Source organism: Coffea arabica, chromosome 4c (assembly GCF_036785885.1).
Source record: "Coffea arabica cultivar ET-39 chromosome 4c, Coffea Arabica ET-39 HiFi, whole genome shotgun sequence".
Classification (NCBI taxonomy): domain Eukaryota; kingdom Viridiplantae; phylum Streptophyta; class Magnoliopsida; order Gentianales; family Rubiaceae; genus Coffea; species Coffea arabica.
Window position 1 is genome coordinate 18,238,609 of NC_092316.1, and position 72,089 is coordinate 18,310,697.

The 72,089-nt window shown below is 38.7% G+C and overlaps 1 protein-coding gene and 1 pseudogene across 3 annotated transcripts; one reads left to right on the forward strand and one right to left on the reverse strand.

Moving 5' to 3' along the window:
- Positions 1 to 12,505: 12,505 nt before the first annotated feature.
- Positions 12,506 to 18,361, forward strand: LOC113738643 (rhomboid-like protein 14, mitochondrial). 3 transcript variants are annotated; one of them, XR_003460193.2, is made up of 3 exons: positions 12,506 to 13,018; positions 16,838 to 17,971; positions 18,047 to 18,361. XR_003460193.2 is itself a non-coding variant. In XM_027265884.2 (2 exons), the coding sequence occupies exons 1-2, from the start codon at positions 12,797 to 12,799 to the stop codon at positions 17,612 to 17,614; spliced, it is 999 nt and encodes a 332-aa protein (XP_027121685.1). In that variant the 5' UTR covers positions 12,506 to 12,796; the 3' UTR covers positions 17,615 to 17,991. The 3 variants fall into 3 exon arrangements, 1 of the variants encoding a protein (XP_027121685.1); XR_003460194.2 differs by having other exon boundaries at positions 18,053 to 18,361; XM_027265884.2 differs by lacking the exon at positions 18,047 to 18,361 and having other exon boundaries at positions 16,838 to 17,991.
- A 2,381-nt stretch (positions 18,362 to 20,742) lies between these two features.
- On the reverse strand, positions 20,743 to 28,633 carry LOC113739079 (putative disease resistance protein RGA3; annotated as a pseudogene).
- Positions 28,634 to 72,089: the final 43,456 nt, after the last annotated feature.

A 72,089-nucleotide genomic window follows, 5' to 3' on the forward strand; every position in this document is an offset into this window, starting at 1 on the left:
GTTTCACTGTATTACTGAACTTGATATATGAGTTATTGAATTCCATTTCATGGAAACCTGATTTGGTGTCGTTTGGACGAATATCCAACGGCCTTACTGTATTATTGGGCTCAACCCCGTTGGTAGTCAATTGAATCGAGCCGGCGAGGGTTTGGTCGTGAAAATTGACATGCCACGGGGACTATACTGGGAAATCTTGTAGTAATGAGACTCTGGGTTCCGGTATACTCGAGTATTACCAAAAGCTACTGATTGGAGTGCGCGCCCGGTTGGGGAATGTTGGGTGGAAGGAATGGAAGTGAAGTGAGGTGTACGGTTTGGTACCCTTAACATTGACGGAGGGTCAATGAGATTGGATCAAGACTGTAAGCGTGGAAATGGGCTCTTGAGAGCCGTCCGTATCCTTTCACCGTTTTGTTTCATTCCTTAATTGTGTACTTTAATTGAAAGGTCATGTTATATGCTCTTTGTTGCTTATGTGGTAGTAACTCGCTAGGCTTAAGCTCATTCCGTTCCATTTGTTTTCCTTACAGGAAAATGACCACTTTTGGAAAAGATTGTGTTAGTTGGTTGTCAAGTTGAGCTCATGTAAATGTATCTTTTGAATAGCTCTTTGAATGAAACCCTAATGTGTATTGGGTGTTTGCGCGCGTGGGTATGTTCCGGAACGTATTAGATCGACGTAAACTGACCCGTTAGTCCTGGCGAGAGCTGGGCAGGCAGTCCGCTAACCTCTTTGGTTCGCTTTAGGGGAAGGTGGGGCTGTCACTGGTGGTATCAGAGCCTAGGTTTGAATTATCCTGGGTGTTATAGGAATGCTTGATCTGAGGGTTTATTGTTTATGGTCTTTAAGCTTATTGATGCTTATTTACACTTTTGGTGTAGGATGGACAGATCCAGTGGACCTAGTGATGGCCCTGCGGGCAAGCGACCCCGTGTAGCGCTTCCGATGATTAAGTACCAGATCCGGCCAAAGGGGGCCGTTCTACGTTGGAGTCCGACTAATCGCCGTAGACACTGCGAGTGCCGCCACACTTATGCTTACCCGAATGCCCTCGTTTTGGCGGTTGTGAAGGAAAGAAAGGAGCTGGCAAAAGCTAATGCCAAGTTTGAGACTGAGGTGAATCAATTAAGGGCGGCCAACGAGGGGCAAGCTAAGAGGATCGAGGATCTGAAGTACGATGTACTAGAGGTTGAGAATAGAGTTGACGATCTCTGTAACCAACTGAGGGAGGCACGAGAGCGCGAGCTCAAGCGAGCTCGCAAAGTCAGGGGTCGCGCTGAGGCGATCCTTAATCTGTGTGATGACGGGCTCGAGGAGGATAGTGATGAGGCCTCGTGTGCGGGGGCCGAGGCTGGGGAGGAGTCTACCCCGTCGCCTGGGTCCCAGGGCCCAGCGACTGACTAAGCCTTGACTTCTAGGCTTCTTTTGGGATAATTGGTGGTTTTTGTATGTACATAGGGATAGGGATAGAGTCTTAGCTAACCGTTTTGGATGTTGGGTTAGCTACGTGTAAATCTCTTTTGATAGGCCAATCCTCGGGGGGATCGTTTATGTTCGTACGTGCCTTGGCCGTACTTGACTTGACTGATTGTATATATGTGTGTGGCTTGATCTTGTTTGGCTTGTATATATATGTTTGTGATCATGTTTGGAATGTATAAATATGTGTTATTGTGAAAGTTTAAGTGTTACTTACATGCCTTGTTACTACTTTGGTTTAGTACTCTTGCCTAGACCAAGTAAAACTTATGGAAGGTACACGAAGTGGTCGGGGACGTGGGCGCGGAACTAGACAACCCACACCGGTTACGGGTACAGGAGAAACCTCTACTGGACCCAATCCTGAACCACAAGTAGACCCGAATGTGCAAATAGCTGCTGCTATGCAGCAAATGACAAACCTACTAGCACAAGTAGTGCAACAACAGGGCCAGAACCCAAACCCTAACCCCGGGAACCCTGGTAACCACATCGAGAGCGAAGATAGAGCTCTCGAACGCTTTCAAAAGTTTGTCCCGCCAAAATTTGTTGGGGGACCCGACCCTGACGTTGCTGAGAAATGGCTTGAAAAGATGGTTGACATATTTGCAGCCCTACACTACCCTGATGAACGGCAGGTGACTTTTGCCGTGTTTCAACTTGAGGGAGCGGCCCGTTCCTGGTGGAACGTAATTAGACAGATATGGGAAAGGGAGCAGACACCCAAAACTTGGGTGAACTTCATTAGAGAGTTTAATGCAAAGTTTTTCCCTCCTCTAGTCCGGAGAGGAAGGAGGACGAGTTTATTAGGCTTCGCCAAGGGACTCAAACTGTGGCAGAATATGAGAGTCAGTTCACCCGCCTGTCCAAGTTTGCACCTGAGTTAATCATGACTGAGCAAAGACGGATTAGACGCTTTATTCAGGGTTTGAATGTTGAGATTCAGAAAGACCTTGCTGTGGCTCAAATCAATGCGTTTAGCGAGGTTGTGGAAAAGGCCCAACGAGTTGAAAGTACACGGTTGCAAGTCCGGAACTTCCAGGCGAAGAAGCGTGGCTTTCCTGGGAGTACTTCCGGACAGGGTGAAAAGAGTACTCCCTCTAAATTTGGACGAGAAACGGGTGGTGGTCGACAATCTGGTTCAGGCAGAGGGACTCCATTCAGGGGTGGTTAAGCTGGACGAGGAAAAAGGGGAAATGCTCAGAGTGGCTCGGTTTCAGCATCTCGCGGTCCCTGCGAGCATTGCGGGAAGTCAAAGCACAACGAAGATAACTGCTGGAGGAAACAGGGTAAATGTCTGCGATGTGGAAGCGCAGACCACCAATTGGCCACTTGCCCAGTTCTGAAACAAGATGGAAAGGGAAGCCAACCACTGCCGAGGACCAATGCTGGACCAGCAAAGGGAGATGGGTCCAAACCTAAAGTGCCGGCTAAGGTGTATTCCTTAGAGCCTCATCAGGTCCCGGAGTCTTCAGAGGTCGTAGAAGGTACGATCCCTATTTTCTATCGCTTTGCCAAAGTTTTAATTAATCCTAGTGCCACTCATTCGTTTGTTAACCCTGATTTCATGTGTGGCATCGATATAAAACCTGCTAGTTTACCATATGACCTAGAAGTTAGTACACCTTCGGGAAATCAACGTTTGGTGACTAGTATGGTTTATAGGGATTGTGATGTATGGGTAAGTGAAAGGAGATTTTTAGGAGACCTGATTAGCTTGTCCATTAAGGGGTATGACGTGATTCTGGGTATGGACTGGCTAGCCAAATATAACGCCCAACTGGATTGTAAAACAAAAGTAGTAGAATTTCGCATTCCTAGCGAGGCAACCTTAAGGTTGGATATAAGGGGTAGGTTAGCCTCATCTGCTTTAATTTCAGGCATCCGAGCTAGGAAACTGATAAGTAGAGGGGTGCAAGGATTTTTGGCCTTTTTGATTAACACCCCTACGGATAAATTAAAGGTGGAAGACGTGGCCGTAGTGAGGGAATTTCCGGATGTATTCCCTGATGAGTTAGTAGCCTTACTTCCGGAAAGGGAGATAGAATTTCGAATAGACCTGTTACCTGGAACCTCACCTATCTCAAAAACCCCTTACCGAATGGCGCCTGCAAAACTTAAGGAGCTTAAGTTGCAATTACAATATTTTTTGGAGCGGGGATTCATTCACGAGAGTGGGTCTCCTTGGGGGGCTCCTGTCCTATTTGTGAAGAAAAAGGACGGAACCTTGAGGATGTGCATTGACTACCGGGGTCTGAACAATGCTACAATCAAGAATAAATATCCACTGCCCCACATTGACGAGTTGTTTGACCAGTTGCAAGGAGCAGTGGTCTTCTCCAAGTTGGACCTCCGACAGAGATACTATCAGTTGTTAATAAGGAAGGAGGATATTCCGAAAACTGCTTTCAACTCAAGATACGGGCATTACGAGTTCGCCGTTATGCCCTTTGGACTGACCAATGCTCCCGCCGCCTTCATGGACCTAATGCATAGGGTTTTTAAACCCTATCTAGACCGATTTGTTGTTGTGTTCATCGATGACATTTTGGTCTACTCTAAGACACGCGAGGAGCATGAGGAGCATTTAAGGGTGGTGTTGCAGACTTTACGGGAACATCAACTGTATGTCAAGTTTAGTAAATGTGAGTTCTGGTTGGAGAAAGTAGCATTCCTAGGGCACGTAATCTCCCACGAAGGCATTTCGGTGGACCCGGCGAAGGTAGAGGCTGTAACAAATTGGAAGAGACCAAAAAATCCCACGGAAATTCGCAACTTTCTAGGGCTAACTGGGTACTACCGAAGGTTCATTAAAGATTTCTCCAAATTAGAAGGACCTTTAACTGACCTGACGAAGAAGCATGGTCGATTTATCTGGAACGCTCGATGCGAAACAAGTTTTCAGGAACTGAAGAGAAGATTGACCATGGCTCCAGTGCTAGTTTTGCCAAATGGAGTGGACGGATTTGCGGTGTATGCCGACGCGTCGCGAGAAGGATTGGGGTGCGTATTGATGCAGAACCGGAATGTGATTTCTTTCGCCTCTAGGAAATTGAAGCTTCACGAGCAGAATTACCCGACCCACGATTTGGAACTAGCCGCGGTTGTCTTTGCACTGAAAAAGTGGAGGCATTACCTATATGGGGTGACCTTCGAAGTGTATTCGGATCACAAAAGTCTTAGGTACCTTTTCTCCCAGAAGGAATTGAACATGAGGCAACGAAGGTGGATGGAATTCCTGGAAGATTACGACTGCACAATCAATTACCATCCGGAAAAGGCAAATGTGGTAGCAGATGCTTTGAGTCGTAAGGTGCAAGTAGCAGGGTTGATGATAAAGGAGTGGGATTTATTAGAATCCGTGTGCGAGTGGAGACCCTGTCTTAGAAGCCATAAGGTGATATTTGGCAATGTTAGGGTGACCTCCGCTCTACTGGAACGCATAAAAGGGGCGCAAGACGAATATTTGATGGTACGGAAGTGGAGAGAGAAAGTGGAAAAGGGAGAAACAACGGACTTCAATTTTAGTCCTGAGGGCATTTTGAAATATCGAAACCGAATAGTGGTACCGAAGGATGAGTTGTTGAAAGTGGAGATTCTGGAGAAAACCCATCGGTCCAAGTATACAATCCATCCGGGCAGCAGCAAGATGTATCAGGACCTGAAAGGAATCTATTGGTGGGACAATATGAAGAAGGAAATCGCTCGGTACGTGCAAAAATGTCTTATTTGCCAACAAGTGAAAGCAGAGCATCAAAAACTATCGGGTCTGTTACAACCCTTGGAGATACCCGAGTGGAAGTGGGAAAGCATCACAATGGACTTCGTTTCAGGTTTACCGAGGACGCAAAGAGAACATGATGCCGTTTGGGTGATCGTGGATCGATTAACCAAATCGGCCCATTTCTTGCCGGTGAACATGAAGTATTCAATGGATAAGTTGGCCCGACTGTACATGGACGAGATAGTAAGGCTACACGGTGTTCCTGTGAGCATCGTCTCCGATCGGGATCCACGGTTTGTATCTCGGTTTTGGTAGAAGTTTCAAGAAACCCTGAGGACGAAACTCAATCTGAGCACGACCTATCATCCTCAGACGGATGGCCAGTCAGAACGGACAATTCAAACTCTCGAGAACATGCTACGAACTTGCATTCTGGACTTTGGAGGCAACTGGGGTCAGCACATGACCTTAGTAGAGTTTGCGTAGAACAACAGTTTCCATTCGTCGATTCAAATGGCTCCGTACGAAGCCCTCTACGGACGCAAGTGCCGGTCGCCGATTTACTGGGACGAAATTGGCGAAAAGAAAGCACTAGACCCGGCAACTATTCCATGGATGGAAGAGGCTCAAGAGAAGGTCAAGTTGATACGGCAACGACTCCAAACAGCTCAAAGCCGACAAAAGAGCTACGCGGATAACCGAATAAAGGACTTGGAGTTTGAAATTGGAGACCATGTGTTCCTCAAGATCACACCCTTACGAAGCGTTACAGCGGGCAAAGGAAAGAATCTCCAACCGCGGTACGTCGGACCCTACAAGATCCTTCAAAGGGTAGGAGCGGTCGCGTATCGATTGGAACTGCCATCCAGTCTCTCTCGAATCCACGATGTGTTTCACGTCTCGATGCTAAAGAAGTATCATCCTGACCCATCCCATGTCTTACAACTGGAGGAGATCGAAATAGATGAATCGCTTGCCTATGAAGAGAAACCGGTCCAAGTGCTTGATCGGAAAGTCAAAGAGCTCCACAACAAGAAAATTCCATTAGTAAAGGTGCTATGGAGAAACCATGGAGTAGAGGAAGCTACTTGGGAAGTGGAAGAAGAAATGCAGAAAAAGTACCCAAATCTTTTCAAGAATTAAGGTGAGAAATTTCGAGAACGAAATTCTTTTAAGGGGGAGAGAGTGTGAGAACCCGTAAATTCCCTAATAATTTTCCTAGGATTTTTCCCCTTTAAAGACATGTTTTCTGCATTTTCTGGTTTAGGAAAATTTTCCTGGTGAATTTTATGAGTAATTATAGTTTTTAAATGATTTTTCTAGTATTGGATAGTTTTTGATAAATTAAGAATATATAATGGACGTGGGACCCACTAGTGCGAAAAGTTCAGAAAAATTCGGCCAATTAGGTTAAATTCCGGATGCTGGTTGAAATTTATCAGGTGTTAAGAGATAAGTAGAGGGTGAGATTCGATTGATGTGAGAGGAAAAAGAAGGATAGGATTGCATTAATGGAGGTGACAAGTGTCACCATTATATTGGATATGACTTATGACTTACTATTTATTTTTTGACCTTTTGACCAATTGGTTAAATATCTTAAAATTACCACAAAAATCACCATTTCTTACCTCCTTGGTGGCCGGCCCTCTCTAGCAAAGAAGGAAGAAAAACTCTTCAAAATCTTGGCAACTACCTAGCTCAAATCCTCCAAAACACTTGCTTGATCTTGTTTCTACTCCATAAAATCTCTCCATTTGGTGTTAGTGGTTAGTTTGGTGAAGTTTTTGGAGAAGCTAAGGTGACCAACAACTCTACCTCTCTTGTTTTCTAGGTGAGTGGTTATTGAACTTCCTCCTACACTTAATGAAGCTTAAGTTGTGCTTAGTGGTAGCTAAAGTGCTGAAATTTGTGGTTTATTTCTTGGTTTGAGATGAATTGGTGAAAATTTTAATTTAGTGATGATTTTTCTGGTTTAATTTGATCATGATGTTGTGGCCTTGTATGATGATTGGCAATGGCCTATAATGACTCTAGTAGGTGTGAATGATAGGTAATTGCAACCAATTTTGGATTTGGAAGGAAATGTGAAAAGTTAGGGTTTCATAACCCCCTTTTCTGTCTGGTTTTGTATCATATGGTTAGAGGCCGAATTGGCCTTTGTTTAAAACATAAAAGTTGTAGGTATTGATGTGTTTGAGGTGCCTGTAGTTCAGGGCAATTGGAGTAGTGTAGAGTGAGAAATGTCGAAATTACTATTGCTGTTCTGGGTTCATCAGGATGGCCGAACTGCGCCTGTAATTGGCTCTTTTGACTGGAATTGCTTTGGATTTGGTTGTTGAGGTCTTCTGATGAAATGTAGCTGGATGTCTTAGCTACCATATGCCTTTGGAATTTCCGAATTTGGACCTGTACAGACTGAGTTGTACTAATTACAGCATAATGTAATTTGTAAACCTGTTTTGGTGGTTCTGGTTTAGTATCTTGCATATTTGACCTGTTTGTACTAGGAATTGGACTGAGTGACCTTCTACATTGTTGTAGCCCTGGTTCTTAGCTTCGAAACGGTGGGTCTTACACCCTCATCCGATAATCGTAGTGAAATTGATGCTATTACCGCAAAATAAGGACAAAACTGTTTTTTTATTCAGGGCCAAAGCCAATGCCATTTCTTGAATTTCTGGTTACTCATGATGCTTGTATATGCATATGAAACCCTATTGGGGTTTGTGATTGGCATTGCTTTATGACTCGTTATCGAGTCTCATTGTATTTGTTTGCATGTTCTAGGGCGTGACGGTAGTTCACGACGTACTGGTGACGGCGGTGCATGAAACACCACCTACTGGATTGGTGAGTGCACTACTCACTTGAATGCTTACAATGTGGCTTTGCTATATGTGATTGTGATGCCTTGAAGGCTTATTTGGATATTGGAATTGATTAAGGTGAGGGTGTACTTGACCGCCCTCACCTCTTTTGATAGTATTACTAATTGTTTACCGTTTCACTGTATTATTGAACTTGATATATGAGTTATTGAATTCCATTTCATGGAAACCTGATTTGGTGTCGTTTGGACGAATATCCAACAGCCTTACTGTATTACTGAGCTCAACCCCGTTGGTAGTCAATTGAATCGAGCCGGCGAGGGCTTGATCGTGAAAATTGACATGCCACGGGGACTGTACTGGGAAATCTTGTAGTAATGAGACTCTGGATTCCGGTATACTCGAGTATTACCAAAAGCTATTGATTGGAGTGCGGGGCCAGTTGGGGAATGTTGGGTGGAAGGAATGGAAGTGAAGTGAGGTCTACGGTTTGGTACTCTTAACATTGACGGAGGGTCAATGAGGTTGGATCAAGACTGTAAGCGTGGAAATGGGCTCTTGAGAGCCGTCCGTATCCTTTCACCGTTTTGTTTCATTCTTTAATTGTGTACTTTAATTGAAAGGTCATGTTATATGCTCTTTGTTGCTTATGTGGTAGTAACTCACTGGGTTTAAGCTCATTCCGTTCCATTTGTTTTCCTTATAGGAAAATGACCACTTTTGGAAAAGATTGTGTTAGTTGGTTGTCAAGTTGAGCTCATGTAAATGTATCTTTTGAATAGCTCTTTGAATGAAACCCTAATGTGTATTGGGTTCATTTTCTTTTGATTGGCAAACCAAACATGTATATTCATGATGAATGGTTTTTGTGGCATGCCATTTGGTTGTAAATGTTGAATTTCAATGTATGTATATGTTGGATTGATGTATGGTTGAACTCCGGATTCTGACGTGTCCGGCATTGTTCATCATCGGCGCGTTTTCATTTTTTTTTATTTTTGTGATTTTGACTTGTTTGCGCGCGTGGGTATGTTCCGGAACGTATTAGATCGACGTAAATTGACCCGTTAGTCCTGGCGAGAGTTGGGCAGGCAGTCCGCTAACCTCTTTGGTTCGCCTTAGGGGAAGGTGGGGCTGTCACACAATCCAAAACCAAAATAATCATTGACTAATGATCAATAAGCTCCTCTTAAATCCAAAGGCTTTTTTTTTTTTTTTAAAAAGACCCAATTCTTGAATTAATTGCAACCCAAAAATCACCTTTCTGTTCCTGTTGATGTTGTCTAGGATTCCTGAAAGATTTGCAAAGCCTTCAACTCTGCCAGCCTTTGACGGAAGAAGCAAAAATTTCAATATTCTACAACTTGTTTTCTCGGTAGATGTGAAGAAAGTCACCCTTTCCACTCCATTTTAAAACATGAGATTGTGTACCTTCTTAGTTGTTGGGTCTAGGGCTGCAAACGAGTTGAATCGAGTCGAGTTTTGGTCTAATCGAGTCGAGTCTTGACTTAATTTCATTGAACTCGAACTCGAGCTCAAACTCGACGAGTTGACAATTTCAAGCTCGACCTCGAGCTCAACTTGATTCGAGCCGAGCTCGAACTCGAAAAAAATAAAAAATAATTATTTTATTTTAAAAAAATAAATAAAATAATATTTTTCTTAATAAATAATAAAATATTAAGGATATATATGTAATTTTACTATTAAAATTAAAAAAATAAAAAATATATATATACTTAAAATAAAAAAAATATATATACTTAAAATAAAAAATAAAAAAAAATATATATATATATATATATATATATATATACTCGAGCTCGCGAGCTAACGAGTTTAATATTTTGAACTTGAATTCGAGCTCGATTTTGACTCGAGCCAGCTCAAATTCGATTCGAGTTTGACTCGAGCCGCTCGATTCGTTTGCAGCCCTAGTTGGGTTCAATTTCAGTCAGTTGGCTTCTAATATCATTACCTGTATTGGCACTCATTTGGGCAGAGTAATACAGTCACAATATTAGTAGTTGGATTGTCTTTTGTTGAGTCCATCAATGGCGAAGAGTGAAGTTATTATTAGGTGAAGTAGGGTGGGAAATGTTAGTTTTCACATATCTCACTTCTTCATATATTATCTCCACTCCCCTAATTGTCAACCAACGTTCCAACTCCACAACGTCTCCCTAGGTAACTCCCTCAAATCACTCCCATTATCCCTTAGTGGACCCCTAATTTCCCTTAGTGATTTAAATAAAGTAAGACATTTAATATAAAATTTTAATGTAATAAATGAAGTATTTAAACTACTAATAGAATAATTAGTAATATTAGTCAATTAAATAGTTGAAAGCAAGGTAAAATCGAAAGTTTTGGGGTTTCACAGATGGTAAGAGCTCGAGTTAAGGCCTTAAGTTGACCACTATATAATACGTACATTTGTTTAATTGGTATTAAAATTTTCTGGTTTTGCAATGTGTGAAACAATCAACATTTTAGATTGGATGCAATGTGCTTGCCCAAGTGCTCCTCCTAATGTACTTACGTAGGCTAAGTTGTTACATTGTAACAAACGTTGGTATTGTTTTTGCAAGTTTTACAATGTGGAAGACTTTCAATGTCAGCATTGTGCGAGATCAGATGCAGAGAATGAGACCTTTTTTTTTTGCGCCTTGCTACCTAATCATGGTTACTCGGGCTGCGTATGCTTTTAAGTTTGGAAAATTATTTGTATTCCCATTTTTGTTAATCACATTCTCATTATCATTCTAATCATATAATTTTTATTTATTAGACTATATGATAAAATAAATAGTGCGAGTGAAAATGACAACAAATAGTGTGTAAATAATATTTTCCTTAAGTTTTCTAGCTATATAAAGGAATCTAAGCACGTTTTGCTACTACCCATTTTCTATTATAAAATAAAATTGTTATTTAATGTGGACGGTTAAGTAAGAGTTGACTGTTTTCATTCAAGAATTTGCAAGATGGGGATCATAACACCTCAATTTAGGGAAAAAAATTTTTTATACAACTCGTGCTCTAGACATAGGTTATTATTATTTTGTTTTTTGGAAATAAGGCATAGGTTACTTTTACTTAGTTCGTTCTTGAGAGAGCAAATAATTAAAACAACTAACAACATGATTACTTATAGAAGTACAATCTAAAGATCTATGCATTTGAGGTACTAATCTTTTCATTGCATAATTGCTACCAAAATTAAACAAGTTTAAACAAGTCGAACACCTTTTTTTTTTTTATAATAAGCAAATTTCATTGTTGGAAATTGTCCAACATGAATTGATCTATATCATTGTCCTAATGGTAGGTTAAACATGTACTAGAAATTACAAATATGCAGTTTAACAAATGCAATAGATCCAAAAAAAATTATGAACATATTTATAAAATACAAAAATTTCAAAATTATCTTCTAACAAATAAATCACTGCAACTCCCGTCTATGCAATCAATGGTCTTGAACTCCAATAATAATGATGATATCTGTCGAAATAAATCTAAGATCCAAAAAAATTTCAGACCTGACAACCAGATCTGAAATAAATTTAAGTATAACAAAAAAAAAGGAAAAAAACACAAAATCTCCATAGGAATCCCCAGGAAAATAAAAAAAAATTCTTGTTAGGAATCCCCATAAGAAATAGAAAACTCTTACTAAGAAAATTTAAAAGAGAATTTATTAGAAAAACAAAATTAAATAAAATGAAATTCATGAGAGGGTAACCATACCATGGTCTCCTTTTGGAAAGGCTTTTGAAAAGAGGAGAAGAAATAGAAAGAAATCGGAGAAGAGGAAAAGTAGAAAAAAGTTACAAGTTGAATATCCTTGTGTTCAAATTTGACTTCTTTACTTCTTGAATAATTTGAATTTTTTATATGTAAACTTCACTTTTATGCTAGTTGAGCCGAGTTCGAGAACAACTTGAGGCCTTGTTTGACAAATAAGTTTTTGTCTAATTTTATCTGCTACAAATTTTTTTAATAATTTTAACTACAGTAATTTCAAAAAACTTTTTAAAATTTTTAAACTTTATATTTCAAAATATTCAAAAATTTATATAATTCAAACATTTTTTCTACAACTTTTATAATAAATTATAATAAAATTTTAGATAAATATCTAAAAAACTACTTGCCAAATGGACCTGAATTTTATCAAATATAAAATATTATTCAAATTTAATTTGATTAATTAATGAATCAAATTCAAGCGCTCTCTTAGCAAGTCGAACCGACTTGAGAAACTTCCGTCTTTCAAGTTTCAACCCTATACTCTAGGGACGCGGGGCTGGAGCGATTTGTACATGGTGTAACATCATCTGTATAAGGTGTAACAATAAAACAATATTTTTGTGGATCCCATACGGCGTGAAAATCGAGTTACAAGACGTGATTTGAATCGCACAAATTTTTAAGACCTCATCCAGCCGCCGTGAACTGCCTGGGACGGTTGTTAGAGACAGCGGTCCAGGCCCCTCGTCCATACTCTAGGGCTCTGGGGTGGACAAATAACAATTCATCCAAAAAGGAAAAGGCACCCAAAAAAAAAAAAGATCTTCTGCTTGGAAACCCCGAGAAACGAAGAAACAACCGGTTTCTAGAATATTCCAGTTTCCCCAACTAACAACAGCCCTTATAATTGCTTCAAAACTAAGATAAGAAGCCACCAGAGGCCGCTCTTCTCAAGGCTTAGGGCAAGGAAGGATCTGCTGCTAGGGTTTTCAGTATACTAAAATGGACAGAGGAGGAAGAATCCGTAGAGGTAGAGGTGGTGGGATGCTGGCGTTTCTGGCGCTCCACGCCGTGAGCGAGTATTGCAGGCTGGAGAGAAAACCCCCCGTCACTGCTGGACTTTTGGCCGCCAATACGCTTATTTACTTGAGGAGACCGGGTTTCGTCGATGCTATGCTGCCAACCCTCGACCAGGTCTGGTTCAATCCTGACCTTATTCTCAAGGTAAAACCCGTGTATTCCTTAAGCTTATTCTCTTTTTTCTATCGGAATCTGTTGGTTAGTTATATGATTTGTTTTGATGATTAATTGCTTTTCGGAATATGGTAACTCTAGCATATTATTTTTCGAATGATTAGATTATTTGTGGAAATGGGATGCTTTGTGGTGGGTTGAAAGTGAAGATGAGAAACATGATGCCTCTTTGGAGGATAATTTGTTAAGTTGGGATTAAATTAGCGTGCGATTAATGGAAATTGTTGTTTGGGGGACATGTTTGGATATTTGGATTGATCTTGCCATGAATTATCGTATTAAGCTCAGAAAATGTATAGAATTTTGATGATGTTGAGATTTGAAACTCATAATGTTTAGATCATTAATGGAGTGTTTTTTTATGAGTTTAGATCATTAATGGAGTGTTTTTCGGTGTATCCATAGCTCTGAGGGAGTTAGATTTTTTCTTCAACAGGTAATTAGTTTATCAAGATACAAGATTTATTTATTCTCTTATTTTAATGATTAAACCTACTATAAGACCTCAGCAAGCAAGGGGTTTCAGGAGGCATTGATCATTAAGGGTTTGTTTGGATCATGGACTGGATGAGATGGGATGACTTATTCTCGGATTACTAATCCTGAGATGAGTCGGATTATTAATCCTGGTTGAGTCATCCCTGGATAAATAATCCAAATTATCCAAGGTTTTGGGGATTTATCCAAATTATCTAGTTTTTGGTTGGTTGTCGGTTGGATAGGATATGTTGGAAAATACTCCTATACTGTCTTTGGTTGGAGATTGGATGAGGAAGGATTACTATTTTAATGACCAAAGTATCCCTTAATTTGTAGATTCTTTGTAATAAAATAATTTAGTATTTTATAAAATATTAATAAAATAATTTAATATTATTTAATAAAATAATCTAATAAATAATTTAATATTTATAAATTTTATTAAAATAGAGTAGTTTAAAACTTTATAATTACAAAGTAAATCAAGGGTTTTGATATATAAAAATTTGCATTCATTCAAACCTAGCCCATTCGGGTCCTTAAAAATAGATTTTGACCAAGTTTTTGAACCCAAATTGGATATTCAATTAAATAATGGACCAAAAAAAAAATTAAATAATGGACCAAATTTTGGCTAAATTAAAGTTAAATCAATTAAAACCTAACTCATCTAAGAGCTTTCAATGAGCCGAACTCAGGCTAATATAGAAGATTTTTCTTTGGATCGAGTTTGAGTTTATTGAAGTCCTCATTCACAAAGTCCAATTGATTAGATTATATATTTATATAAATTTCGTTTAGAAAATAAGGTTAGTAAGGGTAATTTAGTCCAAGGGCAATATAGTCCTTCTATTATGATGTTAGTATGGCAAATTAGTCAAAAATTTTAAATCAATTAATAGGGGTAAGTCAAAATTTTTAAAATAATGAATAGGGCAAATTAGTCAAAATTTTTAATATAATTAGTAAGGGCTAATTGGTCTGTTTATTATGATATTATTATGTGAGAGTATGGTTATATAATAGCTAATTTGAATTTGAATCATTCATAAGGATAAATTAGTCCAAAGATTGTTATATTGGGAGTAGGGGCAAATTAGTCAAAAAACTTTAAAATTAAATAGTAGGGGCAAATTAGTCCATTCATATTATATTATCATGTGAGAGTAGGATTATATAATTATATGAGTATATATTTGTATTTTTTTGTAAGGATAAATTAGTCTAAAATTTTATTATCCTAGATGACTAATCCCATCTCCCCCATGGGATTATTTTATCCCATGAATAGGGGATTAATTCGGTTAGCTAGGATGTATCATCTCATGTATAAAATGCAACCAAACATGGGATGACACAAGATGATTAATCCAATCCTGTGTCATTCCATGAACCAAATGGGCCCTAAAAGGATGAGTATTGCAGAACTAGTCTTAAGTTACTTTTGTAGTGCCAATGTTTCCATGGTTATTGATCTTCAAGGGACACAATGGTGAAAAAGGATACTGCATTGCTGATTGTACTTTCACCATTTCTAGTGTTTTTATCTCCTCTTTGTTATTCGGAATATGTACCAGACATTCATGTTCGAAGCATACGTATTTCACATCAATCAATATCTTCTAATGTCCTGGTTGAAGTAGTCTAAAAAAAAGAGATTGAATAATATTGAAGATACGAAAACAAAAGTCGGATTTCCAGTCTTTACTGAGCAATCCACTTTCTTATCATTTAGAATTGCAAAACATCCTGAAAAACCTTATTAACACTTCATGTTCAATGATCTCATTTACCTTTTCGAGGGCTTGCGAATAAAGCAAGATGCTTGGTACTCGTCTGAGGATAAAGCTTTGTTTACTGAATTTTTTTCAAGCTAAAGTATCTCTAGAAGCTTTCAAACTATGCTGTATTATATATTGCTGGGATTAAGTGCAATTCTAATTGAGATCATGTAGCCATGAAGGACCTGATAACTATCCTGAACCAACACTCTGTCTCATAGCGCCTTACTATTTGACAGTATTAACAAACCAAGCTTCAAGTGACCATCTTCTCTTCTCTACTCTCTCTTATTCCAGTATATGCAACCTTTAGCTGTGGAGAAGCTAGATCCAACTACCAAGCTGTAATATTCTGTATGTCTGGTATAGAATGTTATCACCTGATGCCATAGCTTTGTGACCTTTTCATTTGTTTTAAGTTCCATGATTGTATTTCATGGAGTTAGTTTCCCTTTAAGGAGGTGTAAACAAGCAGTTGATTTCTTTCCTTGCATAGGAAGTGGATCCGGAATAGTTGTTTGTGTGTTGAAAATTGTGGGAAATCATTTGTGGGTTTAGTCTCTTTTCTTGCATGGGAAGTGGATATAAATAAATGTTTGTGCATTGAAAATTTGTGGGAAATTATTTGTGGGTTTAGTCTCTCTTCTCGCATAGAAAGTGGATCTGAAATAGTTTTTGGTGCATTGAAACATGTGGGAGATCATTTGTTGGAAATTGTTGTCCCAAATTTATTGCTGAGAGCTTTTGGTGAAATCATCTGCAGGGAGCTAGAGAAACTCCAGGCTTAAGCTCAAACAAAGTTGAGTTTTGGCCTTAGCATGAGCATCTAGCCCAGCACGCAAATTGAATGACTATAGTTGTTACAAGTGCAGTGCAGCTAGAAGATGCATTAGCATCAATTGGATCTTAGCCTTAGTTTTAGGCCGTTGTCTTCCATATTATTTGGTACAATATCATCTTTAGCTTCAGCAAATGTACTTGATATTCTCTTTTATAACTGTTAATACATTCATTTCAACAAATTATCTTGTGATAAAATGATTTGAAAAAGGAAGTCATGTTTTCATAATGTGCAATGTACACTTGGGCATGGTTGTTATAAAGCATGGCTACAGTTAAGACATTTATTTGCATCTGAACTGGCATGTCAGTTTGTAAGATTTTTCTGTGTGTTCACCATATTTGTGTATCAACAGAAGTAGTTTACTTGAACTAGCTAAGATCAACTAAATTGAGGAAACGGATTTCATAATTTCACCTTGTATTTTTGTATCCAGATCGATATAAACTGGAGATCCATAAAGTAGTAATTATTGGGGCAGTGACTTATGATTATTATGAATTGGTGATCCATGACTGATGATATCAATAAAATAATGTCCCCAAAGATATTATGTAGTGTTTACACTCCTCTCGATTGAATGAGAACTTTTCTGTACTTTGTTTGCTTGGCTTTGAAATGTCTGACCTCTCTTTGATATGATTTTGCATCTGCAACTTGAATCTTTAATTTGTTTGTTGTTAACAGCACAAGGATCTCAAGCGCTTGGTGTTGTCGGCATTCTACCATATTGGTGAACCTCACCTCGTTTACAATATGCTTTCGCTTTTATGGAAAGGGATCCAGTTAGAAAATTCAATGGGAAGTGTTGAGTTTGCGTCCATGGTTACTGCATTAGTTGTAATGTCTCAGGGCATCACTCTATTACTAGCCAAATCTCTTTTGGTGTTCTTTGACTATGAGAGACCTTATTACAATGAGTATGCAGTGGGATTCTCTGGGGTGCTCTTCGGGATGAAAGTTATTTTAAATTCCCAGTCTGATAACTATGCATATGTGCATGGGCTTCTGGTGCCAGCGCGTTTTGCAGCATGGGCAGAATTGATTCTCATACAAATGTTTGTTCCTGGTGTCTCTTTTCTGGGCCACCTTGGTGGAATACTTGCTGGTCTTCTGTATTTGCGTTTCAAAGCTTCTTATTCAGGTCCAAATCCTTTGACAATGCTTTTAAAAGGTCTTACCAGCGTAGTTAGTTGGCCTTTGAGGTTTGTGCAGCAGTTATTTAGGTTTCAGAGGAGACGAATTTCAGGGAGGGGGGCTGTTGGTGGGGCACCGGGAAGAACGGCTTATGTGTGGAGATGCAGAGCATGTACTTATGACAACTCAGATTGGTTAAATACTTGTGAAATGTGCGGTTCCAGTCGAGATGGTGATGGGTTGTCATCTCTTGAGTTATTAGGTCAGACTGATGAACTTTCTTTAGAGGAATTACGGCGTCGAAGAGTTCAAAGATTCGACAGATAATTCAAGTCTGGGTTACGAATTTTCGCCGTTGTTGATATGGGAAGTCATTCTTGTCACAGAGATAAATTAGGCCTATAGAGAAACATTAACTAAAGATTTGGTGTAGGTGGTTACCTAGATCAACAGATGTGCGTATCCTCCGCCTATACAGTAGGTTAGCCAAACTGCATATACAACAGGTTAACCAAAAATATCGATTTAGCTTGGGAAGAATGTAACATTGTATAGGTTGATTTTTTGTAAGTCGTACACATGCTTTTTCATTCCCTTTGTTGTTCTGGCTCTCTCTGATTAATCATTCAGGGAGAGTTTCTACTGGCTTTGCAATCTTTGGCAAATCTTGGAGATGATAGAAAGGTGAAGCTCTTCCTCTCGCATTTCAGTTCGCATTTTCTGGTTCAAATTGAGATGATAAACTGATTCTGCGTGCAGTTCCAGGTATCTTTTGAAGAGAAATATTGAGGGGGTTGAGGAGGGGGAACGTGACATGCCAGTGGAATTACGCTCAAGGAGGGTGAGAACTGAGGGGGACTGGAGGAATAGGGTGTCGGCAACTGGGAGGTAGTTGATAGCGGATCATTATCTATGTAAGCTAAGTGCAATCAAGGGGCAGGGTGCATCGGATTGAAGTTTTTTTTGTACATAATGCAATGGCATACGACCTGTGTCAACAAAAGAGACTTCTGTCGTGTTAGAGATGCGGTACCAAAAACAAAAGGGAAAGATGCACAATCATTTCCAGTCTAATGCGGCCCGTTTCTCTATTTGCTGCACCATTGAATTCTAAAACAAAATAGTAATTGAAATTTAGACAAATTAGAAAATTTGCTTTGGTAGTCACTGAGAAGAAGTTGAAGGTTAACTACCGTTGCATACTTGCTATTGCACACAAGAAAACAAATCTAAAATGCGTATACCATTGTGCTCAAAGTGCAAGTAGATAAGAAAGATTAGAATGGGTATAATTCAAATAAAAACTACTAACACAAATTAAAAACGAAATAAGCCCCTGATTAGGTGTGTCACATAAGAGGGATATATTGCTTGTGTTCATGTCTAATTCAAGATTATAGGATTCCATAAATAAGTGTTAGATAGTTTTACTTGTTGAAAGATTATCTAGATCGTTTTTCTTAAACAACTTTTTTCTCCTTTTTCCGTTTTATAGCACCTTTAGTTTTTTCAATGCAGTGTCCTTTGTGATGGAATTTAGATGATTAGATTTCATGGGCTGTCTTATCATCATAACTCAAATAGGCTGTGATTTTTTCATGTGGAAAAAGCAATATTATTTTGCTTTTCCATGTTTTTTATTTACAAAAAAAAACTTCCCTTATTCTTTTTGGGAATACAATCTATGGTCTATAGTAGAGCTTTCAACAAGACAAATCAAGTTGAATACTTTGGTGTTTTAGACAGTTTATATATTTTACGAACAAGGTTCAAGATCAATCGTATATTAGATGAGCTATAAATATTGCCTGAATTTGATTTGCTAATTTATATAAATATTCAAGTTCAATTCGATTTTGGCTCATTAAACCAAACGAGTCTGAATTTGAGATCGAGTTCGAGTTTGAGTTCAAATTTGAGTTTAGAAATGATTTAATTACATTTTTTTTTTAAAAAATACATGAGTTAGATTAAGTTTAATTGTATTTCTTTGTTTTGAAAAAATGTAATAATAATTTTATATATAGTTACTTTTTTGAGAAAAATACAATGTATATTTGATAATACTAAATGTATTTATACTAGTATTTATTTATTTTTTTAAAATTATATATGTATTCATGAACTATTGGAATAGATTGTGAACATATTCGTATTCAACTTGATTATCATATGAGTCTAATATTTATCTTTGAACTTGAACTGATTATTTATAGGTTCAAGCTTTTTTTCGTGCAATTTGTAAATTTCAAGGTGAGAAAGAGTTGTATATACGAGTAAACGAAATGAGAAGCACACAAATTAATGGTGGTTTTATGCTTTTCTCTTCGTAATTAGACCGTAGTTCAATTTTTTAATGTTCTTTTCCTTATGCTGCCAGAAAGGATAAAAAAAGCAGCATGAAAAGGAAGCAAAGTTACCGAATAAGCATAATGCAATAGGCAGCAAAGGCAATTACTCTTTGCTTTTCTTACTTTGTTGTCTACATTTAGCTTTTTCCTTACATGTTCGAAATTGAATGGTATCTATTCTAGTAGTGGCTTGAGATTAATCACTCTTGTAGATGGGAATAGTGCTGCAAATCCAAATTGATGACAGCAATGCTGCATTCCAAGTAGCCTTTCGTTGCTAGTTTTGCAGTGAGTTTATGCCAATGAGTTTAGAAAAATGTTCAGGTATTACCGACAATAATCTCTTGCATTAACCACTGCCGTTGTTGGAGTCATAAATCTATCAAGAACAGAAAAAATTACTAACTATAATTATTTGCCAAATGAGGCATTCAAGTTAACAAGTATTTGGGCATTAGTGGATAAAAAATGGATGGGCCTACATGCATAACAATGCTTTGGAAATTGATCTCATAATCTCCATCAGTCTTAACCTTTTTCCCTTGAACTCCAAGTTTTATAAGATTTGCAATGTAGCTATGCGAAATAGCATAGAAAAGAGAAACTATCATGAAGTTGTATATGAATTTTATATTTTGTGTATGCAAAATTAAAGTTAAAACTATTGATTGAGGTCTATTATAGCCAAAAAGTCTAGACCTCCAATTCAGTCTAAACTATTTTCTTTTTGGTACTCATTCCGAAGTAATTAGAAGTAATCGATATCTTGGTTAACGTACTGCAACTTCTTTATTGCTTAACATCTGCAAGGTGTCCATTGGATCGAATGTCCTAGCCAATCAATGGAGGTGCCTTCATGGATAAGTATCAGTACAAAATGGTTTCTCAATGTAAAAAATATGTGTATGTTTTAAAAAGATTATTATTGTGAATTAATGGTCATATTCCATTGATAGTAACTTCAACTTATACACTGACGAGATTGGATGAATATCACGACATTTGAATATCAAATTTTATGTATGTGTCATGCATCTAAATCCGGTAGCATATACACTGTTAGTGTATAAAAGATTTCTTAAAAAAAAAAAGAATATTGATATCTTCCTCATACAAAGCACAAAGAGTTTTCAGTGAAGCCCCAAAATTGCCTATGCAAATCCCATCCTTCCCTGGAAAGCACAAATTCAGAGGACCAAGAAAAGATGGTTTGCAACAGTTATTCAGCAGAAGTTAGGCTGCATGATTAAATATTTGATTATCAATACATTACTACTATCATTACTAAGAAAAGATTAGGGGAAACTGATATCACTAGCCTCTGATTTACTGCCAATCAATCCAAATATTAGGAATGTCGGAGATCTTGGACCACTCAGAATTGGGGTCCTTGCTGCTGCTACTCTCTGGGTTTCATCTTTCCGTTAGAAGGATACAATCTTGAATCCACAGGCGACTCAGTTTGGCGAGACTTCTCATAGATTGGTGAGAGGGTAAATTTTCTCGCTTTTCACATTTGCACAGGTCGAGAGTTTCAAGAGATGAAAGCTTTCCAAACCAATCGGGCAATGATTTTACTCCAAAGCCATCTAGTCTAAGATATGTTAGGGTAGAGAGGTGCTGAAGTTGCTCTGGCAGAGATTCCCAATGAGGCCATCCAAACAGACGTAATCTTAAAAGAGGAGATAAGATTGCGGCATTGCCATACTTGCAATACCTCAAGAGGAGGAGGAGGACAAGTAGCAGAGGAGGGTGAAGAAGTGGAATTCGACTCTGACTCAGATATTTGAGGGATGAACATATGGGTTAATCCACTACACCAGCAAATTCTTAATTCTCGCAAGGCATTGAGGTATTGGTGTCCCCTGGGGATTGAAATTGACTTGAGTGAGGTGCAACTGCCAACAACTAACTTCTCTAGGGACCTAAGGCCAACCAAATGTTGACTTTGAGTAGCATTGTTGCTATCATAAATGTGTAGTTGGCTGAACTTAGGTACTGTTTGATGATTTGAGCCTTTCAAAGTTTGAACATCAGGTGAAAAATTCAAGAGTTGCATCAAATCACCACAACCACGCAACACAAGATCTGCAAGATTTGAATTGTTTTCGAATAACACATCTGGTAGCTCAGTGAGTTCATTCACATTCTCAATCAAAAGACTAATGAGAGTGCTGACTCTGTTGCACATATATGCCAGTACTGTTGATCCATGGCCAATGCGCATGAAGTCTAATTTCTTAAGACGTGGAAAATGATTTGGAACAATGTCTAATTGGGGACAATTATCAATCTCCATTGTCTCAAGGACAGGAAATACCACCATTTTTCTGTCATGAACTACTGCTTTTGTCCATTCACTCAAACTTGACATATTCTTAAGAATGAGATGTTCCAGTGCTGGAAATAATTTTAGAGGTCTTTGATTGCTACTGTCACCATGCATGGCTGATCCGCTATAAAAAGATGGCCCTATGCTTGTTATGCCATCAAGTCCTTCCAAGTGAAGAGATCTAAGGAAGGGCATGTGTCCAAGAGTTGGTAATTCTTTGCAGTTTTTGCAATTTAGCAATTCATACTTTACCAATTTCTCAAGTTTTCCAATCCATGTCCAAAGTTGATCACCAAAAAATCTTTCAATTATCAAACCTTTCAAATTTCGGTGTGGTTGCAAGCATTCCAACACTTGATTGTATTCGCTGTCATTCTCTCTCGGATTATCTAATTCATTCCATAATAATCTCAACTCATCAATGTTTGGCTTCCTGATCAGATTTGCAAACTTGGCTTCTTCCTTATTTCTCACCAATTCAAGATTCCATATCTCAAAGCTTCCACTGAGACTCTTTAAACTTTTCAATTGTCCAATTTGTCACCCTACCTCTTCACCAATATTAAAAAATGGCAGTATTCGGAGAGAATGCAATTATCCGATCTCAAGAGGCATTAGACCACTTGATTTATCCTTAGAGAAAAAGTCAAAGTGCCTCAAATTCACCAAATTCTTGAAATTATTTGGAAACTTTGTCAGTGATTTACAATTTCTAACTCTTAATGTCTGCAGACTGTAAAGTTTACAAAGGGAGCCTGGCAAAGTTTCCATTGGAGTATTTGATGAATTGAGGTATCTTAAATGAGACAACTTGCCAATTGATTTAGGAAGCTCCTTGGCATCTGATGAAACTAAGTTTAGCACTCGCAAACAAGCCAAAAATGAGATCAAACCATCATTAGTTGATATGTTTTCCAATAAAAATAATGTTGTTATGTACTTGAAATTCTCGTTCAATGGAAATGGTCTTGCTTCTCCACCACTTCTCTCCATTGCAAGATACCGAATGGGAAAAGTCTGGTCATGGTTTGATTCTTTCAAACTTGTGGTTTTAAATTTGGAAATGGATTGCACCATATCATGCACAAGATCATGCATTTTGCAATTCAAAACATTCCCATAACCATCCTTCTCTGCATCTTGAAACAAGTTACTATCCAACAAAATGGTAAAATACATATTACCAACATCCTCCATGCACGTATTGTTTCCTAGATTTGAATGAAGAAATCCTTCTGCCGCCCAAAGTTGGATTAGTTGATTCCTTTCTATTTGAAAATCCTTCGGAAAAATTGAACAATATGCAAAACACTTTTTAAGAGATGGATTTGGAAGATGATCAAAGCTTAATTTCATAATTTTAGCAATATCAACATTTTCATCTCTGCCTAAACTTCGAAGCCTTAGCTCTAAAGTTTGCCATTCATCTGCTCCCTTGTTGCGCAACATGCCACCGAGAACACTTGTAGCCAATGGTAAGCCTCGACATCTTTGCGCCATCTTGAACCCTATAATATCTTGCAGCCCATTTGGCACTTCCCCAGCACCAAAAGCAATATCTTTGAGAATGAGCCAACATTTATCATCTGATAATTCTTTCAAGGAACAAAGAAGAGAAGAAATTCTTGTGAGGTTTGCTACTTGTTGGTTACGAGTAGTCACAAGAATCCTGTGAGACCCCGAAATTTTACTTGTCTTTATAGCTCTTATTTGAACTTACTTGCCTTAGATTCTTGGTTTTTGTAATGGTTGAATTTGAGCCAAGGGAGTGAATTTTGTTAAGAAAAGTTTCATAATCTCAAGTTGTTAGAAAATCTAGCAATCTTCGCAGGAGGCTGTGCACAGTTTTGGGAAATTGGCTATAACTTTGTATAGGAAAGTCAGAATTGAGTTCCGTTTGTTGCCTTTGAAACTAGACTCAGAGGATTCCTACGGTGTAAAATTTAGAGTTTCATTCAATGTCTATAAATTCTAGGAAATTGGCAAGTTTGACTGAAAATTCAGCCCTGCACAAGTAAACATAGGAATGTTGTAGTAGCTTATGGCTCAATTTGGACCAACTTATGAACTAAATCTCTTTGAGATGTCTTCTAAAGATGATTAGTATTTGAATTCTAGTTTTTAACAAGCCAAGTTGTGTGAATTTTTGATATTTATAACTCAAGTTATGATTTTTCTAAAGGAAGGGCATAAGTTAGGGTTTTTGTGCATATTAGAGTTTTGGTGTGTGTTTTTGTGTGCATTTTGGTAGTGTGATTGTGAGGACTTGTAAAATCCCTCTTATTTTCTTAAAAATTCCCTTTTATTTGGAATCCATTATTTTACAATAGCTTTACTACTCATTCACTTCCTCAATAGTTACAATTAATCATAGAACCAAGGATTTTCCCTTTACTTTCATCGTTAAGGTAAACTAGGTTTTTTTACGTCTTTTGGTAGTGTGATTACTCGGTACGGAGTATGTACTAAATTTGGCAGTTAAGAGTAAGTTTTAGATAAGAGAAAATGTATGATTAGAAGTGAGAATAATAAGTTAGTGAATCATAAGATAAAACCCTAGTACACGCGATTTAAGGAAAATCGGTTTGAACCGACGGGTACCGTTCGCTACCAATGGAATACACCACTTGACCACCACTTTATTACCTTAATCTCCTTGTTTTAGTTGAGCTAATTAGCTCTTAATTAACCCTTAAGTCAGCCACCATTATTGACTAAGAAAATGAGAGATATTTTGGACTAAGGAAATGAGAGATATTTTGGTGGAAATTTTTTTGATTAAGCCATTTGTCAAAAATCCAACCAAGGTCTTGACCAAGACATTTTCTTTTCTTCTTATCTTTCTTCTTGGCTCATTTTTCTTCATTTTCCTTCATCTTGGTCGTGACTTATGAGAGGAAAAAGAAAAGAGTGAAAACCATTTCATTCCATCTTGATTTCTAGCTTAGGTGAGTGAAAACCGAAAATCTAAACCGATTAACCTCTAAATTGGGAGCTTAGGAAGCTTGGTGTGCTAAAGTTTTTGAAAGGAAAGGTGAAGGATTTCTCTTGCAAGCATCTTAGAGAGGTATTATGGCTGTCTTCCTTCATCTCTTCCTTATTCTTGCTTACGTTTGTATAACAACTCATACTTGTGGCAAATGATAGTTCTTTTGGTAGTTTTGATGGATATGGTGGATTTTGAGTTAGGGTTTGAGTTGTTCATTTGTATTCCTTGTTTTTTAGAGAGCATATGATGTCTATAATCTTGGATATGGAGTTGGGATAGTGGTGTAAGACATGAATGAGCATTTTCTACTTTGGTTTCATCAAATTCCAGTTTTAAGGATTGAAGCTGCCCTGTTCTGACCAGCATCATTCGTCCAGGTTGGAGGCCGAATTAGGCTTAGGTTAAAACATAAAAGTTGTAGGAAATGATGTTATATAGCTTCCTGTTAAATTTCAGCTCGATCATAGCACAATAGCATGTGAAATGACTGAAATACCCTTGACTGCCAAAAGCCTCATTTCGTAGACAGTTTTGACATTTCACAAGTTTGGCTTCGTTTTTCGCCTTGATCCGTATCAAATTAGCCTTTGTCCAAAACACAAAACTTTTAGCCCTATGTTTTAGCTTTCCAACGCATCTGAAAATGCCTCAAACGGCATTGTCTAGCTTGAGTTATTGCCATTTGAATTCAGTACTGACAACCAGACTGACCATGAACTTCTGGTTCTGTAATTTGCAAATTCGACCTAGATAAATTGTGAACTGGATTAAGTTGTCTTCATGAAAGTTGTAACCCTTTGTTTTAGCTTCTAAACTGTATAAGGTACACCCCAATATGATAGACGTAGCTACATTTGTGACCAAAATGCTATAAGATGTCAAATCTGCTGTTTAGCTTTTTGTCTTCAAAACTGATTTCCGATTGTATTATTACACTTGTGTTATAATTGGATGATTTTGGAGCCTAATTGCAGGGCTATGTTAGTAACATTACTTGTGTGTGATTGTGGGGCTGAATTGAGAAAAACAAAGAAGCCATAAATGGCTGGAAAAATAGATAAATACAAAGGGCATGTCGCCCAAATATTTACTCGAGGACTAGGTGTGTGTACTTGTGATTCAAGCAAAGAATTGAGATTGAATTGAATTTGAATTATTTAGGTTATTCGAGTCCTCTTTCGTAGAGGTATATAAGCTAGAATTTGGCCAAAACTTGTACCCTTGGAAAAATCAATAGAAATACGTTTTCCTCGTCTTTGCGACTCAAATGCGAATTCCAAAGTTTTAGTTGCTTCTTTAGCAACACCAAAAGAGCGAGTCTGAATTTTCTAGAATTTGATACGTAACATGAACCCTATCTAAATGAGTTTCATTTACTTGATTTTCTTAAAGCGGAACTCCTATGTTCCAAACCCTAGTTGATTTCAAGTTTTTAAATGATATTGTATCGTAGATTTGGACTCCAACCAAGGAGTTACACCTAAATGTGATTTTTGACAAGCACTAAATCTTTGGTGAGTGCTTCCAAATATATGATTAAACTTGATACTTGATTAAATTCTTTACCAACGTGATCGGATAAGATTTGCTTGGTTTGGTCGGGTAAGTGTGTACTTTATCGCACTTGATCTAACTCAACTAAACACTTGATATCTCATTCATGCTTATACAAGTGACTTGATTTACATTGACCTGTACTTGTATTTGTACTTGTGCTTGACTTGTAAGTACTGAGCGGCAGTATGTACCACACTCGATACGAGTGGGAGATACCTCTCATTCCCATCTCCGTATTTTTCTCGTGACTAAGTCAATTGGTCATCGGCTATAGTGACTACTTGGGAACCCAAACCCCATTGGCTAGTTAATCGAGTCGAGCCGGCAAGGGCTTGGTCGATTAGATAACGAACCATGGGTATCTAGTGTTGTCGAGTGGAATGCTATCTTCTCGACTAATCGGTATACTCAAGTATTACCACCAGTGTTTAGTTGGTGTTCGGGCCCGGTAAGGGGGTTGAATGGTGGACAGATTGGTGTAAAGCGAAGTACTACTGGATTGGTTACTTTACTTGAAAATTGATGGAGTGTCAACTAATACTTGATCAAGCTCTAGTGAAGCAACGGGAATTTGGCTCTTGAGAGTCATCTGTATCCTTATATTTTGATTATTATTCGTAGTGTTATTGTTTCTTTTAGAAAAAGAATTTTACACTCGCTCATTTTGAGATTTGCTACTTGAAGTGTTATTGATTACTTTTATGAACTTGTTATGCTCGCTGTTTTGCTACGTTGATACTTGTACTTTTGATTAATGATCAACTTGCTATTTGGAACCTCACTGGGCTTTTAGCTCATTCCACACCATTTGTTTTCCTTACAGGGGATACGAGCGAGGCGTGAGACTTGTACAGGCTAGCGTAGTCTAGTGTTTGGATTTTGCAATTGTACTCGCACTAACACCTGACTAGGGTAGATTGTATTTGGGTTGTAAACACTTTAACGTATTTGGGCGTGTATAAGCCTTGTAGCTGGATTTGAGCATCAATATATATGTTAAGTTTGAAATTGTTGTTTCATTTCTTTTCTATGATCGTGATATCTTTTCTCGAGTTAAGCGTGAGTGAGTTCCGGCGAGAGTTGAGCGGGCGATCCGCTAAACCCTGTGGTACGCCCTAGTGGGAGGTGGGGTCGTCACAAATCCAGTTGCCCATGGCTTGGCTAATTCCATGGTGTGGACTCCTTATTCCACACATCATCCAAGACCAGGAGATACTTTTTACCATTCAATAATTGCTTAAGCTGCTTCACTTTGGCTTCCCTACTCTCAACATCAAGCCCTTTGAGTTGTAATGATTCTAGAATCAAACCAAAAAGCCTATTTACATTGAAGTCCTCCGACACACACACCCATATTCTACTTTCAAAATGCTTTTCAATCCTTGGATCGTTGAAAACTTTTCGAGCCAATGTGGTCTTCCCAATCCCGCCCATGCCTACTATGGGAAGAACAAAGATAGTTTCATTATTACTCGTGGCAATCAATTGTGTTATTATTGCTGAAACATCATCATCTTTTCCAACAAAACTCGTATCAACAGTAACAAAGTTAGTTTCTTTGTTCTTCATAAGTCCCCCTCCACTAGGAGGAGAAAGAGCAGGTGCATCTCTAGCTCCAGTTTGTGACAGGAGGCTAAAGTTCCTTGCTCCTTCATTGATTCTTTTCAAATCGATATTGATTTGCTGAATTTTTTTGGCCATTTTGCAATGAAATACAATGGGATTGGAGAGTGAGAAGAAGAAGCATACCTTCCTCTTCAACTGGTGAATTTCAACTTAGCGTCGAATCATTTCATAGTTGAAGTCATCCAGCAAATTTTTAGCATCAAAAGCCACACGTTCAAGCTTCTCCAACCAAAGCTTTATGGACTCTTCAGTCACCTGTTTTTTCTCTACATCATGAAGGATAGCCTGGATCAGAGTCAAAGTTTGCTTCAGATTCCCCAAATCTTTTGTAAAGCCAACAAACTGGCCAACTTGTTGAGAAGCCGGGTTTATTGCATTCTCCACTAGAACTTGTACCGTGGAAGCAAATAGTGCATCCGCCATCAAGTTTATAATTGAGAGTAATAGAGGCTTTGATATTTTTGAGATTGTGGGATTAAGCAATTTGTTACTTTCAAGGTGAGAAAGAGTTGTATAAACGAGTAGATGAAATGAGAAGTATGCAACCCTTCTCTTCATAATTAGAATGAAGTTCAATTTTTTTAATATTCTTTTCCTCTGGGGAGAGAATGGTGCAAGTAAGGGATAACAAAAGCAGTATCCAAAGGAAGAAAAGATTCCAAATAAGCAACATGTAATAGACAGCAAAGGCAATTATTCTTTACTCTTCTTACTTTGTTGTTTACTTTAGCTATTGCTCGAAATAGGATGGTATCTATCCTAGTAGTGGCTTGAGATTAATCACTCACATAGATGATAGACAGTAATGCTGCAAATCCAAATTGATGACAGTAATACTGCATTCCAAATAGCCTTTCACTGCTAGTTTTGCGGCACAATGCAAACAAAAGTTAAAAAAAGGGTAAATTATCTTTTACCCCTATGTGGTTTGGGGCTTTACCACATGAACTCCTTATAGTTTGAAAACCTATATATAACCCCTTCATGGTCTGGGTTAAAATGTCACAGTTAGTTTTTCCGTTAAAACTAACAACCAATAGTAAAAAGTTAAAATCCAACTAATAAATTGACAAATTCGTCCTTTCATTTCTTTTTTTTCTTTTTTTCTTTTCTTTCTCTCTCTCTCTCTTTTGGGAAGATAAAAGATGATTTTGAAAACCCACACTTTAGCCTACAAATTCTTAATTTTCTTCAAATACAAAAGAGATGGAAAGGAAATAAAAATAAATAAATAAGAAACAAATAAGATAGAAGGGAAATATAAAAAAAATAAATAAGAAACAAAAAAATACCAAATCTTTTTTTTCACTACAAATATCATTATAGGTTTTTAAACCAAATCTTTAACGGTATTTTCCATTTCTTATTTATATATTTTTATTTCAATTTCTTCTTTTTTATGCTTAGAGGAAAAAAAAGGAAGTAATGAAAGGATAAATTTATCAATTTATCTGTTTGATTTTGACCTTTTGCTTTGACCATTAGTTTTAACGGAAAAACTAATAGTGACTCTTTAACCCAAACCATGAGAAGGTTATATATAAGTTTTTAAATTATAGGGGGGGTGATGTAATAAAGTACCAAATCACAGGAGGTAAAAGGTAATTTATCCAAAAAAACTTCTCTCTATCCCTAAGCATATTCATTTTTAAATTATTATTTAGCTTTTCTATGAATTTTGGATATATGACAATATATTTTGTCACGTAAGTAGTCAAAAAATTCATTATAAATCAAGATATAATATGAAATAGATGGTAATTCTTAGGAGTCCAATTGAATCGAGTCGAACTCGAGTAGTACACTAATCAACCTCGATTCAAGTTAAAAAACTTGGACTTGCTTTTTTTTAGCATTACTCTAGCTCGAGTTCATGCTCGTAGAGGTTAATCAAATCTAATAGAGTTTAAAAATATAAATTTATATTTATATAATTTTAAACAAGGGACAAAATAGACATTTCATACTAATCAATAAAAAAATTATATATATATATGTACATGTAGATGAATTTTCAAGTTCACATATTAAGCTTGAACTTGATTCGTCAAGTAACTCGAGTTGTTTGAACTCGAGCTAGAGTTTTGATTGAACAAACTCACGAACTATTCGACTAAGATCGACTCATTTGTATCCTTGGTACTAGGAGAGGGAAGTGCCCGCAAATCGCGCCGGTGTTTGGTGCCTGTGGTTAAAGAGGATTTTTTATTGGACAAATAATAGTACATTCTGAAAAGAAATAGCCATCAAATATGACAAAGCAAGTTTGGAATTCATTGTCTAGCTCTAAAGAACCTGGAGTTTGATACTTTATGTAAAATGTGTTTAACACTAGCATAGAGTATGAGTATTTGTCCGCGCATCACACTTATGAAGTCCTAAAGGTCAGAAGAATAAAGTATGAAGAAATACCAAGGAATCTGGGACACCCACAAGAGTCTCCTTCTTTAATGAAAGCACGACAAATCCAACGAAACCCTTTGCTTTGATATATGTTTCAATAGCTTAATAGTTCACTAAACAATTGAATTCTGCCATTCCTAACATATGTAGTTTATAGTATTTTTTTTTCCTTTTCCATGGCTCAACTAACAATAGCCTCCCAATCTATGAAATTAAGAAGAAATATAAAAAGCAAAACAAGTAGTTGTGGGGTGAGATTCTTGCCAGTTAGGTAGTAGTAAACTTTGTAGAACCATTAGATCCCAAGCCCATCATGGTTGCCCTCACCGTTCTTCCTGACTTTATCCAAGTTCATTTGCAAATCACTCCATCCTCTGATCCTTCTCTTCACTATGGCAACTACTAAACATAGCAAGTCAAGTTCCATTAGAAACAAAAGAAAGTAGATGTGATCCAACAGAAACAAATAGTAATATAGAAGATTAAATGCTTAGGTTCAATGGATTTTGAGCTTAGGTTAGGTGCATTGAAATGTTTCTACTATAGGCAATTTGAGACTCTGTAGCGGTGGTGTGGTGCCTTTATAAACCAAAAAGAACAAAATTAAGATACCCACAAAGAGGAGAAGATTTATGAACAACCAGAGTCTCAAATTTAAAGATGTGAGCTGACACCGCCACTACACACCAGAAGAACCACCCACATAAACAACAAAATTAAGGAACAAAACTCACCTCAAGCTGAACCACCACGAATAGCTGCGTTGAAGACCATTCTTGAATGCTGAGTATAAAGGCAGCAACAAAGAAACCCAATCCCGGAAGCTGAAATAGGGAAAACTAAAGAATGTGAAAGAGGAGGCATTGGAACAACCATAACCAATGCTCAGATATTAATTCATCAACATACCCACGTTTATGGCAGTTAAATTGAGATATAAATGGCAGAGAAATGGGTTGTTTCCAACCTGAGCTTTAACGTCTTTGGGAGTTGCGCAAGTGACCAGACATAAGTTATTTCAGATAAAGGAATATTCTCAAACAGATATCTTTGTCTCAAAAGCCATACTTCAATTAAATGTGTCTGTAACACCATTTTAGTAATTATACCAACACATAAGCTTATATGAGTTGTACTCTACGCAAAAATAGTTGCAAAATAATTATACATTCCACAAATACCCAGTTGTCTTCACAAATCAAAGCTTTAAATGTATCAAAATGAGGACATTTTGGTAAATATGCCCAAACATATGTTGTCCTCAGTTGTACCAAAAGGTTTAGAAAAACTGCACAATATTTCACATTTCCAAAAAGCCCCTATCCATGTGATTGAAATCCAAAGCCCCTTTTGACCACAACTCATTCTTATATAGTATAAGGAATTCTTATTAAAATAAGTTTTGATCTTATGTTTATCGGCCAAGTAGGGACCATCATTGGTTTAATTACAAATTGAGGATTTCAACCAATCTACATAATAAAGCGATTGTGCCAATGAGTTTAGAAAAATGTTACGGTATTACTACCAATAATCTCTTGCATTAACCATCCCTACTGGCGGAGTCTTAATTCTATCCAAAACAGAAAAAACTACTACCCATCAATTATTTGCCAGACAAGGCACTTAAGTTAATGAGTATTTGGGCAATAATGGATGAAAAATGGATGGACTATGAGGACCAGAAATTTTATTTTACTGACTTATTTAATTATTTATTCACCCGTTTACTCCAAATAATTTATTTCATTCATTTTAAATCCATTTACATGGAACAATGTCTCATTTATATTTTTAAAACGACTCGTTACTGAATTTAATTTTTCTGCGGCTCGTTTAGCGAGAAATAGTGAATACATGTTTTTCGAGGTACATCGATCCGAGAGTACATTAATCTTGGAGAATTAAGAATGATTAATAGTAGACTAAGAAAAGTTAATTGAGGGATTAGATGTGAGTGAGTAAGTTAAACTCAAGTAGGAGCACTAATTGTTCACTAATCGGTTGTTGACTTTTGTGCACCAAGACACCTTTATGTCAAATCCTTCTTACATAACATCACATCACCACCTACCAACCAAAACTCTTCCTTCTTCCTCTTGCTCTTGGCCGAACCTCCCCTCCCTCATTTCCCCTAAAAAATTTCAGCTTTTGTCTTCCATTTTTGCTCCACAAAAGCTCACCAAACTTTCTCCATCTCTTGGTTCTTCATACAAGCTTGGAAGAGGACTTGATCAAGGAAGAAACTTGGTGATTTAAGAGCTCAAATCCTAGTGTTCAGTCTTCATCTTGGCAGCAAGGTAATCATCCAAAGAAACCCTCAACTTTTCCTCTCTAATCTTAGTAGTAAGATGGTTTAGTTACTTTAGTTGTTGGGTTGTTGATAAGTTCATAAGAACCTTGACATTAGGTAGTGGACTTGAAGTGGCTTGATAGGTAGAGGCCTTGAGGATTTTGTGTGTTTAATTGCTTGTTTGTTACTTACTTCGATGAGATATGGTGTAGTTCTAGTTGGAAAGTTGAAAAAGAAAACTAGAGGATGAGAAATACTTGCTGGCCGAAATTTGCTGGTTGTTCCTCTCTTGTTAATTTTGAAATTTTAATGTTATTTTGGTGTAATAATGCTTGATATATGTTGGTGGTTATGTGTATGAAATATCACCAAAAAAGCTTTCCATTTGATTGTGTTAAAGTAGGGTTGAATTCTGAAAATTTTCTAATCAAGAAACCCCAACTAGTGTCCACATTTTAGGTCATAACTTTTTGTCTGGGAGTTGAAATTGAGTGTTGTTTCTGGCATCCAAAACTAGACTCCGAGATCTTTCCGTTAGTATAAAATACACCTCCTAACTTGTTTCCTATGAGCCATAGTGAACCGGCAAAAATGACTGAATTTTCTCACTGCTTGCATCAGAGAAACAGTCCTAACTGTAGTTTGTAGCTCAATTTTGCCTGTCGTGCAAACTGAATTTTAAGACAGTTCCTTCTAGTGAATTGTAGCATTTTGAATCTAGTTTTCAATGCTGCAAACCACACTAAATTTTGAGTTCTGTAACTCTAGTTATGATCAGATTTTAAAACTCTGTAAAGTACGTCAGCACTGGAAATTTAGTAAACAGGTTCCAAAAATCAGTTTTCTTAGAACTGTTGTATCTTGTTGTAGAAAGATCCGAATTGAGTTTTGTTTGTTGCATTTGAAACTAGATTTGGAATTCTATTAGTGGTATAAATATTCAGGGCTGATTCCATTTTTATGAATTTTTCCGAATTGCCAAACTCCACTGAATTTGCAAGCCTATTTTGCTCTATCCTGTCTAGAACAGTGATTTTGAGCTAAAATTTGAATGACTTCAAATTGGAGTCTGAGAAAAATGTCTTCCAGATAGTTATAGTATTTTGAGTCTATTTTCCAACGGTAAAAAGTTTTCAATTCTTGGACGTACGAAACTCAAGATACGATTTTTTCCAAGTAGTGTCGCACTAAACTGGAAATTTTCTGTTTTCAAACAAATACTCCTTTTAAGCACTCTTAACCTTCCTTTGCGATTATTGGACTGTTTGAAGTTTAATTTTATGGTTGGATGCAAAGTTTCTTTGAACTTTAAACCCTCATTTTGAATCTTAGTTTCCAAGGGATTAATCCCCTTTTATGATTCTTCTTGGTTGCATAGAACCCTTGGTTTATGGCACCTCATTTCCTACTTGAATTATGGACTATATCCCCTATTCTTATTGCCTCGATTTCCATGAGTTTGAACTCTAAAAAGGGAGCGTTTTGACTAGAGTAATTCTTGGTGAATTTCACTAATTTTCTACTCAAAACTTGGAACCTTTATCTTTAACATTTGCTATGAAAATGAGTGGTGTTTTGGATGAGTTTGACTCCATTAGTTTGGAAATATGAACGCTCTTTATGTTTTAAAATTTGGACATGAGATTTGAAGTTTTGGGAGATGAAATCCCTTTTTCTCGATTTTAGTGCTGAAAGTGAAAATGGTACTTTCTTTTGGAATTGAGATTTACTTACCATGAGTTGAATAAAAAATGACCTTCGAGCTCTCTTTGAGCATTATTCTAATGTTTTAGCTAGAAAAGCTTCTTTAACTTGGCTCGAACCTGTGACTTGGAGAGTGAGTAGCGAAAAATGTCTTTCTTTTTAATCTTGATTGAGCACCTAGGTAATTATGATTGTACATATCTCAGGTGGTCACGAGGATGCTAAAGAGCTCGTCTAACTTTTCGCTTTACTCTTGTTTTTGCCCTTGACTTGTGGTGAGTGTCAAGTGCATGTTAAATACTTATATGTTTGAAATGATATGCGTACAAGTACTATACATGATACGTGAATTTGTCGAGGTGAGGGTGTACTTTATCATCCTCGTCCTCTCTCTCTCCTGATTCCATGATACTTGTTAAATAAATATATGTGACTTGGACTTGTACATGAACATGTTTAACTCGTGAGTACCGAGCGGAAGCATGTACCACACCCTATTCGGGTGGGAGGTGCCTCTCATATTGACTCAGTGCTATATTCTCTGAGCGGAAGCATGTACCACACCCTGTTCGGGTGGAAGGTGCCTCTCATACCGACTCAGAGTCATAAACAATTCTAAGTCGATTGGAGCGATGTCTTATTGACCATTTATACTTCTGGGGGCACCCCAACCCATCGGCTAATCTTGTAATTCGAGCCGGCAAAGGTTTGGTCGAGGAGTTCGGTGAATCTTGGGAAATATTATAGCTTGATCTATTGGAGAGATCTCGCTAGACATACTCGAATAGTATCGCCACCCCTTACACGTTTGATTTCCGATCCGAGTGGGTGTTATGTTGGATGAAGGAAGTAAGTGGAGCACTACGGTCGTGTAACTACTTGGGTTGACGGAAGCTCAACCCTCGAAGGATCAATTGATCGAGATGTAGAAATAACTCCTGAGAGTTCCTGTATCCTTTCTTATGTGTTAAATTTCTACTTGTGCATTTAAATGAAATGTCATGTTTAAAGTTGCTTTTAAGCATGTTATTTGATTGATTGGTGTTACTGGCTTACCTGTTTATTTTCTTGGCCTCACTGAGCGTTCACTCATCCCTTTAAATTTGTTTTCCTTAACAGGCTTTGGAGGTGGATTGGAGGACCTAGACTAGCGATTTAGTGGAAGTTAGTATTTTTGTATGAACTTTTGGTAACTCTTAAAGTGTAATTTTATTACTTCTGGTTGATGAATTATAATGATAACTTTTACCTTAGAAGTTGTGACTTGTAGATTCGAAGTACTCCTTATTTGGTTATTGGATGTCTCGTGGCTCTATATTAAGTTTTAACGAATACGAAAGTCCTGATGAGAGTTGGGCAAGCATCCCGCTGATACCTTAGGGTTCGCCCTAGGGAGAGGTGGGGGCGTCACAGTTGGTTTCAGAGTGCTAGATTTGAAATACCTGAAATAGGGTTAGGAGTTCTTAGTCGTGAAATTTTTGTCATAGAAACCTGAGGTAGACCTTAGGTTAAATTTTTAAATGATATCGGTGAATGTAAGGACCTAACCTTTGGTTGTGGGTTATTAGTAGGACATGGACAATAGCAATGATGACGATAGGGTTGAGGGACCTCTTCCCGTGATCTCATATCAGATAGTTGGAGGTGGGCTCCTCCTTTGGTACTCGCCTGCTAGGCGGGGTAGGACGTGCCCATGCCGAGCGAGATACTCTTACCCTAACCACGTGATGTTAGGAGTAGTTGAGGAGTGGAGGCAGATGACTCGTGACCTCCAGATAGCACTAGCAGAGAGAGAGGAGAGGGAGGCCACTATGAAGGCTCAAGCTGCTCGAATCCAGGAGTTAGAGGTAAGAGTGCTTGAGGAGTGTCAGAGGGCTGGCGCCTCCCATGCACAGTTTCAGGAGACTAAGGGGCGCTTTATCAGGGTTGTCCAAGAGGCAGGGAATCTTGTGGATGGTATCATGGCCGAGTGTGTGACTATGGCCGACTGTCTAGAGGAGGCTTTACTTGGGGATGTACCTGGGGAGGCTACACCTGCTGTGGACGTGGAGGTAGAGCCGATAGAGGAGGACCCTTCTGAGGCTGTAGGATCTTCTAGTTCGGTTCACTTGTATTAGTGACTCCCCGATCTTTTGACTTTTGATCAGGACTTAGTAGGGGTGAACCTCGTTGTGAGGCCTTTTGTATTTTGTGCATGTTCCACTGTATTTTGAGGCACTTTGATGCCTATGTCCTATATTTGATATTAGTAACTCGTTGCATGCACTCTTAACATGTGAGATGACTTTTAACTTATGTAAATATCTATGCTTTGATTTTAAAGTGTTCTTGCAACGTGTACATGCTTTTCAATTTATACGCTTATACTTTTTTCTTTTATTATGCGTTTAGAATCTTGATAAATGAATCGTCGAGAATGTGGACGAGGGCGTGGGCATGGGTTTCGGCAACCTCGCACTCCCGAGAGAGGTGAGGGATCTGCGACTGGTCCAAACCAAAACCTAGGAACGAAGAGGGTGACCAAGTGGTTACGGCCATTAACCGCATAACCGATATCCTCGAGCGTTTAGTTGAGCACCAAGACCCTGAACTAGCCAACCAACCTAGGAACCAAGAGAGAGGTGAGGATAAAGCCCTAGAGTGATTCTTGAAGTTCACTCCATCTAGATTTCATGGAGGGTCTAATCCCAAGGTAGCGGAGAATTGGTTTGAAAGAATAGTGGAGATTTTTGCTGTCTTAAACTATGCCGAGGATAGGCAAGTGAATTTTGCCATTTTTCAGTTTGAGGGAGTAGCCCGCTCGTGGTGGAATGTTGTTCGGGCAAAGTGAGAAAGAGAACAAACCCCTTGGATTTGGGCAAAGTTTGAGAGGGAGTTGAATACTAAGTTCCTTCCACCTATGATACAAGAAAAGAGGAAGGATGACTTTATTAAGTCGAAACAAGGGTTACTAAGTGTGGCAGAGTACGAGGAGCGATTCACTAAACTTTTCAAATTTGTTCCTGAGCTAGTGATCACGGAGCGTAAAAGGATAAGGAGCTTTGTTCAAGGGTTAAATGTAAAAATTGATGAATCTCTAGTAGCTGCCCAGATCACAACTTTTACGAACGCCTTGGATAAGACACAGAGGGTAGAAAATGATAAATCTCAATCTAAACTTTTCATGCTAGAAAGAGGGGTAAACCAAGCGATACCCCTGGAACGTCTGAGAAGTCTACCCAACCTCTTAAAATGGGAAGAGGGGCTAGAGGAGTGAGAATGCTCAAAAGATCCGGAGGAACTCCGTCAAGGGGAGCCCCGCCAAAAGGAAACCAGAGTGGGCGAGATCAGCAAAAAGAAAATTCTCAAATTGGTCAGGCCGTGACTCCTCACGTAACTTGTGGATACTGTGGCAAGTTTAACCATACTGAGGCCGAGTACTGGAGAAAATAAGAAAAATGTCTGAGGTACGGTAGTGCCGAACATAAGTTTTCGAATTGCCCTAGCGCTTCTAAGAGAGGAGGAAATTCTCAACAGCCTGCTGGGTCCACTGCAAAACAGTCGAGTGCCAGAAAAAGTGATTAATGCTAATGGTTGTAAGAGGGATTCAAATAGTGGAAGCTTTATGAGTGAAGATGGATCTGACTCCACTCAAGGGATTGGGGTTGTAGTTTTACCCTGGTTTAGGCTGGCACTTTTAGAGGTTGTTGTGACGCCCCGAAAGAATGAGTGTGAGAACCCGAAAGTTTTCTAAGTTTCTAGGGTTTATTTTATTATCGCCCGCCTTTTCTACATTTTCTTTATTAGAAAATTTCCCCAGATAATTTTTATGAGTAAATATAGTTTTTAGATGATTTTTCTAATATCGGATAGTTTTTGAGAAATTAAGAGCATATACCGGACGTGGGACCCGCTAGTGCGGAAAGTTCGGAAAAATTCGGCCAATTAGGTTAAGTTTGGGATACTGTGATTATTTTACAAGGTGCTAAGAGATAATTAGATGTTACTTAGATGGATTATTATTGGAGAGATAAGAAGATAAGATTAAAGCTTAGAGGTGCCAAGTGTCACAAACCCATTGGATGTTGAATTTGACCAAGACTTTTATAACTTTACTAAAACCAATTTGGATCCAATTTCTCTCCATTTTAGCTTGTCTTGGACGAAATTTTGAGAGAAAAGAGAGAGAAAATCCATCATCTTGCACTTCAATTTCTTGTCCAAATCTTGAGTTCCAACCGATTAAATTGCAAATCACTCCATAAAACTTGCTAGCTAAGGAAGATTGAAGCTATTGGTGGAGTTGTTTTGGAAGAAAAATCCCTAAGCCATCACCTTTCTTGATATTTCAAGGTATCATGTCTAGCCATCCTTTATTTGTTCTTGATTTTGTTAAATTAATGACTTGTGATAGCTAAAGAGATGTTTTAGTGGAAAATTTCTGGCTTGAATGCAAAAATTTCCAGTTAGGGTTTCATTTCCCTAATTCTGCTTGGCACTGTAGCACCTAGTTAGAGGCCGAATTAGCCTTAGCACAAAACATGAAAGTTGTATAGAATGATATTTTCTAGTTGCCTATAAATTTTCATCCCAATCCGAGCTGAGTAGCCTGAGATAAGACGGAAATACCCAGACTGGTCTAGGTAGGAGTTCAGTGAATAGGGTTGTCTTTTCACCCAAACTGATCGTGACTTTTCACCATGATCCTTACAGAATTAGATTTTGGACAAAACATGAAAGTTGTAGCCAAGGGTATAAAATAGTTGCCTGCACAATTTCAGCTTGATTTGACCACTGTAGCATGTGAAATGACCGAAATACCATTGACTGTCCATGAAACCTGTTTCGCACCCAGATTTCTGTTTTCGTGTAGTTTTCCATTTTTGACCATGAACATGCATGATTTGGCCTTGGGTTAAAACATGAAAGTTGTAGGGAATGATATTTTAGAGATGCCTACAAAATTTTAGGTCAATCGGAGCAACGTAACTTGTGAAAAGATTGAAATAGCCCTGCTGCCCTGTTTATGTCCGAACCTGCTAATCAGCTTTGGTAATTGGTTAGTTTGACCAGGAATACTTCTGATTTGGTTGTTGATGTCTTCTTAAGAAATGTATCCTTGTATCTTAGCTTTCAAATGGCTTTGTAATCACTTGAATTGGAGTTGTATATGCTGAGATATGACTGAATGAATCAGGACTGCTGCAGTGAATTTCGAACTGGAAAATCTGGAGTTGTTTTAGTTAATTTGACCTAGTTAGGGTAAGAACTGGACTGAGTTGTCTTCATAAAAGTTTTAGCCCTGTGTCTTAGCTGCAAAACGGTATAATTTGCACCTTAATCCGATAAGTATAACTTCAGTTGTGGTTGTTACGCCGAAAGGTGTTTTATCACCATGTGTTGTATGTGAGATTGTATTTGACTTGAGATGATTTGGTAATATATTGTAGGTTGGAAATGAGGCATTTATGGGGAAATGCTGTCCGAACTTTGAAAATGTACGATTGCTTTGGGTTTGTGATTTAGGGCTCAGACTCGGGCAAGATAATGATATATGATGGATGGTTTTTGAGCCGTGGAGGTGCGTGACCCTAAATTGTTTCCAAAGTTACTTTTGAACTGTTTTCTTGTATTATTTACTCGATTGCATTAGTTCCTTGTTGGTTGTATTTTCTTGACTTCATGACTTGTATTATTGTTTGATAACGTGTTAAGTGTTTTTAATGATTTCCAAAACGAATTTTCTAGGCGAGCGTGTACTTTATCGCGCTCGACCTAAATGAAACGTAAAATTTTCAATGATTTAATGATTGAAACATTAGTTGCGCATGAATGTAAGCCTTTTGGCTGAACTGGCCACTGCCCTTGTTACCGATCGACTCGAGCCAGAAGCGGACTCGGTCGGGCGATATGGTGACCTGGGTGAACGTTTGGTATACTCGAGTATTACCTTGTAGGTTGGTGGAGGTTGGTGGAGCCTGGTCAATGTCCAGGAAAGGTTGAATGAACGAACGAACGAACGAGGATTTTATTGATAAATGAAAAATGCATTTTCAAATGAATGAAGGAAAGGGGAATGACAGGAGAACGAATGAAGGAACGAATGAACGAACGAACGTATCCTTTTCATGTATGGTTTCTTGTAAATGTTGTAATTGTTTCTTGACTTATCGTTTGATTTATGACATCATTGAAATGAACTATTGTGAAACCGATTTGATTACTGATTTTACTGGTTACTCGCTGAGCTTTTAGTTCACCCCAAAAAAATATTTTATTCCCTCCACAGGGCTAGAGACGAAGGAAGTGCTTGTAGCACGTATTCATGTGACCGGACGGATTATCTCATGCACGGTTTGAGTTTGGGATTTCCTCTTGTGTAATAGTTGTTCTTAGGGTTTGTATGAACGTTTGGACTTGAGTGGATTTGTGATATGTAATTCTTGGAGAATTTGATGTATATTTGAGATTTATATTATAATTTGTTTGAGGACTGTAGTGAGCGACTGAGTCCCGGCGAGAGTTGGGCAGGCGACCCGCCGAACCCTGGGGTACGCCCTAGGTGGAGGTGGGGCCGTCACAGTTGTAATCTTTTGTATTGGGGATAAAGTCCTTTTGTTGTTTTGTAGTTTTGGGACTTAGCACGTTTTCCTATGATTTTATTTGTTTCCCTTTCTTTTGAAATGATTTGACAAAGTTATCCTCACTTGATGTAATTATTATGATCTTTTATGACACATAAAAATTTATTTTGCTTTAATTGATTTTACGACTTATATGTATATTTAATTTATTGCTCCACACCTTTAGACTTGTAATAAGATCATGAATAGCACTTGAGAATAGTTTTACAAACCCTGAGAGAGTGCCAACTTTTGCTAAGGTCAATAAATGTGAATTTTGGTTAGAAGAAGTAGCCTTTTTAGATCACATAATCTCTAAGGAAGGGATTACTGTAGATCCAACTAAGGTTGAAGCTGTTTTTAAGTGGGAAATACCAGAAAATCCTACCGAAATTCAGAATTTCTTAGGGTTAGCCGGATATTACCGTCGGTTTATCAAGAACTTTTCTAAGACTGCCAAACCTTTAATTGAGTGGACTAAGAAGTATGACAAGTTTATTTGAGATTCTAAATGTGAGGAAGGATTTCAAGAGTTGAAAAAGTTCTTAACCAAGGCACCTGTGTTAGCATTATCGAGCAAAGGAGATGATTTTGTGGTTTATATAGATGTTTCAAAGAATGGTTTAGGATGTGTATTAATACAAAGTGAAAAAAAAGATTGCGTATGCCTTCCATAAGTTGAAACCTCATGAGCAGAATTATTCGACCCATGACTTGGAGTTAGCGATTGTAGTGTTTGCCTTAAAGAAGTGGAGACATAATTTATATGGAGTGACTTTTGAGATTTTCACGGATTACAAGAGTCTTAAGTATTTGTTCTCCCAGAAGGAGTTAATTTGAGGCAACGTAGATGGGTGAAATTTTTTGGAGGATTACGACTGTTTGCTTAGCTATCACTCCGGAAAAGCTAATGTGGTGGCAGATGCCCTAAAGTGCAAGTGGCCAGTTTAATGGTGAGAGATTGGCACGTGCTGGAAGAAGTTAGTGTTTGGAATCCGTGTCTTGAACCACAGAGGATAATTTTGAGAAATATAACTATGAGATCCACCTTGTTAGAGAGAATTAAAAAAGTTCGAAAAGGAGACCCTATAAGGTTATCCAGCGCGTAGGAAATGTGGCTTACAAGTTGGAATTGCCTTTAAATTTATCCAGGATTCATGATGTCTTCCATGTCTCCATGCTTAAGAAATATCATTTTGACCTATCCCATGTATTACAACTAGAAGAAGTAGAGATTGATGAGAATTGGTCACAAGAGGAAAGACCGGTAAAGCTTTTAGATCAAAAAGTGAAGGAATTAGGACGCAAGCAAATTTTTTTAGTGAAGGTTTTGTGGAGAAATCATGGAATTTAGGAAATGACTTGGGAAATAGAAGAGAAAATTCGAAACAAATACCTAGAATTGTTCCTAAATCAAGGTATAAATTTCGAAAACAAAATTATTTTAAAGGGGGAAGGATGTGAGGATTTGAAATTTTATTTTACTTACTTTTATTTTATTTTATTGACTTATTTAATTATTTAATCACCCGTTTACTCCAAATAATTTATTTCTTTATTTTAAATCTATTTACATGGAATAATGTTTCATTTATATTTTTAAAACGACTCGTTACTGAATTTAATTTTTCTGCGGCTCGTTTAGCGAGAAATAGTGAATACATGTTTTTCGAGGTACATCGATCCGAGAGTACATTAATCTTGGAGAATTAAGAATGATTAATAGTAGACTAAGAAAAGTTAATTGAGGGATTAGATGTGAGTGAGTAAGTTAAGCTCAATTAGAAGCACTAATTGCTCACTAATCGATTGTTGACTTTTGTGCACCAAGACACCTTTATGTCAAATCCTTCTTACGCAACATCACATCACCCCCTACCAACCAAAACTCTTCCTTCTTCCTCTTGCTCTTGGCCGAACCTCCCCTCCCTTATTTCCCCTCAATAATTTCAGCTTTTGTCTTCCATTTTTGCTCCACAAAAGCTCTCCAAAATTTCTCCATCTCTTGGTTCTTCATACAAGCTTGGAAGAGGATTGATCGAGGAAGAAACTTGGTGATTTAAGAGTTCAAATCCTAATGTTTAGTCTTCATCTTAGCAGCAAGGTAATCATCCAAGAAACCCTCAACTTTTCCTCTCTAATCTTAGTAGTAAGATAGTTTAGTTACTTTAGTTGTTGGGTTATTGATGGGTTCACAAGAACCTTGACATTAGGTAGTGGACTTGAAATGGCTTGATAGGTAGAGGCCTTGAGGATTTTGTGTGTTTAATTGCTTGTTTGTTACTTGCTTTGATGAGATATGATGTAATTCTAGTGGGAAAGTTGAAAAAGAAAACTAGAGGATGAGAAATGCTTGCTGGCCGAAATTTGCTGGTTGTTCCTCTCTTGTTAATTTTGAAATTTTATGTTATTTTGGTGTAATAATTCTTGATATATGTTGATGGTTATGTGTATGAAATATCTCCGAAAAAGCTTTCTATTTGATTGTGTTAAAGTAGGGTTGAATTCTGGATATTTTCTAATCACGAAACCCCAACTAGTGTTCACGTTTTAGGTCATAACTTTCTGTCTGGGAGTTGAAATTGAGTGTTGTTTCTGGCATCCAAAACTAAACTCCGAGACCTTTCCATCGGTATAAAATAGACCTCCTAACTTGTTTCCTATGAGCCGTAGTGAACCGGCAAATATGACTGAATTTCCTCACTGCTTGCATCCGAGAAACAGTCCTAACTGCAGTTTGTGACTCAATTTTGCCTATCATGCAACTTGAATTTTAAGACAGTTCCTTCTAATAAATTGTAGCATTTTGAATCTAATTTTCAACACCACAAACCACACTAAATTTTGATTCTGTAACTCTAGTTATGATCAGATTTTGTAACTCTGTCAAGTATGTCAGAACTAGAAATTTCATAAACAGGTTCCAAAAATCAGTTTTCTTAGAACCATTGTATCTTGGTGTAGAAAAGTCCGAATTGAGTTTTGATTGTTGCATTTGAAAATAGATTTGGAATTCTATTAGTGGTATAAATTTCAAGATTTGATTCCATTTCTACGAATTTTTCTGAATTTCCAAACTTCACTGAATTTACAAGCCTGTTTTGCTCTGTCCTATCTAGAATAGTGGCTTTGAGCTAAAATTTGAATCACTTTGAACTGGAGTCTGAAAAAAGTGTCTTCTAAAAAGTTTTAGTGCTTTGAGTCTAGTTTTCAATGGTACAAATTTTTCAATTTTTGGACGTACGGAACTCAAGATACGATTTTTCCAAGTAGTGTTGTACTAAGCTAGAAATTTTCCATTTTCAAACAAATACTCCTTTGAAGCACTCTTAACCTTCCTTTGCGATTGTTGGACTATTTTAAATTTAATTTCATGGTTGGATGCAATATCTCTTTGAACTTTAAACCCTCATCTTGAATCTTTGTTTCCAAGGGATTAATCCCCTTTTTATGATTCTTCTTGGTTGCATAGAACCCTTGGTTCATGGCACCTCATTTCCTACTTGAATTATGGACTATAACCCCTATTCTTATGGCCTCGATTTCCATGAGTTTGAACTCTAAAAAGGGAGCGTTTTGACTAGAGTAATTCTTGGTGAATTTCACTAATTTTCTACTCAAAACTTGGAACCTTTATCTTTAACATTTGCTATGAAAATGAGTGGAGTTTTGGATGAGTTTGACTCCATTAGTTTGGAAATATGAACGCTCTTTATGTTTTAAAATTTGGACATGAGATTTGAAGTTTTGGGAGATGAAATCCATTTACCCTTTTTCTCGATTTTCGTGCTGAAAGTGAAAATGGTACTTTCTTTTGGAATTGAGATTTACTTACCATGACTTGAATAAAAAATGACCTTCGAGTTCTCTTTGAGCATTATTCTAATGTTTTAGCTAGAAAAGCTTCTTTAACTTGGCTCGAACCTGTGACTTGAAGAGTGAGTAGCGAAAAATGTCTTTCTTTTTAATCTTGATCGAGCACCTAGGTAATTATGATTGTACATATCTCAGATGGTCACGAGGATGCTGAAGAGCTCGTCTGACTTTTCGCTTTACTCTTGTTTTTGCCCTTGACTTGTGGTGAGTGTCAAGTGCATGTTAAATGCTTATATGTTTGAAATGATATGCGTACAAGTACCATACATGATACGTGAATTTGTCGAGGCGAGGGTGTACTTTATCGCCCTCCTCCTCTCTCTCTCCTGATTATATGATACTTGTTAAATGAATATATGTGACTTGTACTTGTACATGAACATGTTTAACTCGTGAGCATCGAGCCATAAACAATTCTAAGTCAATTGGAGCGATGTCTCATCGACCACTTATACTTCTGGGGGCACCCCAACACATCGGCTAATCTTGTAACTCGCGCCGGCAAGGGTTTGGTCGAGAAGTTTGGTGAACCTTGGAAAATATTATAGCTTGATCTATTGGAGAGATCTCGCTAGGCATACTCGAATAGTATCGCCACCCCTTACACGTTTGATTTCCGATCCGAGTGTGTGTTATGTTGGATGGAGGAAGTAAGTGGAGCACTACGATCGTATTACTACTTGGGTTGACGGAGGGTCAACACCCGAAGGCTCAATTGATCGAGACGTGGAAATAGCTCCTGAGAGCTCTTGTATCCTTCCTGTGTGTTAAATTCCTACTTGTGCACTTAAATGAAATGTCATGTTTAAAGTTGCTTTTAAACATGGTATTTGATTGATTGGTGTTACTTGCTTGCCTGTTTATTTTCTTGGCCTCACTGAGCGTTTGCTCATCCCTTTAAGTTTGTTTTTCTTAACAGGCTTTGGAGATGGATTGGAGGACCTAGACTAGCGATTTAGTGGAAGCTAGTATCTTTGTATGAACTTTTGGTGACTCTTAAAGTGTAATTTTGTTGCTTCTGCTTGATGAATTGTAATGATAACTTTTACCTTAGAAGTTGTGACTTGTAGATTCGAAGTACTCCTTATTTGGTTGTTAGATGTCTCGTGGCTCTATATTAAGTTTGAACGAATGCGTGAGTCCTGACGAGAGTTGGGCAGGCGTCCCACTGATACCTTAGGGTTCGCCCTGGGAAGAGGTGGGGGCGTCCCATGGACAGTGTTTTAGAATTGGCGTCCAAATCTTTTCATCAGTTTTAACCTTTTCCCTTGAACTTTGAGTTTAATAAGATTTGCAATGTAGCTATGCGAAATATATATAAAAGAGAAAGTATCATGAACTTGTATATGTCATGGCTGTGGTGAAGACATAGAGACAGTGGAACATGTACTATTTCACTACAGAAATGCAAAAGGAGTATGGAACCTATCACCAATGAAATGGGATGGGATTGATGACCAAAGAGGGAATTTTAAAAGATGGTGGAATGCTCTAACTGAAGCCAAGACTATTAGACCTGAAGAAATGGAACATATTGCACTAATTGTAAGCATCCTTTGGCAGATATGAAAGGCAAGGAATGAGAAAGTGTTTAAAGAGAGCAAAAGACCATTATTCAATATTGTCCAGAAAGCTCAAATGGAATCAATGGAATTTAAAGAGGTGAATGCAATAGAAAGCAGGATGAGCATTGCCAAAAATATCAACATTTGAAGCAATACAGGAAGCTAGCAGAGGCAGAGAGGCCCCAATTCGGATCAGTTTAGCTGTTAAAACTCAAGGTCAAGATAGTTAAATGGGAATTGGCATCCATGCAATGAATGGAAATAGCAAAATATTAGCTCAGTGGGCACTCAGGAATATAGTGCGGGGAATAGTCTGTTGGACATTGTAGTGGCTCTCAAATTGCAATGATCAAGGCAAAGGAACAACAGTGGAGGAGAATTAAAGTGGGAGTTCCACAATCGCAGCTGGTGAAGATGATTGAAACCTGCAAGATCAAAGACGTCAGACTTTTCTCGCATTTAAAGGATATTAAGGACTTAAGATCAATGTTTATGGAATGCTCATTTGTTTTGCCTAGGGAAGGAAGTTATGTTAGAACTAACAATATATGTAATCACGCTTTAAGCATTTCTTTTGATAAGGAATGTCTTCATTCTCAGTGTTTTAAGACACTTGTATAGCTCTAATTGAGCCTTTGCTAACTAAGTGTATAGCTCATACACAATTTTAATGAAATCATCTATCATTTCCGAGAAAAAAAATCATGAACTTGCATATGAATATCTTTTCTATATATGCAAAATTAAATTCAATATCCCTAAGGCGGAATACTTAGTACAATCTGAGAAATTGTCAATTTTTATTGAACAAATTTTTTACCACCCTTGTTTTCCATAGAACAAAGAATATCATTGAAAACACCAGTGACAAGCCCAGGTAATTGTGAAATATCACTAATTAGCTTTAGATCTTCCAATGTCCTTCACGAACATCCTGGTTGGGACTTGCATATAGTGCAGTGAAAAGCCAGTGCTGGGGGTTTGGAATTGACGGTATCACCTGCAAATCCATCCCCAACGCCTTCTAAAATAGCTAAATGCCACCACCAACACCAGCCACCTCTGTTATTTCTATGTTGGAAAGTTGCAACATCCTCATAGATTGATACGCTACCCATGAAGAATCAGAATAGAAGGCTTGTACATGAGAACAATATCTTATAAATTTTGTTAGACATAATACAAACATTACAAACTATTGAGCATATTGATAGGTTCAGTATTTTTCTTTACACACACACACATATATGTACATACATTACACATTCAATATACATTGACTGTGTAGGAAGATTAATTTATATATACATTTTGTATGCACTAACATTATAGAAAAAGTTAATCCTATATGTATGAATGTATATGTGTGTGTGTGTGTGTGTCTATATATATAGATGATAGAGTATAAAATGTAGTGTATTTATTTGTATAAGTCACTAGTTAACTATATTATTTGAGCTTTATTTTGAGTAGAAACTACTTAATTTTACTCTTATATTATTCTAATAGTTCAAGAGCTCAATTGGAGAGAAAACAGACAAAAAACACGGAATGAAAAAGTAATGGAAGAAGAATACATGAAGAGTAAGAGGTTTGACAGGATTGACATGTTTCAGTGAGTGCATTTGGATTGTGGATTATTTGGAATAATTCTTCAAATAATTATTTGTTGACTTTTTGAAATGTAAGGGTGAAAGATAATTGTTTGGACAACATGAATATATTCCAAATAGGTGTTTGGACACTTTAACAATTATTTAGTGAGTATATTCCAAATAGGTGTTTGGATAGGTTAACAATTATTTAGTGCAATGGGAAACTCATTCCATTCACATTGGAGCACATTTACCTTTGGTTTATAAATAAACATTCATTCATGGTAAAAGCAATTTAATCCAATACAAACCACGCAACTACACGGATATTACATGGAACATCTGAAACTTTTCGAAAATTATGAAGAAGTCTAATGGATACATCATAGTAGAATAATTGTTTATTCATATACAATCTAAAAAAGCTTGGCAACGATCTGAACCCTTTCAAAAAACACAAATATAACTGGAGCGGCCCCGGTGCAACGCAGTTTAGTATTACGTAGGTTCAAATTACGCTCCGCACTTTCTAGCGCCTTCTCTGACGTTGCGCACCATACATTTCAGTTGCAATCGCATCTCGCCTAGCCTTCCAAGCCATAACCTCAGCTCGAGATGCATTCAATGGCTGAACCCGAAGTAACTCACCACTACCCTCCTGGTGCTCTAATCCAACATTGCCATCCTCATACAGTTGAAAATAGGTGTCGCCTGGTTGGTGTAAGCGAAGAAAGTTGTGCAACACACAACAAGCTATAACAACACTAACTTGAGTCGTCATTTAAAAATTTGGAATCAATCTCTTTAAAAATTTAAATCTGTTCTTCAAAACTCCAAAGGTTTGTTCAATGACATTTCTAAGTTTCGAGTGGCGCGTATTAAATAAAGCTTTTTCTGGACCGCCCCGTGCTGCATTCGTTTACGGCGGAAAGAAGCTTGGAACATTCTTATATGCAGCATCTACAAAGTAGTATTTACCTTAAATGTAAACACTTAAGTGTCAGTTTCCAATGACTGTATAATTTTTAGGAAAACTTTATAGTACTATAATTTGATAACTGTTGTACCACTAAAAAATATACTAGAGGGTTTAAAATACTTTCGGTTAAATAGTCAAACATAAAGTCAAAAAAAATTAGCCTCTTACTCTAAAATTAGGAATTTTTTTAAAGTACTTAAAGTACCTTTAAAAAATGCTACAAAAATAAGTACTTATTAATAGCACAATCCAAAAAAAAAGTACTTAGAATATATGGACTTACGTGTGACAAAAATACTTTAAATGTTTGGAATACACAATCCAAAAAATAGTAGAACTTAAATTAGTACTACAGCGTACATTCATGAAATAAACCAGAGTTTTGGAAAGTGCGTACTTTATAATACAACAGAGTTACCTTCAGGTGGCATTGGGAAGTCTGACGAGTGTGACAGAGCATCATCTAACACTCGTGCACCATATGCACTTCCTTCTCACCCAGCATATATGTACATGAATCGCATATCAAAATCACAAACTGTCAGTAGATTTTACGATTGAAACCCATGTCGATTTGTATACGCCATTTGGTGACCTAAGGGCGGGCACGGAGGAATGTGAGTGCCATCAATTGCTCTCACTGCATCTTGCATTTTCCAACAATGTAAAATTACATTTTCTCTCTTACAATGGCTTATGTTTTGAGATGGAAGACCATTGCTTAAATTATTCATTTTGTTGCCATTAACGGCCTAACCTTGAACCACGGGAAGTATTTTGTCGAATTCCCGACCCTTGGATGTACCTGATCGTAGTCAAAAGGGCGAATTATTTGTGAATCAAACATACAAAGACCACGTAGGACCTCCCTTACATTTCGGTTAATTGTCTCCGTTGATATATTGAAACACTCTGCCAAAACTCGTTGTCGGGCACTATAACTTACCATTACCAAAGTCATGGCCAGTGCTTCTTTGATTTCTACTCGTTTTTTTATAGTTCTGAGGTACGTAATTATTGTACTTTAGTATGTCACAAAGTAGGAGGAAATTGTCAACCGATATACGACAATTTTCGATAATCCATTTGTAGTGACCATTGTTCAATTCCTCAACCCATTGGCGCCCTAACAATGAGCCATCATGGTGTGGAATTTTGAGTTTCGGTCCTCCATACCTTTTTGCCTCCGGATGTAGAAGTATCAACTCTGCTGCAAGTCCAAGTAGCAAGGCATCCTGGTCATCGTCTAATGCTTTATCATTGCTTGAACTACTATTTTGGACGCAATCCATATCCCCTGTAGTAAGTACATAACAAAGGAGTTTATAGTTACTGTGAGAACCCGTAAAATCCTAATTATTTTCCTAGGGTTTATTACCCCTTAATTGCATGTTTTCTGCATTTTCTGGCTTAGACATATTTTCTTAGTGGATTTTATGAGCAGTTATAGTTTTAAGATGATTTTTCTAGCATTGGTGAATTTTTAGAAAATTAAGGATATATATTGGACGTGGGACCCACTAGTGCGAAAAGTTCGAAAAAATTCGGCCAATAAGGTTAAGTTTCGGATACTGTGGAAAATTTATCGGGTGTTAAGAGATAAGTAGTGTGTGTGAAGTGATTGATGTGAGAGAGAAAAGAAAGATAAGAATGCATTTAATGGAGGTGACAAGTGTCACTTTCCTATTGGTTGGACCTTAAGAAATACTATTCACATTCTTGACTTTTTTGACCAAAGGATTAAATATCCAAAAATTTCACAAAATTCACCATTTTTCTCCTCCTTATGGCCGGCCCTCTCTAAGCAAGAAGAAAGAAGAAACTCTTCAACTTTCAAGCTTCTACTTGGTGCAAATCACCCAAAACATTTGTTTACATCCATTTTTAATCCATAAAACCTTTCCTTTTAGTGATAATAAGTGTACTAGTGAAGTTGTTTTGAAGCTCTAAGGTGGCCAACCTCTCTACACCTCTTGTTACTTGGTAAGTGATGCTTGAACCCTCTACTACACCTAATGATGGTTATATGATGCTTAATGGTGGCATGAGTGAAGGAATATATGATTTATTTCTTGATTTGAAGAGTTTTGGTGAAGTTTTTATTTTATTGGGAATTTTTCTGGTTTAATATGAAGGGGATGTTGTGGCCTTGTATGATGAATGGTAATGGCTGATAATGACTCTATGAGGTGTATTGGATAAGAAAATGCAATCAATTATGGATTTGGATGGAAAAATGGAAAGTTAGGGTTTATAAAATCCCAATTCTGTCCGGTTTTAGATCATAGGGTTAGAGGCCGAATTAGATTTTGCTCAAAACATGAAAGTTGTAGGTATTGATGTGTATAAGGTGCCTGTAAAATTTCAGGGCATTTGGATTAGGGTAGAGTGAGTTATGATGAAATTACTGTAGCTGTTCTGCTTTGATCAGAATGCGAAAACTGAGTTTGTATTTGGCTATTTTGACTGGAATTGGTTTAGATTTTGAAGTTGGTGTCTTCTGATGAAATGTTACTGGATGTCTTAGCTATCATATGCCTTTGGAATTTCGGCATTTGGACTTGTATGGACTGAGTTATAGTAATTACAGTTTTGTGTGATTTGCAAACCTGTTTTGGGAATTCTGGTATAGTATTTTGCATATTTGACCTAGTTGTGTTAGGAACTGGATTGAGTGACCTTCTACATTGTTGTAGCTCTGTTTCTTGGCTTCGAAACGGTGGGTCTTACACCCCCATCCGATAATCGTAGTGAAATTGACGCCATTACCGCAAAATAAGGGCAAAACAGTTTTTCTATTCGGGGCCAAGACTAATGCTATTTCTAATTTCTGGTTTGCTATCATGCTTATTTATGCATATGAGACCCTATTGGGGTTGTGTTCAGCATTGTTTTATGACTCCTCGTCGAGTCTCTCTTAGGGCTTGCTTTCATTTTGGTTGTTTCCTAACTAACTTTTGTACTTGTACCACTTTGAGCCTAGCGAACGGCTTTTGGGAAATGAGATGACTTTTGTGTGAGATGTTGGGACTGATTTGAGGATATAATGAAGCCTTAATGGCTGGAAAAGTAAGAATTTTAGGGGAGGTGCTGCCCGATTTTTCTAGGCCGTTTGGTTCCTTTAAGTTGGATTTGCCTTTTGGTAGAATGAAAGACTTTTGGGTTGTTTGCGCCTAGGTCTTCATGCTACCTTTTCGTTTCCATGGGAATCGTGTTTTTGCATTCTTGCACTAGTATTTATTTGGCAAGGCGTACGACGTGTAGTCGAGCCTCACATGTGCATTCTGTTTACTCGATTCTGGAAGTAAAACCTTCAATTGGTTTATTTTGATTATTTTAGGGTTTCTTGGCGATTAAGGCCAATCTGAAGTGAAAACTTTTGAAGTTGAGCCGGTGAGTGTACCACTCCCCTCCATTGCTGTTTAACTTGATTTCTGCTCTGCAATCTGTTTATTTGTTCGAGACGAGGGTGTACTTTATCACACTCGTTCTCTAGTCTGTTCATATGCCAATTTACTATGTAAAATTTGAATCTGTTATCTGTGTCTGCATCTGTTCGGATTTCTATGACCTATGAGCTCAATCCCGTGGCTAAGTTATTCGAGTCGGGCCGGCAAGGGCCTGGACGATTAGATAACGAACCACGGTAGTCTGTTCGGGGATTTTTGGGTATTGAGACCCTTGATTCCGGTATACTCGAGTATTACCATTTCTGTTCGGTTACGGTGAGCGGGCCCGGTAAAGGGGTGTTTGGTGGACGGAATTCGGTGTAAAGAGGGGTCTACGGACGTTTTGGTTCTATATACGTTGACGGAGAGTCAACCAATTTGGATCAAGTACTGCGCTGGAAATTTGGCTCCTGAGAGCCACCCGTATCCTTTTGATTTGAATCATTGGTTCCTTTGCTTTACATCTGGCATGTGTATCTGATTTGAAAAATGTGAAATGCCATGATTTTTCTGCTATCTGTTTGGTACCTCATTGAGCGCAAGCTCACCCCGTTCTGTCCCTTTTGTTTTCCTTACAGGAAAATAAATACTTTTGGACTGGATTTGATAATCGGTTGCCGACTTGAGCTAGTTGAACATATCTTTTGTATAGCTCATGTATTAAAACCCTAAGTGTACTTTTGGGGCGTTTCTCTTTTGATTTGGCAAACCGTGTATATGTATTATCTTTTGAAAGCTTTTGTATGTCATTTTGATTTGTAAACGCTAAAGTTCAGATGTAAATGTTTGTTAGCTATTTCGGTTGGGTTCTGATGGGTCGGTTACTATTCATGGCCGGCTCCGGATTTCATTTCATTTTATCTTGGGTTGTTTTACTATTTTGATTTGTTTACGCGAGTTTGTAAGTTCCGGATTGAAGCGGATAGCTCTAATCTGATCCGTAGTCCTGGCGAGAGCTGGGCAGGCAGTCCGCTAACCCCTTTGGTTCGCCTTAGGGGAAAGTGGGGCTGTTACAAGTGGTATCAGAGCCACTTCGCGTGGTCTCTGCGCGGAGTGAGACTGGGCCAAGTGGTGTTGTGGTCCTAATTTCATGAATATGTCTAAGTGCTCGTTTGAGCGTAAGTTATGAACCGGGCATGTGATAAGTGTACGAATCATTATCATGGGACTCGAGGAAGCTAGGTATGTATGTCGGGTAGGAATCCTTAATAAAGATGGTTTACTCTTGGGACCGGCCGGCTCGAGTTGTGAATTATCTTAGATGGGATTCTTGCGCCCGGATACGAAAGATATGAGGGCCTAGGTTAGAAAGGATTTGGTGAACTAGAAAGGCCATTCCTCGGTGGATCGTCTATGTTTGTACTTGACTTAACTGGCTGTATATATGTGTTTGGCTTAATTTTGACCGACTTGTATATATATGTTGTGATCATGTTTGCAATGTATAAATGTGTGTTAATGTGAAAGTTTTGCGTATTACTTACATGCTTTGATACTGCTTTGGTTTAGCATTCTTGCCTAGATCGAGTGAAACTTATGGAAGGAACACGAAGTGGTCGGGGACGTGGGCGCGGAACTAGACAACCCACGCCAGTTAGGGAAACGGGGGAAACCTCTACTGGACCCAATCCTGAATCCCAAATAGACCCCAATGTGCAGATAGCTGCCGCTATGCAGCAAATGACAAACCTACTAGCACAAGTAGTACAACAACAGGGCCAAAACCCAAACCCTAACCCCGGGAACCCTGGTAACCACGTCGAGAGCGAGGATAGAGCTCTCGAACGTTTTCAAAAGTTTTCCCCGCCAAAGTTTATTGGGGGACCCGACCCCGACGTTGCTGAGAAGTGGCTTGAGAAAATGGTTGATATATTCGCGGCCCTACACTACCCTGACGAAAGGCAGGTCACTTTTGCCGTGTTCCAACTGGAGGGAGCTGCCCGTTCCTGGTGGAACGTAATTAGACAGAAATGGGAGCGGGAGCAGACGCCTAGGACTTGGGTGAACTTCATCCGAGAATTTAATGCAAAGTTTTTCCCTCCTCTAGTCCAGGAGAGGAAGGAGGACGAGTTTATCCGGCTCCGACAAGGGGCTCAGACTGTGGCGGAATATGAGAGTCAATTCACCCGCCTATCCAAATTTGCACCCGAACTCATCATGACCGAGCAGCGGCGAATAAGGCGTTTTATCCAGGGCTTGAACGTAGAAATTCAAAAAGATCTGGCGGTAGCCCAACTTAATGCCTTTAGTGATGCGGTGGAAAAAGCCCAGCGCGTTGAAACTGCAGCGTTACAAGTTAGAAACTTCCAAGCAAGAAAAAGGGGTTTTCCGGGGAGCAGCTCAGAACAAGCGGATAATAGTACAATCTCTAAAGTTCGCAAGGGAAACGGGGAAGTACGGCAACCAGGGGTGTCGCGTGATGTTCCTCAGGGAGGACTGGTCTCTGCTACTCGTGGTCCCTGTGGATATTGCGGAGGGCCAAGTCATACGGAAACAAATTGCTGGAAGAAAGAAGGAAAATGCTTGCGCTGTGGAAGCGCTGAACATCGGATTGCTAACTGTCCAGCTCGCCTGCGCGAGCGGAGAGGGATTCTGCCACCGACCAAGCCCAATTCTCAGCAACCCGCCAAGAACAACCCTGGACAGACGAAAGGAGAAGGGACGGGATCGAAGGCACCAGCTCGAGTATATTCTCTAGAGCAGTATCAGGTCCCTGACTCGTCTGAGGATGGAGAAGGTATGGTCCGTTGGGTACTTTAGATTTGATAGATTCCGTTAATAAGAAATTTCGGGGACGAAATTCTTTTAAGAGGGGGAGAGTGTGAGAACCCGTAAAACCCTAATTATTTTCCTAGGGTTTATTACCCCTTAATTGCATGTTTTCTGCATTTTCTGGCTTAGACATATTTTCTTAGTGGATTTTATGAGCAGTTATAGTTTTAAGATGATTTTTCTAGCATTGGTGAATTTTTAGAAAATTAAGGATATATATTGGACGTGGGACCCACTAGTGCGAAAAGTTCGGAAAAATTCGGCCAATAAGGTTAAGTTTCGGATACTGTGGAAAATTTATCGGGTGTTAAGAGATAAGTAGTGTGTGTGAAGTGATTGATGTGAGAGAGAAAAGAAAGATAAGAATGCATTTAATGGAGGTGACAAGTGTCACTTTCCTATTGGTTGGACCTTAAGAAATACTATTCACATTCTTGACTTTTTTGACCAAAGGATTAAATATCCAAAAATTTCACAAAATTCACCATTTTTCTCCTCCTTATGGCCGGCCCTCTCTAAGCAAGAAGAAAGAAGAAACTCTTCAACTTTCAAGCTTCTACTTGGTGCAAATCACCCAAAACATTTGTTTACATCCATTTTTAATCCATAAAACCTTTCCTTTTAGTGATAATAAGTGTACTAGTGAAGTTGTTTTGAAGCTCTAAGGTGGCCAACCTCTCTACACCTCTTGTTACTTGGTAAGTGATGCTTGAACCCTCTACTACACCTAATGATGGTTATATGATGCTTAATGGTGGCATGAGTGAAGGAATATATGATTTATTTCTTGATTTGAAGAGTTTTGGTGAAGTTTTTATTTTATTGGGAATTTTTCTGGTTTAATATGAAGGGGATGTTGTGGCCTTGTATGATGAATGGTAATGGCTGATAATGACTCTATGAGGTGTATTGGATAAGAAAATGCAATCAATTATGGATTTGGATGGAAAAATGGAAAGTTAGGGTTTATAAAATCCCAATTCTGTCCGGTTTTAGATCATAGGGTTAGAGGCCGAATTAGATTTTGCTCAAAACATGAAAGTTGTAGGTATTGATGTGTATAAGGTGCCTGTAAAATTTCAGGGCATTTGGATTAGGGTAGAGTGAGTTATGATGAAATTACTGTAGCTGTTCTGCTTTGATCAGAATGCGAAAACTGAGTTTGTATTTGGCTATTTTGACTGGAATTGGTTTGGATTTTGAAGTTGGTGTCTTCTGATGAAATGTTACTGGATGTCTTAGCTATCATATGCCTTTGGAATTTCGGCATTTGGACTTGTATGGACTGAGTTATAGTAATTACAGTTTTGTGTGATTTGCAAACCTGTTTTGGGAATTCTGGTATAGTATTTTGCATATTTGACCTAGTTGTGTTAGGAACTGGATTGAGTGACCTTCTACATTGTTGTAGCTCTGTTTCTTGGCTTCGAAACAGTGGGTCTTACACCCCCATCCGATAATCGTAGTGAAATTGACGCCATTACCGCAAAATAAGGGCAAAACAGTTTTTCTATTCGGGGCCAAGACTAATGCTATTTCTAATTTCTGGTTTGCTATCATGCTTATTTATGCATATGAGACCCTATTGGGGTTGTGTTCAGCATTGTTTTATGACTCCTCGTCGAGTCTCTCTTAGGGCTTGCTTTCATTTTGGTTGTTTCCTAACTAACTTTTGTACTTGTACCACTTTGAGCCTAGCGAACGGCTTTTGGGAAATGAGATGACTTTTGTGTGAGATGTTGGGACTGATTTGAGGATATAATGAAGCCTTAATGGCTGGAAAAGTAAGAATTTTAGGGGAGGTGCTGCCCGATTTTTCTAGGCCGTTTGGTTCCTTTAAGTTGGATTTGCCTTTTGGTAGAATGAAAGACTTTTGGGTTGTTTGCGCCTAGGTCTTCATGCTACCTTTTCGTTTCCATGGGAATCGTGTTTTTGCATTCTTGCACTAGTATTTATTTGGCAAGGCGTACGACGTGTAGTCGAGCCTCACATGTGCATTCTGTTTACTCGATTCTGGAAGTAAAACCTTCAATTGGTTTATTTTGATTATTTTAGGGTTTCTTGGCGATTAAGGCCAATCTGAAGTGAAAACTTTTGAAGTTGAGCCGGTGAGTGTACCACTCCCCTCCATTGCTGTTTAACTTGATTTCTGCTCTGCAATCTGTTTATTTGTTCGAGACGAGGGTGTACTTTATCACACTCGTTCTCTAGTATGTTCATATGCCAATTTACTATGTAAAATTTGAATCTGTTATCTGTGTCTGCATCTGTTCGGATTTCTATGACCTATGAGCTCAATCCTGTGGCTAAGTTATTCGAGTCGGGCCGGCAAGGGCCTGGACGATTAGATAACGAACCACGGTAGTCTGTTCGGGGATTTTTGGGTATTGAGACCCTTGATTCCGGTATACTCGAGTATTACCATTTCTGTTCGGTTACGGTGAGCGGGCCCGGTAAAGGGGTGTTTGGTGGACGGAATTCGGTGTAATGAGGGGTCTACGGACGTTTTGGTTCTATATACGTTGACGGAGAGTCAACCAATTTGGATCAAGTACTGCGCTGGAAATTTGGCTCCTGAGAGCCACCCGTATCCTTTTGATTTGAATCATTGGTTCCTTTGCTTTACATCTGGCATGTGTATCTGATTTGAAAAATGTGAAATGCCATGATTTTTCTGCTATCTGTTTGGTACCTCATTGAGCGCAAGCTCACCCCGTTCTGTCCCTTTTGTTTTCCTTACAGGAAAATAAATACTTTTGGACTGGATTTGATAATCGGTTGCCGACTTGAGCTAGTTGAACATATCTTTTGTATAGCTCATGTATTAAAACCCTAAGTGTACTTTTGGGGCGTTTCTCTTTTGATTTGGCAAACCGTGTATATGTATTATCTTTTGAAAGCTTTTGTATGTCATTTTGATTTGTAAACGCTAAAGTTCAGATGTAAATGTTTGTTAGCTATTTCGGTTGGGTTCTGATGGGTCGGTTACTATTCATGGCCGGCTCCGGATTTCATTTCATTTTATCTTGGGTTGTTTTACTATTTTGATTTGTTTACGCGAGTTTGTAAGTTCCGGATTGAAGCGGATAGCTCTAATCTGATCCGTAGTCCTGGCGAGAGCTGGGCAGGCAGTCCGCTAACCCCTTTGGTTCGCCTTAGGGGAAAGTGGGGCTGTTACAAGTGGTATCAGAGCCACTTCGCGTGGTCTCTGCGCGGAGTGAGACTGGGCCAAGTGGTGTTGTGGTCCTAATTTCATGAATATGTCTAAGTGCTCGTTTGAGCGTAAGTTATGAACCGGGCATGTGATAAGTGTACGAATCATTATCATGGGACTCGAGGAAGCTAGGTATGTATGTCGGGTAGGAATCCTTAATAAAGATGGTTTACTCTTGGGACCGGCCGGCTCGAGTTGTGAATTATCTTAGATGGGATTCTTGCGCCCGGATACGAAAGATATGAGGGCCTAGGTTAGAAAGGATTTGGTGAACTAGAAAGGCCATTCCTCGGTGGATCGTCTATGTTTGTACTTGACTTAACTGGCTGTATATATGTGTTTGGCTTAATTTTGACCGACTTGTATATATATGTTGTGATCATGTTTGCAATGTATAAATGTGTGTTAATGTGAAAGTTTTGCGTATTACTTACATGCTTTGATACTGCTTTGGTTTAGCATTCTTGCCTAGATCGAGTGAAACTTATGGAAGGAACACGAAGTGGTCGGGGACGTGGGCGCGGAACTAGACAACCCACGCCAGTTAGGGAAACGGGGGAAACCTCTACTGGACCCAATCCTGAATCCCAAATAGACCCCAATGTGCAGATAGCTGCCGCTATGCAGCAAATGACAAACCTACTAGCACAAGTAGTACAACAACAGGGCCAAAACCCAAACCCTAACCCCGGGAACCCTGGTAACCACGTCGAGAGCGAGGATAGAGCTCTCGAACGTTTTCAAAAGTTTTCCCCGCCAAAGTTTATTGGGGGACCCGACCCCGACGTTGCTGAGAAGTGGCTTGAGAAAATGGTTGATATATTCGCGGCCCTACACTACCCTGACGAAAGGCAGGTCACTTTTGCCGTGTTCCAACTGGAGGGAGCTGCCCGTTCCTGGTGGAACGTAATTAGACAGAAATGGGAACGGGAGCAGACGCCTAGGACTTGGGTGAACTTCATCCGAGAATTTAATGCAAAGTTTTTCCCTCCTCTAGTCCAGGAGAGGAAGGAGGACGAGTTTATCCGGCTCCGACAAGGGGCTCAGACTGTGGCGGAATATGAGAGTCAATTCACCCGCCTATCCAAATTTGCACCCGAACTCATCATGACCGAGCAGCGGCGAATAAGGCGTTTTATCCAGGGCTTGAACGTAGAAATTCAAAAAGATCTGGCGGTAGCCCAACTTAATGCCTTTAGTGATGCGGTGGAAAAAGCCCAGCGCGTTGAAACTGCAGCGTTACAAGTTAGAAACTTCCAAGCAAGAAAAAGGGGTTTTCCGGGGAGCAGCTCAGAACAAGCGGATAATAGTACAATCTCTAAAGTTCGCAAGGGAAACGGGGAAGTACGGCAACCAGGGGTGTCGCGTGATGTTCCTCAGGGAGGACTGGTCTCTGCTACTCGTGGTCCCTGTGGATATTGCGGAGGGCCAAGTCATACGGAAATAAATTGCTGGAAGAAAGAAGGAAAATGCTTGCGCTGTGGAAGCGCTGAACATCGGATTGCTAACTGTCCAACTCGCCTGCGCGAGCGGAGAGGGATTCTGCCACCGACCAAGCCCAATTCTCAGCAACCCGCCAAGAACAACCCTGGACAGACGAAAGGAGAAGGGACGGGATCGAAGGCACCAGCTCGAGTATATTCTCTAGAGCAGTATCAGGTCCCTGACTCGTCTGAGGATGGAGAAGGTATGGTCCGTTGGGTACTTTAGATTTGATAGATTCCGTTAATAAGAAATTTCGGGGACGAAATTCTTTTAAGAGGGGGAGAGTGTGAGAACCCGTAAAACCCTAATTATTTTCCTAGGGTTTATTACCCCTTAATTGCATGTTTTCTGCATTTTCTGGCTTAGACATATTTTCTTAGTGGATTTTATGAGCAGTTATAGTTTTAAGATGATTTTTCTAGCATTGGTGAATTTTTAGAAAATTAAGGATATATATTGGACGTGGGACCCACTAGTGCGAAAAGTTCGGAAAAATTCGGCCAATAAGGTTAAGTTTCGGATACTGTGGAAAATTTATCGGGTGTTAAGAGATAAGTAGTGTGTGTGAAGTGATTGATGTGAGAGAGAAAAGAAAGATAAGAATGCATTTAATGGAGGTGACAAGTGTCACTTTCCTATTGGTTGGACCTTAAGAAATACTATTCACATTCTTGACTTTTTTGACCAAAGGATTAAATATCCAAAAATTTCACAAAATTCACCATTTTTCTCCTCCTTATGGCCGGCCCTCTCTAAGCAAGAAGAAAGAAGAAACTCTTCAACTTTCAAGCTTCTACTTGGTGCAAATCACCCAAAACATTTGTTTACATCCATTTTTAATCCATAAAACCTTTCCTTTTAGTGATAATAAGTGTACTAGTGAAGTTGTTTTGAAGCTCTAAGGTGGCCAACCTCTCTACACCTCTTGTTACTTGGTAAGTGATGCTTGAACCCTCTACTACACCTAATGATGGTTATATGATGCTTAATGGTGGCATGAGTGAAGGAATATATGATTTATTTCTTGATTTGAAGAGTTTTGGTGAAGTTTTTATTTTATTGGGAATTTTTCTGGTTTAATATGAAGGGGATGTTGTGGCCTTGTATGATGAATGGTAATGGCTGATAATGACTCTATGAGGTGTATTGGATAAGAAAATGCAATCAATTATGGATTTGGATGGAAAAATGGAAAGTTAGGGTTTATAAAATCCCAATTCTGTCCGGTTTTAGATCATAGGGTTAGAGGCCGAATTAGATTTTTCTCAAAACATGAAAGTTGTAGGTATTGATGTGTATAAGGTGCCTGTAAAATTTCAGGGCATTTGGATTAGGGTAGAGTGAGTTATGATGAAATTACTGTAGCTGTTCTGCTTTGATCAGAATGCGAAAACTGAGTTTGTATTTGGCTATTTTGACTGGAATTGGTTTGGATTTTGAAGTTGGTGTCTTCTGATGAAATGTTACTGGATGTCTTAGCTATCATATGCCTTTGGAATTTCGGCATTTGGACTTGTATGGACTGAGTTATAGTAATTACAGTTTTGTGTGATTTGCAAACCTGTTTTGGGAATTCTGGTATAGTATTTTGCATATTTGACCTAGTTGTGTTAGGAACTGGATTGAGTGACCTTCTACATTGTTGTAGCTCTGTTTCTTGGCTTCGAAACAGTGGGTCTTACACCCCCATCCGATAATCGTAGTGAAATTGACGCCATTACCGCAAAATAAGGGCAAAACAGTTTTTCTATTCGGGGCCAAGACTAATGCTATTTCTAATTTCTGGTTTGCTATCATGCTTATTTATGCATATGAGACCCTATTGGGGTTGTGTTCAGCATTGTTTTATGACTCCTCGTCGAGTCTCTCTTAGGGCTTGCTTTCATTTTGGTTGTTTCCTAACTAACTTTTGTACTTGTACCACTTTGAGCCTAGCGAACGGCTTTTGGGAAATGAGATGACTTTTGTGTGAGATGTTGGGACTGATTTGAGGATATAATGAAGCCTTAATGGCTGGAAAAGTAAGAATTTTAGGGGAGGTGCTGCCCGATTTTTCTAGGCCGTTTGGTTCCTTTAAGTTGGATTTGCCTTTTGGTAGAATGAAAGACTTTTGGGTTGTTTGCGCCTAGGTCTTCATGCTACCTTTTCGTTTCCATGGGAATCGTGTTTTTGCATTCTTGCACTAGTATTTATTTGGCAAGGCGTACGACGTGTAGTCGAGCCTCACATGTGCATTCTGTTTACTCGATTCTGGAAGTAAAACCTTCAATTGGTTTATTTTGATTATTTTAGGGTTTCTTGGCGATTAAGGCCAATCTGAAGTGAAAACTTTTGAAGTTGAGCCGGTGAGTGTACCACTCCCCTCCATTGCTGTTTAACTTGATTTCTGCTCTGCAATCTGTTTATTTGTTCGAGACGAGGGTGTACTTTATCACACTCGTTCTCTAGTATGTTCATATGCCAATTTACTATGTAAAATTTGAATCTGTTATCTGTGTCTGCATCTGTTCGGATTTCTATGACCTATGAGCTCAATCCTGTGGCTAAGTTATTCGAGTCGGGCCGGCAAGGGCCTGGACGATTAGATAACGAACCACGGTAGTCTGTTCGGGGATTTTTGGGTATTGAGACCCTTGATTCCGGTATACTCGAGTATTACCATTTCTGTTCGGTTACGGTGAGCGGGCCCGGTAAAGGGGTGTTTGGTGGACGGAATTCGGTGTAATGAGGGGTCTACGGACGTTTTGGTTCTATATACGTTGACGGAGAGTCAACCAATTTGGATCAAGTACTGCGCTGGAAATTTGGCTCCTGAGAGCCACCCGTATCCTTTTGATTTGAATCATTGGTTCCTTTGCTTTACATCTGGCATGTGTATCTGATTTGAAAAATGTGAAATGCCATGATTTTTCTGCTATCTGTTTGGTACCTCATTGAGCGCAAGCTCACCCCGTTCTGTCCCTTTTGTTTTCCTTACAGGAAAATAAATACTTTTGGACTGGATTTGATAATCGGTTGCCGACTTGAGCTAGTTGAACATATCTTTTGTATAGCTCATGTATTAAAACCCTAAGTGTACTTTTGGGGCGTTTCTCTTTTGATTTGGCAAACCGTGTATATGTATTATCTTTTGAAAGCTTTTGTATGTCATTTTGATTTGTAAACGCTAAAGTTCAGATGTAAATGTTTGTTAGCTATTTCGGTTGGGTTCTGATGGGTCGGTTACTATTCATGGCCGGCTCCGGATTTCATTTCATTTTATCTTGGGTTGTTTTACTATTTTGATTTGTTTACGCGAGTTTGTAAGTTCCGGATTGAAGCGGATAGCTCTAATCTGATCCGTAGTCCTGGCGAGAGCTGGGCAGGCAGTCCGCTAACCCCTTTGGTTCGCCTTAGGGGAAAGTGGGGCTGTTACAAGTGGTATCAGAGCCACTTCGCGTGGTCTCTGCGCGGAGTGAGACTGGGCCAAGTGGTGTTGTGGTCCTAATTTCATGAATATGTCTAAGTGCTCGTTTGAGCGTAAGTTATGAACCGGGCATGTGATAAGTGTACGAATCATTATCATGGGACTCGAGGAAGCTAGGTATGTATGTCGGGTAGGAATCCTTAATAAAGATGGTTTACTCTTGGGACCGGCCGGCTCGAGTTGTGAATTATCTTAGATGGGATTCTTGCGCCCGGATACGAAAGATATGAGGGCCTAGGTTAGAAAGGATTTGGTGAACTAGAAAGGCCATTCCTCGGTGGATCGTCTATGTTTGTACTTGACTTAACTGGCTGTATATATGTGTTTGGCTTAATTTTGACCGACTTGTATATATATGTTGTGATCATGTTTGCAATGTATAAATGTGTGTTAATGTGAAAGTTTTGCGTATTACTTACATGCTTTGATACTGCTTTGGTTTAGCATTCTTGCCTAGATCGAGTGAAACTTATGGAAGGAACACGAAGTGGTCGGGGACGTGGGCGCGGAACTAGACAACCCACGCCAGTTAGGGAAACGGGGGAAACCTCTACTGGACCCAATCCTGAATCCCAAATAGACCCCAATGTGCAGATAGCTGCCGCTATGCAGCAAATGACAAACCTACTAGCACAAGTAGTACAACAACAGGGCCAAAACCCAAACCCTAACCCCGGGAACCCTGGTAACCACGTCGAGAGCGAGGATAGAGCTCTCGAACGTTTTCAAAAGTTTTCCCCGCCAAAGTTTATTGGGGGACCCGACCCCGACGTTGCTGAGAAGTGGCTTGAGAAAATGGTTGATATATTCGCGGCCCTACACTACCCTGACGAAAGGCAGGTCACTTTTGCCGTGTTCCAACTGGAGGGAGCTGCCCGTTCCTGGTGGAACGTAATTAGACAGAAATGGGAACGGGAGCAGACGCCTAGGACTTGGGTGAACTTCATCCGAGAATTTAATGCAAAGTTTTTCCCTCCTCTAGTCCAGGAGAGGAAGGAGGACGAGTTTATCCGGCTCCGACAAGGGGCTCAGACTGTGGCGGAATATGAGAGTCAATTCACCCGCCTATCCAAATTTGCACCCGAACTCATCATGACCGAGCAGCGGCGAATAAGGCGTTTTATCCAGGGCTTGAACGTAGAAATTCAAAAAGATCTGGCGGTAGCCCAACTTAATGCCTTTAGTGATGCGGTGGAAAAAGCCCAGCGCGTTGAAACTGCAGCGTTACAAGTTAGAAACTTCCAAGCAAGAAAAAGGGGTTTTCCGGGGAGCAGCTCAGAACAAGCGGATAATAGTACAATCTCTAAAGTTCGCAAGGGAAACGGGGAAGTACGGCAACCAGGGGTGTCGCGTGATGTTCCTCAGGGAGGACTGGTCTCTGCTACTCGTGGTCCCTGTGGATATTGCGGAGGGCCAAGTCATACGGAAATAAATTGCTGGAAGAAAGAAGGAAAATGCTTGCGCTGTGGAAGCGCTGAACATCGGATTGCTAACTGTCCAGCTCGCCTGCGCGAGCGGAGAGGGATTCTGCCACCGACCAAGCCCAATTCTCAGCAACCCGCCAAGAACAACCCTGGACAGACGAAAGGAGAAGGGACGGGATCGAAGGCACCAGCTCGAGTATATTCTCTAGAGCAGTATCAGGTCCCTGACTCGTCTGAGGATGGAGAAGGTATGGTCCGTTGGGTACTTTAGATTTGATAGATTCCGTTAATAAGAAATTTCGGGGACGAAATTCTTTTAAGAGGGGGAGAGTGTGAGAACCCGTAAAACCCTAATTATTTTCCTAGGGTTTATTACCCCTTAATTGCATGTTTTCTGCATTTTCTGGCTTAGACATATTTTCTTAGTGGATTTTATGAGCAGTTATAGTTTTAAGATGATTTTTCTAGCATTGGTGAATTTTTAGAAAATTAAGGATATATATTGGACGTGGGACCCACTAGTGCGAAAAGTTCGGAAAAATTCGGCCAATAAGGTTAAGTTTCGGATACTGTGGAAAATTTATCGGGTGTTAAGAGATAAGTAGTGTGTGTGAAGTGATTGATGTGAGAGAGAAAAGAAAGATAAGAATGCATTTAATGGAGGTGACAAGTGTCACTTTCCTATTGGTTGGACCTTAAGAAATACTATTCACATTCTTGACTTTTTTGACCAAAGGATTAAATATCCAAAAATTTCACAAAATTCACCATTTTTCTCCTCCTTATGGCCGGCCCTCTCTAAGCAAGAAGAAAGAAGAAACTCTTCAACTTTCAAGCTTCTACTTGGTGCAAATCACCCAAAACATTTGTTTACATCCATTTTTAATCCATAAAACCTTTCCTTTTAGTGATAATAAGTGTACTAGTGAAGTTGTTTTGAAGCTCTAAGGTGGCCAACCTCTCTACACCTCTTGTTACTTGGTAAGTGATGCTTGAACCCTCTACTACACCTAATGATGGTTATATGATGCTTAATGGTGGCATGAGTGAAGGAATATATGATTTATTTCTTGATTTGAAGAGTTTTGGTGAAGTTTTTATTTTATTGGGAATTTTTCTGGTTTAATATGAAGGGGATGTTGTGGCCTTGTATGATGAATGGTAATGGCTGATAATGACTCTATGAGGTGTATTGGATAAGAAAATGCAATCAATTATGGATTTGGATGGAAAAATGGAAAGTTAGGGTTTATAAAATCCCAATTCTGTCCGGTTTTAGATCATAGGGTTAGAGGCCGAATTAGATTTTGCTCAAAACATGAAAGTTGTAGGTATTGATGTGTATAAGGTGCCTGTAAAATTTCAGGGCATTTGGATTAGGGTAGAGTGAGTTATGATGAAATTACTGTAGCTGTTCTGCTTTGATCAGAATGCGAAAACTGAGTTTGTATTTGGCTATTTTGACTGGAATTGGTTTAGATTTTGAAGTTGGTGTCTTCTGATGAAATGTTACTGGATGTCTTAGCTATCATATGCCTTTGGAATTTCGGCATTTGGACTTGTATGGACTGAGTTATAGTAATTACAGTTTTGTGTGATTTGCAAACCTGTTTTGGGAATTCTGGTATAGTATTTTGCATATTTGACCTAGTTGTGTTAGGAACTGGATTGAGTGACCTTCTACATTGTTGTAGCTCTGTTTCTTGGCTTCGAAACGGTGGGTCTTACACCCCCATCCGATAATCGTAGTGAAATTGACGCCATTACCGCAAAATAAGGGCAAAACAGTTTTTCTATTCGGGGCCAAGACTAATGCTATTTCTAATTTCTGGTTTGCTATCATGCTTATTTATGCATATGAGACCCTATTGGGGTTGTGTTCAGCATTGTTTTATGACTCCTCGTCGAGTCTCTCTTAGGGCTTGCTTTCATTTTGGTTGTTTCCTAACTAACTTTTGTACTTGTACCACTTTGAGCCTAGCGAACGGCTTTTGGGAAATGAGATGACTTTTGTGTGAGATGTTGGGACTGATTTGAGGATATAATGAAGCCTTAATGGCTGGAAAAGTAAGAATTTTAGGGGAGGTGCTGCCCGATTTTTCTAGGCCGTTTGGTTCCTTTAAGTTGGATTTGCCTTTTGGTAGAATGAAAGACTTTTGGGTTGTTTGCGCCTAGGTCTTCATGCTACCTTTTCGTTTCCATGGGAATCGTGTTTTTGCATTCTTGCACTAGTATTTATTTGGCAAGGCGTACGACGTGTAGTCGAGCCTCACATGTGCATTCTGTTTACTCGATTCTGGAAGTAAAACCTTCAATTGGTTTATTTTGATTATTTTAGGGTTTCTTGGCGATTAAGGCCAATCTGAAGTGAAAACTTTTGAAGTTGAGCCGGTGAGTGTACCACTCCCCTCCATTGCTGTTTAACTTGATTTCTGCTCTGCAATCTGTTTATTTGTTCGAGACGAGGGTGTACTTTATCACACTCGTTCTCTAGTCTGTTCATATGCCAATTTACTATGTAAAATTTGAATCTGTTATCTGTGTCTGCATCTGTTCGGATTTCTATGACCTATGAGCTCAATCCCGTGGCTAAGTTATTCGAGTCGGGCCGGCAAGGGCCTGGACGATTAGATAACGAACCACGGTAGTCTGTTCGGGGATTTTTGGGTATTGAGACCCTTGATTCCGGTATACTCGAGTATTACCATTTCTGTTCGGTTACGGTGAGCGGGCCCGGTAAAGGGGTGTTTGGTGGACGGAATTCGGTGTAAAGAGGGGTCTACGGACGTTTTGGTTCTATATACGTTGACGGAGAGTCAACCAATTTGGATCAAGTACTGCGCTGGAAATTTGGCTCCTGAGAGCCACCCGTATCCTTTTGATTTGAATCATTGGTTCCTTTGCTTTACATCTGGCATGTGTATCTGATTTGAAAAATGTGAAATGCCATGATTTTTCTGCTATCTGTTTGGTACCTCATTGAGCGCAAGCTCACCCCGTTCTGTCCCTTTTGTTTTCCTTACAGGAAAATAAATACTTTTGGACTGGATTTGATAATCGGTTGCCGACTTGAGCTAGTTGAACATATCTTTTGTATAGCTCATGTATTAAAACCCTAAGTGTACTTTTGGGGCGTTTCTCTTTTGATTTGGCAAACCGTGTATATGTATTATCTTTTGAAAGCTTTTGTATGTCATTTTGATTTGTAAACGCTAAAGTTCAGATGTAAATGTTTGTTAGCTATTTCGGTTGGGTTCTGATGGGTCGGTTACTATTCATGGCCGGCTCCGGATTTCATTTCATTTTATCTTGGGTTGTTTTACTATTTTGATTTGTTTACGCGAGTTTGTAAGTTCCGGATTGAAGCGGATAGCTCTAATCTGATCCGTAGTCCTGGCGAGAGCTGGGCAGGCAGTCCGCTAACCCCTTTGGTTCGCCTTAGGGGAAAGTGGGGCTGTTACAGTTACAACAACGGAGCTTTGTCCTTCGATAATTACAACAAGGGAGTTTATAGTACACAATAAGGGAGTACTAGTTTTGAAAAAAGAAAATTAACATACGATAATTAAACCTTCTACTCATGGGGCATTGTGCTTTGTCCTTCGATGAACATGAGCTTTGTCCTCAAGGCAGTGCTCCTTGATGCTTTCTCCCAAAGTAGAGAAATTTAATATGACTGATATGCATGGACACTAACATATAGAGCTCTAGGGAGCAGATATTTTTTGACACCATGGGCGCACTGTTTTCTTCTACTTGGGCCCTTGTTGACAGAAGGGGCCATCGTTCCAGAAATGCATGTTCCAACTTGTTTTGGCAAGGTTGTTCCTTCAAACATTGGATTCCATGGACAATTGTTTCACATGCTATGCCTGACCAAATATTGACCACTACGGCAGGCTACAACTGATATAATAGCTGTATGTTGTCAGCTTTGTTAGTGTCCTACTTATATGTTCCTGCCTCCCTATCGTGACTACCATCACATAATACAGCTCAAGAATTTTCTAGATTGGATAGGACACTGATGACCAAAGGCACTCAAGGTTCGAACCTAGTTTTAATAAATTGGCATTAGTGTAGTATGAAAATAGGCAGCTAATGTACATCGCCATCTTAACAAAAATGTCTATCTCTAGGACCTTTTGTGCTATTCAAACAGTTACAGCCTTGAAAATTGCAAACTAAAACTGAACTATTGGGATTACTTCGTGCCTATGTCTCTTTTATAAAAACCAAGCAATCATGGGGCATGAAGTTGGTGAGACCCATTTCACAATTAATATAGCACCTGTACTAAGACACAACTTATTTCGAAAAATATACCCAAAAGGAGGACTCTAAATTGGCTTCAAACAGTTCGATGCCACCCATTTATAACAGAACAGGAAATTGTCCACAAATATTAAAGCAAACCTGTAAATACACTCAATTCTAAATACAGAACAGGAAAATCCGATGCCACCCATTAATTCTACAAGGGAGTTTGCATAACCAGTTAAATACACTCAACCAAACGGTGTAAACAAATTGTCAACCAAATGCTTCAGCTCAAGACACAAGTCTAGGAATTGCTGTCAAGAACACTCAACCAAGAGGCAGTCTATGAATTTCTGTCAAATAGCATATCCAAGGGGCAGTCAAGAAGCAACCGAGAAGCTAAGTAAAGTTCAGCCATCGTTCCAGAATTGTTAACATTTTAAAGGAATTTGACGCAAGTCTATAACTGACAGTTAAGCTAGGCCAAACACTCTTAAAATTAAATATTTTGAACAAACTCATTATGCACATTACTTCCTCACTATGGGGGCTTGCCACAATGAAACTCCTCCATAATGAGTTCAATGTAATCATAGCGCTTGGCTTCATCAAAGCGTACGAATGCACATCTTTGTCCCGTATTTCTTCTTTCGGCAAAGTACATTGTCGCTTTCAGCTTAACCGATTTTGGAAGTTGCATATTTTTCACGATGTCCTGCAGTACCGATACACTGTATTTTGCTTCCTCTTCATACCGAATTTCCTTAAATTCCTACGAAGCGGTGGTGACTCGAGAGATTTTGCTGATTGCATCATCTAGTCCTTCCCTATCACTAGATGATCTTGTTGATTTAGCACCTCTAGATCCCTCATGATCACCGGGAGTGCCAAGACTTGAGGCGGGATGCTTTCCAGATGCCGCTCCTGGTACCGGAGGTATGTAGTATACGTCATTTCCTTCCCAAGGGTAATATTGGTAGCCAGGGCCAGCCGAAGTTAAGGCTGGAGCCTTTCCTTTGTTCTTTTGTGGCAGTCCAACAAGTGGCCGTCGTTGTTCGCCCTTCGGGACAAGTTGCTTTGCAGACTACGCGTAGCTGCCTGTTGCACTTTTTCCCAATGTTGTTGGAGTATAAAGATCATATAGGAAGCAACTTCCAGGAGATTTGAAGTCTTTGTACTCTTTGTTCACCTAAAAAATGAAAACCAATAAGTTAGTTATCGACCAATAATTAATATATGAAAAGTAGAAGGAATGTACGTCATGTAATATGATAGCAAGCATTTGAAAATAATGCTTATGTAATATGATAGCAAGGATTCCAAGGAAAAAACTGGTTCTTAGGCAGCCTCAGACATCACCCTGACTGGCTGGATTATTAACTGCCAGTATTTCAACTTGCTTACGTGTTTTTGATAACAACTTCAGTTCAAAGCTATTGAGCAAATATTTTAATTTGTAGCAAGTTAGGCATACAACTGGAAGATAACCAGCAGATATTTCAATAGTCGCTTACCGCTTCCATTTGGGCCCAAAGCTCATCGGAAGTTGTGAAGTAGTTATTGTCTTCATCCCAGCCAATCCCAGTAGCTGGTTTAGATGACAAACCACAAAGATTGGCAAACACATTCCACTTCTTCTTGAACCTATACAATCTTGACTGACACAGGCCCCCAGTGACTTGCATCTCAAAATGTTCTCACAAATATGTGGCAAGCATATCATAATTCTGGTCATTTGTCTTGTGATTGTCCCATTTTTTCGTGTGGTGATGAAGTTGAAGTCCATCATAGAAGTCCACTGCAATTTCTCGTTCATTTGCTGCCATAAGAGCAAAAATTAGGAATTTTTATAGTGTAGTCCACTGATAATGTCAGTTTGGACGCAAAAAAAAAAACAGCATAAAGGTTGGTGGTGCCTTACATGGTGATTGTAGTTGTCCATACATAGTTGGTAGTTATTTGAACGACTGGATGAGTTGGAAGAGCAATTGGATGTGCAGCTAGTAGGAGAGGTTTCAAATTTCCAAAGGTTGCACAATTAATACAGCATTTAGAATATATATTATTGAACCAGGTTAGTAAGACTTACAATGGGATTCAATTTTGCACTTAGTAGCATTCATGGGCTGAATCACTAACACATTGCAGGCCAAACTACTGTAGGATCAACAAATACAACGAAATCCGCAATACCTATAAGGAAGATAGGTGCAACAGTAGCGCTACCACAATCTCAAATTAAGGAGTACGAATTACCAGACTCATAGAACAAGTTAAGTATACAATTTTTGTAAGAGGTAGTATGTTATTACATGGCTTTTTGGAAAGAGGCAGTATGTAATTACAGCTTCAGATTAGCTTAACAAATCTATGGACAACCTTTTTGTTATGAGCTACACAAATATTTTCCAAGCATATGATTAAGCAAACAAACGGGTGACTTAGTGCATGAATATATTTCACTTAAGTGAGGAATTTTAATATAAATGTACAAGAAAAAATGTCTAAATCTGAAATAAGCAGTGAAAAAATGATATGATAAAAAAATGATACTTCATAATTCATATAAAAGACTAAAGGGGATTTACACTTAACTGTAAGGTAGCATCTACAAGCTCATTGGTGCTCAAAATCGTAGCATACTAAGCACAACTAAGGGTGAGGTTACATACGCTAATGGTCACTATTCTCGTACTTCCATTTATAGATTCAATTTAAAGATTCAATTTCGAATTCCATTTACAGACACTAATGATTACTTCCATTGAGTTGCCTTCAATTCCGAAAAATATTAGACAACCTAACAAATCCTACTTATGGACATAAAAAACACAACAACAGTACAGATAAATATAATTCC

Bases quoted from the DNA above. Each gene is read 5' to 3' on its own strand.
- LOC113738643 (XM_027265884.2), top strand. From the start codon at position 12,797: ATGGACAGAGGAGGAAGAATCCGTAGAGGTAGAGGTGGTGGGATGCTG. The intron at 13,019-16,837 runs GTAAAACCCGTG...TGTTGTTAACAG, and splicing joins ATCCTGACCTTATTCTCAAG to CACAAGGATCTCAAGCGCTT.